General features: G+C 37.0%; 3 protein-coding genes and 1 pseudogene across 4 annotated transcripts in view; 1 reads left to right on the forward strand and 3 right to left on the reverse strand.

Moving 5' to 3' along the window:
* Positions 1–10,460: 10,460 nt before the first annotated feature.
* LOC121246246 lies at positions 10,461–10,973 on the reverse strand. Its single transcript, XM_041144350.1, has 2 exons — positions 10,796–10,973; positions 10,461–10,744 (listed from the first exon to the last, which is right to left on the reverse strand). Exons 1-2 carry the CDS (start codon positions 10,971–10,973, stop codon positions 10,461–10,463), a joined length of 462 nt encoding a protein of 153 aa, XP_041000284.1.
* A 2,935-nt stretch (positions 10,974–13,908) lies between these two features.
* LOC121246253 lies at positions 13,909–41,825 on the reverse strand (annotated as a pseudogene).
* Positions 41,826–56,863: 15,038 nt separating this feature from the next.
* On the forward strand, positions 56,864–68,670 carry LOC121267239 (plant UBX domain-containing protein 11). 2 transcript variants are annotated; one of them, XM_041171085.1, is made up of 10 exons: positions 56,864–57,020; positions 61,385–61,484; positions 62,941–62,993; positions 63,094–63,175; positions 64,314–64,379; positions 64,482–64,549; positions 65,127–65,345; positions 65,445–65,964; positions 66,977–67,249; positions 68,140–68,670. In XM_041171085.1, exons 2-10 carry the CDS (start codon positions 61,385–61,387, stop codon positions 68,385–68,387), a joined length of 1,629 nt encoding a protein of 542 aa, XP_041027019.1. In that variant the 5' UTR covers positions 56,864–57,020; the 3' UTR covers positions 68,388–68,670. The 2 variants fall into 2 exon arrangements, with proteins under 2 accessions (XP_041027019.1, XP_041027023.1); XM_041171089.1 differs by having other exon boundaries at positions 56,866–57,020; positions 61,382–61,484.
* A 2,808-nt stretch (positions 68,671–71,478) lies between these two features.
* LOC121237136 (probable glycosyltransferase At5g11130) overlaps positions 71,479–72,089 on the reverse strand; it is a 7,213-nt gene continuing 6,602 nt past the window's right edge. Inside the window, 2 exon segments of the mRNA XM_041133738.1 lie at positions 71,479–71,757; positions 71,759–72,089. The exon segment at positions 71,759–72,089 is cut by the window's right edge and continues 17 nt beyond it. Coding sequence (XP_040989672.1) covers positions 71,479–71,757; positions 71,759–72,089 — 610 coding nt within the window.

A 72,089-nucleotide genomic window follows, 5' to 3' on the forward strand; every position in this document is an offset into this window, starting at 1 on the left:
TCTTGCTCTAAACATTCCGTCCGAACTTAAGGAGCTAAACTTTAAGATATTGCAATTTTATCGTATATTCGAATTGTTTTGTATTTAGTTGAGGATAGATATGAAATGGTATACATTTAAAAAATAAATAAAACATTCCTTGTTCATTCATATAAACTGTTGATCAATACAATGTTTGTCAAATTGTAAACTATTTAAAACAAAAATTGGAGCTTCTTCTATCCTCACTTTTTCCTCTTCTTGATATAGAGCAGCTTTTGCTAACTTGTGAGCTACTGCATTAACATCTCTATGTGAATATTGGACTTTCCATCCTTGCCAACCATTAAGCATCATCTTCATTTTTTCAATAATACTACCATTAAAAGACATCTTCAACTAGGTCGTTCACAGTGTTAATAAATAACTTGTGCATCACTCTCAAATGTTACTTTGTCAAAGTTAAGGTCCCTACAAAAATCCATTACTTTTCTCAAAACATAACATTCTGCTAGAGCTGGTTCAAACACATTCTGTTTCTGATCATGACAAGTTGCCATGACCTCTCCCCTCTCATTTCTAAACCCCAGCTCCCATCTTCCTTGCTTTAACATCCAATGCAGCATCCCAGTTAGCCTTGACCATATTATGTTCTGGTGGAAGCCATCTTTTCTCACCTCTTGTGGCACTTATGTTCCCCTCCTATCCCTCTAGTAGAACCTGGGCTTGATGAAACTCATTCAAAGCATCATTTGCTCATCTAATAACACAAATGAAACTCAACCTCACACAACCCATTTCCCATCTCAATAGTTTTTTCCCCAACTAACCCTTTTTTTTCTTTTTCTTTTTTACTTGCTCCATCTTCCTCCACATGTGCATGCCAACCATTTCCTCCTACATCACTCTTTTTTAGATTGCCAGAATCCCCCTCTCTTCTTGTTTTTTCTCCTTTTTTCATATCTGCTCTAAGCCATACCCCATATTGTTCAACCCCATCACTTTTACTTACACAGCCTCCCTTCCCATGAATTAAACAATCACAAGAGAAACAGAATCTAGGCAACTTTTCGTACCTTATAGGAATCCATAGCCTCTCTCCTTTGACATTGATGGTTCTGTCTCTAGCTAGTGGTTTTTGAATATCTATCACAACCAGGAACCTCTTATGTCTTCCTCATCCACTGCCATCCTCTTTGACATCCACCTCCTTCACCACTCCAACTGTGTTACCCAACTACCTCCCTCTATCTTCATTCATGCAAGATAGAGGCAGATTATGAAATTGAATCCAGAATTGTTCCTGCATGAATCTCAGCTTCTGTGGTGGTGTATCCTCATCAAAAGGTTTTAGTGCAAACAGATGGTAGTCAAAAGACCATGGTCTTCCACTCCAAACTCGGTATTTGTCGGCTTGATTTGCAATGGTGATAGTAAATACATTAGTATCTACTTCTAGAAACTTTGCAGGCCTACTTATTTTCCAAACTCTCTTCATTGTATTCTCCACCACCTCCTTGCTAATTCTTCTATCCATGCACACTTTTCCCACTAGGCTACATTCCCCTTTGTATGAAATCTCCTCTCCAACAATTTCATTAAAGACTATAGCAGTTTCTTCATCTTCAAGTAGATGAGACTATTCCATTTCTCCTCTAAATCATCCATTCTTCGATCTGTTCTCTCTGAGTTTTTCTGTATTTACCTACCTCCTCTAGGCAGCAGACACCCTCAGAAACCTCCCTCCACCGTACTCCACTCACTCTCTGTCACTCTTCCACTCACGTATCACCACCCCACACTCACACACACCACCTAAATTCTATTAGAATCTAGTAGGCCCACTACTCCACCTCAGGCTCCCATTCCGTAGGAGAAAGGAGAGACTATTTGCACTTTGTTTTTTTTACTTTACATATGTAATGGTATACTTGGTCAAGCTTGGCTTTATTTTTTTTATTTATATATATTTTAAAAAAAGTTGGACAGCACATCCGAAATTTATTGAAAAAAATTAATCACTTAAAATAAGAAAACCATATTATTCACATAGAGACAAAAATCCATGTTGTTCACATAGAGAGAGAGAGAGAGAGAGAGAGAGAGAGAGAACGACGCGAACTTCAATGGCCTTGCACCGCAATGGAGATTGATAGAGAGTGACTTCGATGGCCTTGAAAAAGCAATGGATGGGCTTTAGCAGAAAGAGAGCAACAGGCTTTTGAGAGAGGGAGGGAGAAGAGAGAGAGAGAGAGAGACGGGATTAGGAACAAAGGGAATAAAAGATATAAAAAGTAACTTCTATCACTTATATAAATAATAGAAAAAGTATTGGCATCAACCCACTGTTTAGATCATCCAAAACACACCATAGTAAAATGACCAAAAACACTCCCAACAAAACCCACTTCCCTCCCATTTCAAATTTCATTTTTCCTTCCTCTCCCCACCACCCGTGTCGCCCAAGGCCTCCCCCCCTTGCCCAAGGCCTCCCGCCCCTCGCCCATCCTCGGGCGTCGACTGTCGAGGGGGCGACAGTCAGTCAGTAGTCCGGTGGTGGATTTGGCCGTGAGGGAGAGAGGACCCGTGAGAGAGAGGGCATGTGAGGGAGAGAGAAACGGTCTGTGTGGGCAGTCGGTGTGGGCTGGGGAAGGAGGGTATGGCCGAGGAGTGGACGTCTGGAGTGCTTGTGGGCGGTGACACGCGGCTGTAGGTGGCAGAATGTGAGCCGCGACATAGGTGCGTGGCGTTGGGCTACGGGCATGCATGCGTGCAGAGGAGCTATGGGCCTCGGGCTGGGGTAGGAGGACGGGCTCAGTGGTGGTGGTCGGTGGCTGTGGTGGGAGGCCGAATCGGCGACGGTGGCGGATCTGGTCTGCGATGGGGACACGGGTGAGAAGAGAGAAACGAGAAGGAGAGGGGAAAATGGGTGAGGAGAGAGAAACTAGTTTTAAAAAAAAAAAAAAAAAAATGTGACACATAAGGTGTGCTATGGATCAGCCGTGAACAGTGGCTGATCTATAGCATTACTCTAAGTAATATTAAGTACAAGTCTAAAATAGACAAGCATCATACAAAATCTTAGTAAAAAAGTGGGTCCTACTAACAAAGAATGGATTTTTTTTTACACCTTTTTTAAGTGGGGTCTACATTTTTACAAGGGCTTGTATGAGATTTATCTATTTGGGACTTGCATAAATCATGTCTCCACTTGTATTTGGATCTACGGTAAGGATATTAGAAAGTTCACGTGTTCCCCTCCCTTTGGGGGTCTAAAATTGATTTTTTGTAACGGGATATTTAAGGCCACGTTTGGCAACACAACATATCTCAAATATATAATCTCATATATTGCCACATATTTCCTTCTCAATCAAACACATAACATTTTTCAACTTTAAATTTAACTTTTCCATCTAATCATTACAACGTTCTTAAACTTTCAAAAAAAATACAAAAAAATATTACTTTTTCAAATATGAAAACAAAAATAATATTCAAACCATTTTTTAACTTTATAATATTTTTAGTCAATTTTTTCTCTCTCATTTCTTAAAACCAAATAAAACATGATATTAACTTAAACCATTTCATTACTATTCACAAATATATTAAGATATTCTAAGTATCCAAACGGGCCTAAATGTCTTGCTCAAAAAACTAGCATCTTCATTCCATAGCTAATTTATCTACTAAGGTTTGGAAATTTGATCTATTTGAAAAGACAATGTTACAGGTTCAAGTTTTGTGTGGGCAAACGTCACATATGGCTTTTGTGTAGCTTGCTATATATGTCTTATTCTCATGCATTTTATCTTTTATTATAAGTTGAAGGTTCAAGCAATAAGGACGTCATACATAAAAGAATTGATATAATTAATAACAATTCTTCATAAATTAAAAAAATATATAACAACTAAGAGAGAGAGAGAGATTGTAATGCCCCGATCCCGAGAGTCCGGAGAGTCAACTCACATAACGTGAATATCAACTCCAACAATACCAATATATTTCCTAAACCAAGAATATATCCTTCCAAATCTTCAAAATATCGTAAACACTTCAATTTAATAAACAATTCATATTCACATATCGAATCCTCAACATCACACTCCAAATAAAAATATCAATATTTCTTCATGTCTCAAATAACCCAACTAGAATAAAATAACAATTGACATAAGTCCAAAAAGACTGTCTAAATCCATTAAAAATCAACAATAAACAAATAATATCCAACAATTGCACTAGTATTGCGAGATACCTAAACTATTCACAGCTAATCCTGCCCACAGACTCTAATACTGATTCCTAGCTGAACCATCAATGTCATCTGAAAATATTAGGAAGAGTAAGGGGTGAGTTATCAACAACTCAGCAAGCAGAGAGTATATAATATCATGTAAACATGAGCATTTATAACGTTGATATTCTAAACAAAACGTTGTCTTCCAGAATGTAGAAACGCCTATTTTACTTTCAATATTTTACTTTCAAAATGCATAAACCAAAACTTAGTGCAAAACATCAGAGCAAAATTTCTAGAAAGACAAACTTATTCCCCAGAAAGAAAATCCATTGGCATATCCAAACTGAAACACTATATTCATATCACTTCATAGCATCACATCGGGACAAATACCATGTTTCACTCCCGTGGTATGGTTATAAACCACCATTATACCCATAGCTGGGCCATATTCCATGTTTCACCCCCATGGTAGGCTTATAAACCACCATTATACCCGTGGCTATATTCCATGTTTCACCCTCGTAGTAGGGTTATAAACCACCACTATACCTGTGGCTGAGCCTTAACAGAAACAGAACGAAACATCAATGGAATCAGATCACATTCCTATACGGAATCAGAACTTCATGCCAAGGTTTTCAGCTCACACATTATATCAAAATAAAGTATTGGATTGCTTCAGATCATTTCACATGTTCGAAATAAACAAAATCAAAATATTTTCATTTACTCATAACAAAAACTTTAGATTTTCATATTCGCTCTTTTGCATGGTTTAGAAACAAAATGTACAAAATTAGCTCATGTCTACACTGGTCATGACAGAAATTATTCTCTCTTATATAGAATTTATGCATATGCAGAATAAATATCTGAGGTCGTTTTCAGATTTCTTTTCAAAACAAACATACTTATTTTCAAGTCAACCTCATTTTATTTCTTTTATTCAAAACTAGTATATGAACCCCGCTTACCTGACTTCCGTGTACAAAATATGCCTTAGATCTATCCTCTAACCGTATCACAACCTAAAATAATAAATGTATACCACATGATTAATAATCCAAACAGGGCTAAGCTCAATTTATCAAACTTAAATCAGTCCCTTTTAATCTAAAAATTCTCCACAAGGTAAATTCGGACAGCCCACTTCAAACCGTCTATATTTTCACTCTAGCACCACCAAGTAATTTCCACTCAATAGCCACTTAACCCAACCAGACCAGCCCTAAAAAAATAACCCAAAAATTTACACTAAACAATCCCAATTACTAGCCCAAAACAATCTCACAAAGCCGTCCAAAACAATCACACTCCTCAACTTTAAGACTTCCATCATAATCAACCACAATCCAACAGATAAAATACCAAAACAACATAAATTTACATAGGTAACAAATTGCCAAAGGTTTACTGCAGTAGTGCAAATTCTAATCAATGCCACAATCATATCAGTAACTCTACTACATTTCACAATCACACCAAAATATTCAAAAGCTACCAAACGCTTCGGGATAAGCTTACCTTAAAGAGTCACAAAACTTCGAACCAATTTGAATGGGTGTAACCCATAGTGAATTAAGCCAAAAAAATTCACTAGAATCTCTAGTGGAAATAGACGGTGGTCTGCGCAAGGAAGGACGAAGGGTTTGAGTGTATGCACGGCAACTAAAACAGAGTGGGTGTGTGTGTGTGTGAAACAAAATCAAAGCAACACAAAGTAAAAAAGGAGGGTCTGCGTGTGTGCAAAAGCATGGGGGTCGAAGTGAAAAAGTAAATGTGAAACCAGTGAATGGAAGGGATGGTTACCGAAAGGAAAACTCCAAGGAGAAATCGACAACGGCACTAAGGTTCGAGACCCACAAAAATGCGTCGTGGAAGCCAGCCAACGATGCCGCGATTTTGATGACTAACGGAGAAAACTAGCGCCAGCCAAGGATAAATCCAAAAATCTGAGCAAAGAGGAAGTTTGAGTATTTCAAATGTGGTAGAGGAAATTTTCGCATGAAAAACTGAAAAGAACCGCCGAATGAGGGACGAAATACACAGGATGGAATGGTTTGCGGAAACTGCAGCACACAGGTGAACCCACGAAGAAGAAAAACAGTGCAGAAGAAAAGGGGAAAAACCACTCACCAAACGACGTCGTTCGCGCCTCCTTCCAAGTGATCCTCAGTCATGGGCCGAGCTTCGTGAGATCGGGCTAAGCTTCTACTGGAAATGGGCTTAGAGCCTGGTGTTACATCCTTCCCCCTTATAAAAATTTCATCCTCGAAATTTGTCACAAGTTATCAAGATCACTGACGAACAACTGTGGGTACTTGACTTGCATTTCTTCTTCTAATTCCCAAAAGGCTTCACTGATAGCATGATTATTCCATACCACTTTAACCAATGGAATAGTCCGCTTCCGTAACACTTGTTCTTTTCTCTCTATAATCTGCATCGGCTTTTCTGTATAAGTCAGATTTTCCTGAATTTGAAGAGGTTCGAAGTCGATAACGTGGGTGGGTCAGGTACATACTTCCTCAGCATAGATACCTGAAACATGTCGTGCACCCCTAAGAGTGCTGTGGTAGGGCTATTCTATAAGTCACTGGTCCAATCCGGTCAAGAATCTCAAAGGGCCTGACATATCTAGGGCTCAGCTTGCCCTTCTTTCCAAACCTCATCACCCTTCTCATGGGTGCGATCCTCAAGAATACTTTATTCCCGACCTCAAATTCTAAATGGCGACGACGGTTATCGGCATAGCTTTTCTGTCAACTCTGAGCTGCTCTCATCCTAGCTCGAATGGTCTCAATCTTCTCTGTTGTCTTCTATATGATTTCCGGAACCAAAATTTGTCTTTCTCCCACCTCGTCCCAATACAAGGGAGATCTACACTTCCTACCGTAAAGTGCTTCATAAGGTGCCATCTCAATGCTAGCCTGGTAACTGTTATTGTAAGCAAATTCGACCAAAGGTAAGTGTCGTATCCAGGTTCCCTTGAAATCCAACATACACGCTCTCAACATGTCTTCCAAAATTTGTATGGTCCTTTCCGACTGACCATCTATCTGCGGGTGAAAAGCAGTGCTGAAATTTAGCTTAGTACCCATGGCCTCCTGTAAACTTCGCCAAAACTTTGACGTGAAACGAGGATCCCTATCCGACACAATGGACACAGGTACCCCATGCAATCTCACTATTTCCTGTATATACAGTTCGGCTAGTTTTTCCAACTTATAAGAAACTTTGATAGGCACAAAGTGAGCGGTCTTCGTCAAACAGTCCACTATCACCCATATTGCATCATGTCCAGGCAATGTCCGTGGTAGGCCTGTAACAAAATCCATAGAGATATGCTCCCATTTCCATTCTAGAATCTGTAGTGGTTGTAATAACCCTGCTGGTCTCTGATGTTCTACTTTCACCTATTGGCAAGTTAGGCACTGTGCCACAAATTTGGCAATCTCCCTCTTCATGCCATTCCACCAAAAAGACCCATTCAAATCTCGATACATTTTCGTACTACCTGGGTGAACTGTGTAAGGAGAGCGATGCGCTTCTTCGAGGATAAGCCTTTTTATTTCATCATTGTCCAGTACACAATACCTATTTCCGAACCTTAACACCCCATCTTCAGAAACACTGAACTCAGATTTATTTCCTTTTTCTACTTCTTCTATCAATCTCACTATCTCGGCATCTTCTTTTTGAGCAAGTTTAATTCTGTCTATCAAAGCTAGTTAAACTGCTAAACTGGCTATCAATGCTTGCTGATCACCAGTAACAACTTCAATGGCAGCTCTTTCTAAGTCCATTATTAACTGGGGCTAAAAGGTAAGAGTAGCAACTGCTGGTCCCACTGGCTTCCTGCTAAGTGCATCAGCTACAATATTACCTTTGCCTAGGTGGTAGTTAATGTTGCAGTCGTAATCCTTGACTAGTTCAAGCCATCTCCTCTGTCTCATATTCAGTTCCTTCTGAGTGAAGAAGTACTTCAAACTCTTGTGATCCGTGTAGATTTCACACCTTTCACCATATAAATAATGTCTCAAGATTTTAAGTGCAAAGACAACAGAGGCTAACTCTAAATCATGTGTGGGGTAATTCTGCTCATAAGTCTTCAATTGCCGAGATGCATATGCTATTACTTTCCCATGCTGCATCAATACACACCCCAAACCCAAACGTGAAGCGTCACTGTAAACCACAAATCCTCTTCTTTCGCTAGGGACTGTCAGAACTGGAGTTATCACCAATCTCTTCTTCAATTCTTGAAAGCTTTCCTCACATTTATCGGTCCATTCATACTTATGGTTCTTCCTGGTAAGGGCGGTAAGAGGAACCACTATTTTGGAGAAATTGTCTATAAACCGACGGTAATAACCAGCCAAACCCAAGAAACTCCTAACTTCGTGCACATTGGTTGGTTGGGTCCAGTTAACTATTGCTTCAATTTTTCCGGGGTCTACCGAAATACCATCCCTTGAGACTACATGTCCCAAAAATGCAATAGACTTAAGCCAAAACTCACACTTCTTCAACTTAGCAAATAATTTCCTATCCCTGAGTGTCCCCAGTACTTGTCTTAGATGGTCTTCATGTTGCTTTGCTCTTGGAGTAGATTAATATGTCGTCGATAAACACCACTACAAATTTATCCAAGAATTCATGAAATACTCGATTCATCAAGTCCATAAATACTGCTGGGGCATTGGTTAGTCCAAAAGGCATGACCAAGAATTCATAATGGTCGTACCTGGTCCTGAAAGCTGTCTTAGGCACATCCTCTGCCTTGATCTTCAATTGATGATAACCCGATCGGAGATCAATCTTGGAGAAAACCTGAGCACCTCGTAACTGATCAAATAAATCATCGATGCGGGGCAGCGGATATTTATTCTTTATGGTCACTCGGTTCAGTTCCCTGTAGTCTATACACATCCTCATTGTCCCATCCTTCTTCTTCACAAACAAAACTGGAGCTCCCCAAGGTGACACACTAGGCCTAATGAAACCTTTGTCTAATAAGTCTTGCAACTGTTCTTTGAGTTCAGCTAACTCTGATGGCGCCATTCGATAAGGGGCTTTGGAAAGAAGAGTCGTGCCTGGGGCTAACTCAATAGCAAACTCTACCTCCAGATCGGGTGGCAAACTAGACAAATCTTCAGGAAAAACCTCCAGATATTCTCTCACAATAGGAATCTCTTATAACTCCAATTCCTCCCTTGGTTCATCCACCACGAAAGCCAAGAACCCCTGACACCCATCACGTAATAACTTGTCAACCTGAAAAGCAGAAATAACTGATGGAAGGATACGCACTCTGGAACCCATAAACCAAAGTTCCTCTTCTTCCGGAAACTTGAACACTACTTCCCTTTTAAAACAATCAATACTAGCATAACTGGAAGCTAACCAATCCATTCCCAAAATTACATCAAACCCAAACATAGGAAAGACTATCAGGTCAGCTGGTATTACCCTCCCGCTAATAGTTATTGGGCACTTAAGTATAATCTTGTTTCAAGCCACTAGTTCGCCTGCTGGGGTCGAGACCCTCAAATTGTAATCCATCTCCATAGCATCAACGGGGCAAAACTTAGCATAATCCATCGAAATAAAGGAGTGGGTAGCCACCGAGTCAAATAAAACAGTAGCCTTATTGAGAAACAGGGGGATAATTCCTTAGTTTAAGTCATATAATCCATAGAGATAACAAGATAAGTAATCCTTAATTCTTAACATAAGGAAACTAAAATAGGAAAGTCAGAAAAATTTTACCTGTGATGACATCATTCTTGTCCTCAGCTTCTCCCGATGTCAAAGTAAACACCCGTGCCGGCACAGTCCTCCGCTGATTGTTGCCTTGGTTATTAGGCCTAAAGTTTTGAGGTGGGTTGGGCCTTCTGTTGTTCTCCGCAAGCAATAGACATTCTCTGATGAAGTGCCCATCCTTACCACATTTGAAACATGATCCCACTTCCTTTCTGCACTCCCCAACGTGTATGCGGTTACAGAATTTACAGAGGTTAGATGTATGATTTCCCTGTATCTATCTCTGACTTGAACTACTTCCCTCATTTCTCCTCTTCCATTGCCCTTGATCCGAACTAGGGAATCCTTGTGGAGCAGCTCTCTTCCTCTGTTCTTGCAATTCAGCACCCCTCTTGAGATTCTGCTCAACTAGCATTGCCTTGTGCACTAATTCTGAAAAATTCTGAATCTGTAAGACCATCACTCATTCATTAATCCTGTAGTTCAAACCTTCCTCAAACTTCCTTGTCTTTTTCTCCTCATCAGGAATCAAGTATGCGGCAAAGTGTGATAATTCCGCAAACCTTGCAGCATACTGGTGCATAGTCATGGTCCCTTGCACCAAGTTGGTGAACTCTCGAGCTCTAGCTTCCCTATCAGCCTTAGGGAAAAATCGATCAAAGAAATTCTGCTTGAATTGAGCCCAAACAATCACACCGGTCCCTTCAGCTTCCCTGATGACTTTTTCAGAATTCCACCATCTCTTCGCTTCTCCAGTCAATTTAAAAGCTGCGAACCGAACCTTTTGCTAATCGGTACACTCCAAAACGCTGAATATTTCTTCAATGTCTTGTATCCAATCCTCCGCTGTGTTCGTATCGCCTCTTCCATCAAAGATGGGAGGATGCGTTCGATTAAATTGCTCAAACGTGCAACCCCCATCGTTGTTGTTTTCATTCAAATCTTCAAGGCTTCGAACTCGATGACGAGCCGCCATCCTGAAAGCTTAAATTTGGTAAAACATTCTAAAATAATTAAAAATGAAAATACTAAGTAAATAAAATATCAATAAAATATGCGTATTAACACAAATACATATATACATCAATTAACTATTTAAGCCTGACATCACTTAATACTCACATACGTCATTAGAATCTAAAAACCTCAAAGTTACAAATTCAACTCCTAAGATCTGCCAAACCTAAAATCTCAACTCCCATCAAAATTAATATTCACGTGATCATCCTTATAGTCCTCAAGTTCCTATACTGAAATTTTTACATCCTATGAACCCACAGATATCTAAACCTCCAAGGTCTACACTATGCAGAATTTAAACCTGTCTCTGATACCAACTATAACACCCCGACCCCAAGGGTCCGAAGAGTCAACTCACATAACCTGAATATCAACTCCAACAATACCAATATATTTCCTAAACCAAGAATATATCATTCCAAATCTTCAAAACATCGTAAACACTTCAATTTAATAAACCATTCATATTCACATATCGAATCCTCAATATCACAATCCAAACAAAAATATCAATCTTTCTTCATGTCTCAAATAACCAACTAGAATAAAATAACAATTGACATAAGTCCCAAAAGACTGTCTAAATCCATTTAAAATCAACAATAAACAAATAATATCCAACAGCTGCACTAATATTGCGAGATACCCAAACTATTCACAGCTAATCTTGCCCACAGACTCTAATACTGATCCCCAGCTGAACCATCAATTTCGTCTGAAAATATTAAGAAAAGTAGGGGGTGAGTTATCAACAACTCAGCATTCAGAGAGCATATATTATCATGTAAACATGAGAATTTATAATGTTGATATGCTAAACAAAACGTTTTCTTCCAAAATGTAGAAACACCTATTTTACTTTCAAAATGCATAAACCAAAACTTAGTGCAAAACATCAGAGCGAAATTTCTAGAAAGACAAACTTATTCCCCAGAAAGAAAATCCATTGGCATATCCAACCTGAAACACTATATTCATATCACCTCATAGCACCACATCGGGACAAATACCATGTTTCACCCCCGTGGTAGGGTTATAAACCACTATTATACCCGCGGTTGGACCATATTCCATGTTTCACCCCCGTGGTAGGGTTATAAACCACCATTATACCCGTGGCTGGATCTTAACAGAAACAGAACGAAACATCAATGGAATCAGATCACATTCATATAAGGAATCATAACTTCATGCCAAGGTTTTCACCTCACACATTATATCAAAATAAAGTACTGGATTGCTTCAGATCATTTCACATGTTCGAAATAAACAAAATAAAAACATTTTCATTTACTCATAACAAAAACTTTAGATTTTCATATTCGCTCTTTTGCATGGTTTAGAAACAAAATTAGCTCATGTCTACACTGGTCATGACAGAAATTATTTTTTCTTATATAGAATTTATGCATATGCAGAATAAATATCTGAGGTCGTTTTCAGATTTCTTTTCAAAACAAACATACTTATTTTCAAGTCAATCTCGTTTTATTTCTTTTATGCAAAACTAGTATATGAACCCCGCTTACCTGACTTCCGTGTACAAAATATGCCTTGGATCTGTCCTCTAACCGTATCACAACCTAAAACAATAAATGTATACCTCATGATTAATAATCCAAACAGGGCTAAGCTCAATTTATAAAACTTAAATCAGCCCCTTCTAATCTAAAAATTCTCCACAAGGTAAATCCGGACAGCCCATTTCAAACCGTCTATATTTTCACTCTAGCACCACCAAGTAATTTCCACTCAACAGCCATTTAACCCAACCAGACCAGCCCTAAAAAAATAACCCAAAAATTTACACTAAACAATCCCAATTACTAGCCCAAAACAATCTCACAAAGCCGTCCAAAACAATCATACTCCTCAACTTCAAGACTTCCATCATAATCAACCACAATCCAAAGATAAAATACCAAAACAACATAAATTTACATAGGTAACAAATTGCCAAAAGTTTACTGCAATAGTGCAAATTCTAATCAACGCCACAATCATATCAGTAACACTACTACATTTCACAATCACACCAAAATATTCAAAAACTACCAAAAGCTTCGGGACAAGCTTACCTTAAAGAGTCACAAAACTTCGAACCAATTCGAATGGTGTAACCCACAGTGAATTAAGCCAAAAAAATTCACTAGAATCTCTAGTGGAAATAGATAGTGGTCTGCGCAAGGAAGGACGAAGGGTTTGAGTGTATGCACGGCAACTAAAACAGAGTGGGTGTGTGTGTGTGTGAAACAAAATCAAAGCAACACAAAGTAAAAAAGGAGGGTCTGCGTGTGTGCAAAAGCATGGGGGTCGAAGTGAAAAAGTAAATGTGAAACCAGTGAATGGAAGGGATGGTTACCGAAAGGAAAACTCCAAGGAGAAATCGACAACGGCACTAAGGTTCGAGACCCACAAAAATGCGTCGTGGAAGCCAGCCAACGATGCCGCGATTTTGATGACTCACGGAGAAAACTAGCGCCAGCCAAGGATAAATCCAAAAATCTGAGCAAAGAGGAAGTTTGATTATTTCAAATGTGGTAGAGGAAATTTTTACATGAGAAACTGAAAAGAACAGCCAAACGAGGGACAAAATACACGGGATTTGCGGAAACTGCAGCACACAGGTGAACCCACGAAGAAGAAAAACAGTGCAGAAGAAAAGGAGAAAAACCACTCACCAAATGACGTCATTCGCGCCTCCTTCCAAGTGATCCTCAATCGTAGGCCGAGCTTCGTGAGATCGGGCTGAGCTTCTACTGGAAATGGGCTTAGAGCCCGGTGTTACAGAGATGGACTTTTGTACTTCTCTATTCCCATAACTTATCTATGTATGCATTGTATTTAATATTTTATAAATGTACACAACCTTAACTTTATTGAAGCATGTATCACAATGGCAGCCTAATATTAAGCCTCATAAGCCAAACAGATGCAGCACCATGTGCATTAAATCATATGGCTTAGCTGGTATATGTAGCACAAAATGTCTTTGCAACTGGATTACCTGCTTTTGCTTTGCCAATTACTCTTCCTCTAAAATTTCTTATAAAATCTTCTTAATTTTGGGTATCTATGCAATGGGAATATAACTGAAAATCAGATATAATAACGAAGACGCAATCTGCATGTATGGACTCAACCACTCTAGGGCTTGCAACTTCCCACCCACTAGGGCACAAGCAAAACTTGCTTTCACCGGCCATTAGCTCCGAGTAATTTTCAATTTGTGAGAGATAGTCATGCACTTGGATAGCTGTGTCTTTGTTTTTCCAGTGCTTAAACAATATCTTCCTTACATTCCCATGATCCCCACCAGCAAAGAAGGCAAAGATCGAAAGTTTGTTTGGGGGCTAGCGTAATCTTGGGATATGCAAGTTTTCATTAAGTAAATGAACTTCAGTTAAGGAGACGTCTCTCACAAATTGTAAGCTTTTGAAGTGTTGGCATTGCATATAACCCTGATAAAGTATTTGGAAAGCTCAAGTTCGTTTGCTGAAACTTCTGGTGCCTGGAATGTCACATGGATGGAGGAATATTTCTATAAAAAAAACAAATGGAGGAATGTTAGTGAAATTGATTTACTATCATTGCAAAATTGTCACCCAAGATGAGCAACCCCATTCTTAAATATTTTTTATTGTAATAGTTCATATTTCTCTTTTATAGTGTGTACTTTTCTCTCTTTTCCAACTAGTTTCCTCCTGTTACACCCCGTGATCTGTAATAATATACTCATGACTTTTCCCTCTCTTCATTTCTATGAAGAGAGAATCTGCTTGTGCTTGTGGAGATTAGATTCACGATTTCACTTTCTTTTTTTTTTTTTACGATGAACGGAAATATTATAAATCTACTAGGTTATTCGAGGTAACCCAAACCTCCTTACAGACAGCAACAAACTTCAGAATATTCTCGATAACTTTTCTTTCCTTTCCGCATTCCTCATATACACACATCCCTCTGCATTTCCTAACAAACTCTAGGAATTAACTAACGTGCCCTATAGCAACAGAATGTAAAGATGACAATAATTAAAACGCCCTGTCTAATACAGGCCTCAACAACGGTAAACTCTATATAAAAACGACATGACAATTAAAGTAATGCAAAACTACAATGAAAGAGTTAAACGGCAAGCTGCTCCTTAATGAAACGGTGCGTTCCTCCCTGGTTAAACGTTGTGCTTCTTCAAGAGCCTCCACGACATCATCTCGAGTTCCCAACTTCTAAGACCCACATCACATTAGTTCACATCTCAGTTTCCTTCATTCTTCATCAGTTCTCTCTTCATCCCCAATTCTTCCCTAGGGTTCCTTTGATCATACTTCGAGATCATTGATCCGATCGTCAGAATGTCGAGCGAAAGAGAGGGCCTGACAATAGGGATCGATCTGGGGATGACGTATTCATGCGTGGGAGTGTGGCAACATAATCAAGTAGAGATAATAGCAAATGATCAGGGTAACAGGACGACGCCGTCTTATGTCACCTTCACTGAAAAAGAGCGCTTGGTAGGTGATACGATTTCACTTATTTGTATTGCAAATGGAGGATAAACTACTTGTGCTACCACTCAACTTATCTATTGATATATAAGTTAAAACTTCTCAAGATAGTTATGATAATTTACACCCTAGCTAGTGATAGAGATAGAAATCCATCTTTGAGGGACAACCTAATATCTTAATTAATAGTTATTTTTTTACCTTATATATATATTCACCATTTAGTGAGACAAAAAAATATATATGAAATTCAAGATTAAGAAAATTAATTGACATGTGCATCAAACTACAAATACACAATAAGAGCAAGCAAAGGGAGATCAATTGAATGAACTCTATTAATAAAATGTTACTTTTCGAGATATATATATCTATATAGAGCATGCATGCGTGTTCTAAGAATTTTTTTTTAAAAATTAACATCTAAAATTTGAGTTTTAGCAATATTTTGGAGCAAAAAAAAAGTTATTATAAGGTTTTTGACATGAAATCTTACTCCCTTTTTTTTTTTTTTTTTGTTGTTGTTGTTGTTGTTGTTGTTTGGAGGAGGACTAGTTTGTGGCCACCAAAATTTTGGAAAAGGCTATGTTCCTCATTTAGTAATTAGTCCCTGGCCTCTAAAATAAAATGTAGAAAAAAATGTAATTATTACTTACATGTAAATTAATCACAACAAATCACCCTATCACAAGTAAGGTCATCAATCATGTCAGATTTGTGTCTGACAGGTTGAAAGGGAGGGGTCTAATTTTTCTTATGAAGCCTAAGATCCTCTCTTAGGATGTTAGGGGTCTAAATGATCCCAATAAGCATCTTCGTATCAAGTCCTTATTGCGTAATTGGAAGGTTGATATAGTGTGTTTACAAGAAATGAAGTTACGCTTTATCGATATATGTATTATCCGTAGTTTGTGATGGTGTTCTTTTTTGGGATGGTCTTATCTGGCGCCTATGGGAGCTTCAGGAAGTGTACTATTAATATGAGATAAAAGAGTGGTTGAGTCAATGGAGGAGTGTATTGGAAATTTTTATGTAGCTTATTTTTTAAAAAATGTTGAGGATGGGTGGGAGTGGGACTATGTGAGCGTTTATGGGCCAAATTTGGATAGGGAAATGAGACTTTTTGTGGAAGGAATTGGCAGGACTGTATTATCTTTGGGACGTGCCGCGGTGTATGAGTGAGGATTTCAACATTACTTGCTTCTCGAGTGAGAGATCATAGGAATCTAGTATTTCTTCAGCAATGGAGGATTTTTCTGATTTTGTTTATTTGGATCTTTTGAATCTTCCCCTTTCTTATTTTGTTGGATTGTGGCGACATTCATGAGGGTCATAGGTACTTTAAGTTTGAAAACATGTGGTTAGGAGCTTATGGCTTTGTGGAAAAGGTAAGGACCTGGTGGTCTTCTTACCTTTGTTGAAAAGGGGAGGAACAAGTTTACAATTAGATTGTATTATAAACTATTGACATTTCAATATAGTTCTCTTTTTTCTTGAAAGTGTATTTGGAGGTCTTATGTACCTTCCAAAGTTGCTTTTTGCACATAGATTGCTTCTCATGGGAAAATCTTGATAACCGACAATTTGAGAAAACGTGGTTTCACTGTTATGAACTGGTGCTACATGTGTAAGAAGCATGGGGAATCAATAGATCATTTATTTATGCATTGTGAGGTGGCAATGACATTGTGGGATGGTATCTTTCATAGAACCGATATGGCTTGGGTGATGCCTCTGAGAGTGGGTAAACTTCTTGCTTGTTAGAACATGCTTCATGGTTTCCCTGTGTCTTATGTGGTGTGTTTGGATGGAAAGGAATTATCAGTATTTCAATGATACGGAGCGCACCTTGGAGGAACTTTGGAATTTTTTTACACACACATTATTGTTTTGGATTTCTGTTTTAGTGCTTAACAGAGCTTTTGCTCATGATATTTTGTTGTCATTTTCTACTTCTTAGAATGTTCTTAGGTTTTTCTTTTGTATACTATTTGTGTACATGGACATCGCCTATTTCATATGTTAATATAAAGTTGTCTTTCTTACTTATAAAACAATTCTAGTATATAATACTCGGTGATTGTTTGATTTCGAGTTTGAGAGCTTGAAAAATGCTTCTAATATTTTAAAAATTCTTTTGAAAAAAATATGATATGATTGATAAATTTATAAAAAAAAAAATACTTTACACACTTAGAAATTTTTCAACAACTTAATTAGCATGTGTTTATGAATGTTCATTGAGGTGTTGTTGCATGAATAAAGCTTTTGATGATAGATTTCCTTAGATCTAGAAACTTGAAAACTGGAAGTGGAAAAACAATTTTTGTTGTGTGAAAGTTTGAATACTTCGTGGTTTAATCTTATTCCAAAGGTTTTGATATTTTTATGTGATGATCTTAAGCCTCTTATATACATGTTAGGATGTTATTTTGAATATATTTAGTATTAGTTTTAAAGATATGATTTTATATGCAAGAGGATTTCGGTTAGGCCTAAGATTTGATGTTTTTGGGTTAGATCCAACCTTTCTTGAATTTTAGCCATTTGATTTTAAGTTTGATGGTTGGATATTCTTTAGGACACATTTTTAAACCATGAGATTTTTTAGTTTGAAGATCACATGCCTTTAAGCCATGGATCAAGAGATTGATCAAAGTTAGTTAAGAGAAAAATTTTTGTTTTGGACTAAGTGTAAAACCAAAAACTCCAAGTGTTGTTTTGTGATTTTTGGTGACTTTTGTTTGATGATTTAAAGCATGGTTGATCTTAGGATGATGTTATGAATGTGTTAGAAGTAAGATTTAATTTTTTAGAATTCTTGGAGATGTTTTTATTAAGGTCAAAAGTTGTTATTTAAGGGTTTACGTTTTGTTAAAAAGTTTGGGTCTTCTTACAAAAAGTTTGGTGTTGATGATTAACTTTTTCTTAATGGATTTGTTAAGTGTGTTTTTAAACATAGAATAGGAAGATCTTTGTTACAAAATTTTGGTTTAATCATGGGTTTTGAAGATGGAAGAAATTGCAACCAAAATTAAGAGAAATGGCCTATGAATGTTTCGGCCATAGTGACTTTTTTATAGTTGTGAATAATTTTAAATTTTCTGAATTGATATTTGAGTTTAGGACAGAATTTACATGATGAATGTAAATTTTGATAATTTTTGAAGTTAGGATTTGAAATCCTTAAGTTAAGGGTAAAATGGTCATTTTCTCACATATAGAGGGTAAAATGGTAATTACCTCTAAGTGTCTTGTTACGCCCGTCCTTGTGGTGGGACTTTTTATAAAATATTTTCATAAAGGACGACGGGAATTACTATTCAATTTAAAACTTCTTACTTGCATACCCAGGGTGCAAGACTCTACGTTTATAAAATAAAATCTGCTTTAGAATAAAAGAGGTTTACAGTAAAAAACATTAATCTTACAATAAAAAGGTCTCTCATGCGATTAAAACCCACGCCTAGACTTCCGTGCTCTTCTCCATGGGCCGTGTCTGTCCTGATGCGTACTTCTCATTCCGTCCCTGTGAAGGGGAGGGACATGCATAAAAACTAAAATGAGTCGAAGACTCGTAAGCATTACTTCATACGGTTAAAATATAACAACATAGGTTTTCATTCATGCATTCATCATTCATACATACTATACATACATGCGTGCATGCATACGTGCGTTCATTTGAAAACATCACTGGACGTGATTTTCCTTTGAAAGAGGGGCTTTCTTTTCTTAAAACATTTCTTTCCCCTATCAGTGCCTTCATTTCTGCAAGAATGCGGTGCATTCTTACATACGTGCATTCATACATACGTGCGTTCGTGCCATGCATACATACATACATACATTCTTTCTTATCACTTTTATAGGCCAGTACACACTGTTACGCTCCGTGTGTTGGGGTTAGCGGTCTTCCTTTGGACCTGGACTCCACCCGTGGCCACAGGTTGGGAATCCTTTTCATAGGGGGAAGCACTGGGTGCACTACCAGTACTACTTACTCGGCATTGCAATCTCCCCATTCATTGGTACCCTTTCATTCATACATGTGGCCGTTACATGTCTTCATACATTTCATGCTTTCATTCATTCTTGCTTTTCATTCGTTGATGCCAGCTCTAAAGAGCTGGAGCTTTCATTCAGTTCTTTCCATTTCATTTAAGATTCAGTTCATGAGAAAACATCATTAACAATCCGTTCGTGGAAAACTTCATTTTAAAACATACATGAGCTTAGACGTCGGCTTTCGTGGCATCCATAAGCGTCACCTTGAACGTCGTCTCTCACGGCATCTACGAGCATCACCTCATGGCGCGCGTGAAAGCCTCGGTTCGTAGGATCTGTAAAAGCGTCCGTCTTCATGCCTTTCGTGCAGTTCGTGGATTTTCTCAGAAAATATATACAATAGATACATCATATAGTCATCCATTCACATGCGTACAATTAATACTTTCGTTGCGTAAAAAGGGGTTGCCAAGGAGGGCCGTACATACGTATACCATTGAACACTTAGCATTTTCTTTCGTAAAACGTCTTTCGTGTCTTTTCGTAGAGCATCGTGAGGAAAAGCGTTTCTTTTCGTTTCTTTACATATTAAGAAGACTCTAAAAGAGTATGAACGTAACACTTACCTGGACTCCATGCTACTTACATATCATGCAGTCCATTCATGTGCGTGTCAGATGGCAACCTACATGCATACACATAACCTTAACGTTATTCTCTATCAAATGCATAATCAACTTAAACTAGAAATAAAGCTACATTTTACTTAGAACACTCTCCTTATATCACATGCTCTTACGAGCCCTTAACTATGTTAAATCCTTCAGGGACCATTACGGTCACCACATCTTCCAACTCAAGGTCTTGCCTCGCGTGCTCATTTACTAAAGTGAACCCATGATTCACCTTAGGATTAAGACACTAAGACCTTAGTCTTACTCTTCTTACTAACCACATTCGACGCATGATTCCGACCAATGGAATCACGCATCCCAATCCTAACGATACACCCATCACTACCTTCATGCACCTTAGCCCACACTAAATCCTCATTCTCATCCATACAAGCCACACGGCTCTAAGCCAACTTTGAGGCTTAAACACTGTGTAACTGTGCTCAGGACAGATTACCCAATACATATGGTAAATCCGTCCGCACATGTGTCTAACCAGATTACATATGTACCTTACCCCTTTATCACCTAAGATCAATATATAATATGTTGATCACCTGCTCGTAGGGACAAGGGCCATACTCCGATACCAACCTTCTCTTAACCTGGCTAGCATAACTATTCATGCTATCCGTCCCTTCTAACAGTTCATCCCAACACTTAACACGACAAAGCTCCATTTACAACCACGCCTTATATCATGTCATATAGCTCGAGACTATACTCAAGCTACACCATGACCTTGTCACGTCACCTGACATCTCACTACGTCATTCTTACATCAACCCTTAACTCATCACGAGTACGGTTCCTCACGTACTCCTGTCTCATCGTGACATCTCGTCACGATCCTGCTACACCATTTCTATACTAACTCATCACTCATCGCAAGCACGACTGTCAGTAACCACGTCACTTCGTAACGTTGCCCAGTCATGCTTATGCTGCGTACTCTTACACTTGTTCTGCTACTTCACGCATACTCCTAGCCGTAAGTCCATCACTGTGACACTTGTCACTTCAAACTACAGGCTGCGCTATAACTACTTCGGGACACTCTTCCACAGTTCCCGATACTATTCACCACATTCCACGCCCATCAATCACACAACCATCCTTATCTCTGCAACACGCCACACGGAGTGTGGCTGCCTCATGGAATACACTCTACGTATACTCCTTTTTCACACGCTACGACCCATCACCATCGGCATACACGCCACATGGTGCATTGCTCCGCTACATGGAGTACCCTTCTCGTGTACTCCCTCCACATACGTTACGCCACATCACCATTATGGCATACTCGCCATATGATGCATCACTCCGCCACATAAAGTACACTCCACGATACTCTTTTTACACACGTTACGCCACATCACCATTATGGCATATCCGCCATATGGTACATCACTCTACCACGTGTACACTTCACTCAATGAAATGCAAATGATACTCCCGCAAACGTTCATGCAACAAGTCAATGTATGGCAAATGATACTCCCACAAACATTCATGAAACACACCTAAAGCTTTCCTTACGCGAAAATGATCACTCTAATTATATGCAAACTCAATAAATGGCAAGCAATACTCTTACAAACATTCAGGCAACACGTTAATCAATGACAAATGATACTTCCGCAAATGTTCATGCAACACGTCAATGAATGACAAATGATACTTCTACAAACGTTCATGCAACACATCATTGAATGGCAAATGATATTCCCACAAACGTTCATGCAACAAAACAAAAGTCTTCCTTACACCAAGGTTACTCAACAAACCACCATATCTATCACACACAAGAAACTTACGCATGAAACAAGTAGGCATACAAAATTTATTCTCTCTAAACAAGTACCAATCTAGTTTCTAGAACTTACCAAATGATGCTTTCTCACTTGTTCCATACACACTAGCAAAGTTATCATCATTAACATGCAAATCTTTATCATATTCAAGTCTCAACAATTTTTCATTTAAAATGAAGACAAGGACATACCTTCTTGCTAAAGCATCAACCACAAAATTTTTCATACCTTGTGTGTATTTGAATACATGAGAAAAAGTCTCAATACAGTCCTCCTACTTAGCATGCATTCTAGTCAACAACTTACCTTGTCCCTTCAAGTGTGTCAATGACTCATGTTCTTCAAAGAAAGATCGGTTAGAAATTGTCACACCTGACACAAAATCAATGTAATGCTCTATCTCCCTAATAGGTGGCAATCCACTAAACACGCCGCTAGGAAACACGACCTCATATCCCTGTAACAAAGAGACAACAATACTAGGCAAAGATACGTCAAGTTCGTTAGTATTAAGACTCGCCTTAGCATATAAACTCACTTTTCTCTTTGTTTTTCTCTCACTTTATTCACTCTCTCTTTTCTTTCCACTCACTTTTTCTATTTCACTCACTCGTTCCTTTTCACTCTCTTTTTTGCTATCGCTCTCTTTTTCTTCATCTTTTTTTGTACTCTCAGCCTCAATTGTTTTTCAACTCATTCTCTCTTTTTCTTGAGGTCTTAGCCTCACCCACATCTTTTTTCTCTCTCATTTTTCTCTCTCTCTCCTTTTCGACCTCACTATTTCCTTTTTTCTCAATCTCACCTTTACTCTTGCTTTTTAGCTCAATCTCACTTTCACTCTTGCTTTTTAGCTCAATCTCTTTTTCACTTTTTCTTTTTTGATCACTCTCACTTTCACTCTTTCTTTTTCGATCAATCTCATTTTCACTCTTTCTTTTTTTATCACTCTCACTCTCACTCTTTCTTTTTTTATCACTCTCATTTTCACTCTTTCTTTTTTGAGCAACCTCACTTTTGAGTTTCAATTGGTCCCCATGTGTAGGAGTTAAAGGAGCAAATTTGATTATTTTTCCATCCTTTTCAAAACTGTACATGTTCCTTAACCCATCATGGATCACCTTCCTATCAAACTGCCACGGTTTTTCCAACAAAATATGGCCAGCATGCATAGGTACTACATCACAAAGGACCATATCTTGGTATTTTCCAATTGAAAAGGAAACTAGCACTTGCTTATTTACCCTAACCTCCACACAATCACTCAACCACTGCAACATGTATGGTCTAGGGTGTTTCAAAGTAGGTAAATTCAATTTCTAAACTAAAGTAGTACTAGCCAAATTAATACAACTCATCAAATCAATGATCATACTACATACCTTATTATTGATGTGGCATCTAGTATGAAAAAAGTTCTCGCTCTGCTACTCTATATCATCCATCTTAATTTGTGTATTGAGTGCACGCGTAGTAACAAGAGAATCACCATACTCTTCTTTCTCATACCCATTTTCAACATAGACTCACTTCGCCTCCTATCTCTCATGCCCTGTAGATTTCTAATTACCACATCTTGATGATCTATCCTATCTCTCACTTCACTCAACACCAAGTTCAACCGCTCAAACTGTTATTGCATGGATTGCAACACAAAAGATGAGTTATCTACCATCCCCTTTGGTGAAGAGCAACTCCGATGAGACATTGTAAAGTGCTGCACAAAAGAATGTTAGTGGAAAACCTCACACACTCCCTTACGTGTTTACACTCGAATAATGGCACTCACTCGTGTTTCACTCTTAATTGGCTTTTTCCCGATAATAGTCTCACACTCTCTTCTTGCATTTTACCTCAATAGTTTTCCCGCTCAAGTTCTTTAAGAACTAATTGAACTAAATCAAGACAATACAATCTTATATTATTCCAATCAGTAATATAGATCCAAGAAACAAGAAACGAGGAAGGAATAAAATGACACTAGACTCAAGGAATTTATACGAGGGAAAGATTAATTATAAAACAAGATACCAACTATAAATATGTATTCAGCCCCTTTGATGATAAAACTCAATCAACAAATGTTTTTCCTTCTTTTTGTTGTAACTATGTAGCAACTTTTGAATGTGCTACCTTTTCTTTTCTTCTTCTTCTTTCTTTTTTTTTTCTTTTTTTTTCTTTTTTTTCCTTTCCTTTCCTTTTTCTTCTCTAATTCAATCACAAACAGCAATACTCAATTGTGAAAATCAAGCAATTGAATTCAAACACACAAGAATTGACAATGAAATAGAAGAGAATCAATGGAACGGCACTCCAAGCAATTGACAAACTTAGAGTTGCATTAAAACCCTAGAATTTCGAAACCCTAGGTGATGCAAATTCTAGTCAAACCCAAAACCCTAAGAATTTTGGCAGCCTACTTTTTGTTTCTAGAATTTTATTTTTTATTTTTTTTGGCAACCCTAGAACAATGCAACCCTAGAATTAAATTTAAGGATGCAAGAAATTAAAAGATAGAATCAGACTTGATTGGAAACTTTGCTATGATTTTTCTTGTCTATAAAGAGTCTTATCTTACTCTTGATAAAATTAACCAGTCTCTTCCTAGTTTGATTGTTTCTTTGTTGCAGGAGTTTGAGGATGTATTCCCGAAGGAGATGCCAAATGAGTTGCCACCCATTAGAGGCATTGAGCACCAGATTGATTTTGTGCCCGGGGTTGCTATTCCAAACCGACCAACCTATTTGAGTAATCCAAATGAGACAAAGGATCTTCAGAGGCAATTTGAGGATTTGATGAGCAAGGGGTACATGAGGGAGAGCATGAGCCCTTGTGCAATACCAGTGCTACTAGTGCCAAAGAAAGATAGGACGTGGAGGATGTGCGTTAATTGCAAGGCGGTCAACAATATCAGGATACAGTATCGTCATCCCATTCCTAGATTTGATGATATGTTTGATGAATTGCATGGCTCATTTATTTTCAGTAAAATTGATCTTAAAAGTGGGTACCATCAAATTAGAATGAAAGAGGGTGATGAATGGAAAACTGCTTTTAAGACTAAGTATGGGCTTTATGAATGGTTGGTTATGCCATTTGGACTTACAAATACGCCCAGTACTTTCATGAGATTAATAAACCAAGTCCTACGTGCATTCATAGGCAAGTTTGTGGTTGTGTACTTTGATGATATCTTAGTGCACAACAAGGACTTAAATGAACATATTGAGCATTTGAGATATGTGTTTGATGTTTTGAGATGTGAGAAGTTGTATGCACATTTGCATGAAAAAAGTTATTTTTCTTGGTTATATTGTTAGTACAAAAGGTATTGAGGTGGATGAAGAGAAAGTCAAGGCCATCAAGGAGTGGCCAACACCAAAAAGCATCACTGAGGTAAGAAGTTTTCGTGGCTTATCTAGCTTTTATCGGCGTTTTGTTAAAGACTTTAGCACTTTTGCTGCACCACTCATGAGATAATTAAAAAGAATGTTGGGTTTCATTGGGGGCTAATCAAGAGAATGCTTTTGCCACTATTAAAGAAAGGTTGTGCTCTACACCTGTGTTAGCATTACCTGATTTTAACAAAACTTTTGAGATTGAATGTGATGCCTCAGGAATAGGGATTGGAGCCGTTTTGATGCAGGATAGGCGGCCCACAGCCTTCTTTAGTGAAAAGCTAAGTGGGGCATCCCTGAAGTACCCTACTTATAACAAAGAGTTTTATGCTCTTATTCGTGCATTAGAGACTTGACAACACTACTTATGGCCAAGGGAATTTGTGATCCACAACGATCATGAATCATTGAAGCATGTCAAGGGTCAAGGTAAGTTGAATAAAAGGCATGCTAGATGGATGGAATCCATTGAGACATTTCCCTATGCCATCTGTTACAAGCAAGGTAAGGAGAACATTGTTGCTAATGCTCTATCCCGGAGGTACGTATTTCTTACTTCTATGAGTGCTAAAATGCTTAGGTTTGAATATGTGAAAGAAATGTATGCCGATGACACTGACTTTTCTGATGTGTATATGGTATGTGATAAGGTGGCATTTGGTAAGTTTTACAAGCATGATGGTTATTTGTTTAAAAAAAACAAATTTTGTGTGCCAAGTTGTTCTATGCGTGAGTTATTGGTACATGAGGCACATGGTGAGGGATTAATGGGACACTTTGGTGTCAAGAAAACTTTAGAAATTTTGCATGAACATTTATTTTGGCCTAAGATGAAGAGAGATGTTAATCGTATTTGTGGAAGGTGCATTACATGTAGAAAGGCCAAATCTAAGGTTTTGCCACATGGATTGTATACATCCTTACTCGTTCCTAGTGAGCCATAGGTAAACATATCTATGGACTTTATTTTGGAGCTGCCTAGGACAAAAAGGGGTAGAGATTCTATTTTTGTGGTTGTGGATAGATTTAGTAAGATAACACATTTCATTCCATGCCATAAAACAGATGATGCCACAAACATTGCTGACTTGTTTTTTAGGGAGATAGTGCAACTCCATGGTATACCTAGGAGTATTATTTCTGATAGGGATGTTAAATTCCTTAGCTTCTTTTGGAAGGTGTTGTGGGGAAAATTGGGTACTAAGCTCTTATTTTCTACTACTTGTCATCCACAGACTGATGGTCAAACTGAAGTAGTTAATAAGACTTTAACTCAGCTTTTACGCACTTTTGTTCATAAGAATTTAAAAACTTGGGAGGATTGTTTACCATTTATAGAGTTTGCATATAATAAGACCATGCATACTACTACTTCATATTCTCCTTTTGAAATTATTTATGGATTTAATCCACTTACTCCTTTGGATTTGATGCCTTTACCTGTTGATGGCTAGAGTAGCTTGGACGGACAAAAGAAGGCGGAGTTGGTGAAGTCACTTCGTGAGAGGGTACGGCTTCAAATTGCCCAAAAGAATGAAAGGGTCGCTTTCCAAGCCAATAAAGGGCGAAGGCGTGTCATCTTTAAACTAGGAGATTGGGTTTGGGTTCACATGCGCAAAGAAAGATTCCCAGCCCAAAGAAGGACTAAGTTGCATCCTCAAGGAGATGGACCTTTCCAAATTCTTGAGAAAATTAATGAAAATGCATATAAAGTGGATCTTCCAGGTGAGTATAATGTTTCTGCTACTTTCAATGTTTCTGATATTTCTCCTTTTGATGTAGGCGAAGATTCCAGGTCGAATCATTTTGAGGAGAGGGGGAATGATGGGAACCAAGGTGGACCTACTCTTGAAGATCCTTTGCAAGTTCCAGATGGGCCAATTACAAGATCAAAGGCCAAGAAGATCAAGGAAGCAATGCACAGATTGGTGCAATCCACTTGGGATGAAGCTAGCAAGAGCCCAACACTCAAGATGAGCTTGAAAGAATGAGAACAAGTTTTGATCCACTTGATTCAAGCTGTAGAAGACATGACTTAGAGATAGGGCCTATTGTTATTGGAGGCTTTCAATTTGGTTAAATGATTTATTTTATTAGTTTAGAATAAGTGGGCTTGAAGATGATTGGCACACACGTCTTATTTTTAATGAATTAGGGTTTTCGGGAAGGCCTTATATTTTGGCCAATGGCTTATTTGAAAAGTTACTTTTTAGGAACTAGGGTTTCAAGAGGTTACTGTAGCGTTACTATAACTGCGCATACTGTAGCCGACACACTGTTCATCCAGGGGCATTTTGGGTAAAAGGGACTTTATTTTGGCTAGGATTTTAATTAGGTTTGGTTTAAATACTCTTTGTAGCCTCATTTGAAGCCTTAGACAATATTGAATTTTATTTGTGAGTTGAGTTTTCTCCTCTTGTTCCTGATTGAACTCTTAAACTTATCAAAGGTAAATCACAACCTTTGTGGTATTCCTCCTTTGTAATCTAGGTTCTTGAGACGGGTTCTTCAACTGGTCTAGATTTTAATATAATCTAAATTCTTGAAACTAATTCTTATGGGTCTAGGTTCTTGATCCACCATTACTCGAATTTTTCTGTTAATGAAGGGCTACTAAGAGCGGAGAAATAGATTATGGATCTCGAAAGGACCTATGAGATCTATGGATGTACTGAGGACCAGAACGTTCTTATCGGATACATATTCCAAGGAGAAGCTGGAATATGGCGGGATACGCGAAGGCAGCTTCTAGTTAGGGAACTAGGAAGTTTGTCTACACTATGTTGGGAGAGATTTAAGGAAGAGTTTGACAACAGATTCTTCCCAGATTCTGTCAAATAGCTGAAGGCGCAGGAGTTTGCGACTTTAACTCAAGCCAGTTTGACCGTAGAGCAGTACGCCATTAAGTTTATGGCATTCGGAAGGTTTGCACCACACTTGATTTCTACTCAAAGGATGTAGGAATAAAAGTTTCAAGTTGGACTTCAGCCAAGATCCGTAGCCAAGTAGCTTACCTAAGAATAGAGAATTACCAAGAGTTGGTAAACGTGGCCATGATAACAGAAACAAAGCAGAAGGGTTCGACTGCCCTGATTATTTCGGAAATAAAGAGGACTTCATCATATGCTACTGAAGAAAGTTCAGAAATGAAGAATATGTTTACTGGATCAGATAAAGGAAAAGGCATTGAGACTGGGAGCTCAATACCGATCACATTTCCATCTTGTGGAGAGTGCGGTAAACACCATGGAGGCAAGTGCAGAATCGCGTTGGAAACTTATTTCAGGTGTGGCCAACTGGGTCATATGATCAAAGACTGCCCCAGTGTTGCTTTGAGGAATGAAAGAAATTGGGTTTCTCTCAACAGCGGCTACAAACCAAAGTAGAGGCAGCACGTGCCCATGAGAGTGTATGATGTCACTCAAGGAGATGCAGATACTAACGCCCCAAGAACTGAAGAAGCTGGCACCATCACTGGTATTTTTTTTCTAAGACCTAGGTATTGTTAAGCTTATGTAAGGTTGATTTGATTGTAATTGATTATATTGTTGCAATATTGTTATTTGGGGAATGTCAAGTCATTGAAGTTTGTAACTTGTACGCTATTGATTCAAGTGAGTCCCCGTCTTTAGTGATTGTGGTATTACACGAGAGTTTAGTTCAGAAGCCGAATTGTTACCCAGGTGGTAAGAGTAACAATTCTCATTAAGAATATTATTGTTCATATAAGTGTAGATATAGAATACCCTTTAGCAATTGGATGAAGGATATTGAAGGTTGATAAATTAGTATTCTGCATAATTAGAGTTGTATTGATGTTGAGAATCCAAAGGAATTTGTGTTCAGAAGAGTAAAGTGTTTAGGAGAGGCTTTGGCCGTAATAGGATTCGCTGATGATGGTAGTTTTATCTAGTTGTGGTTAAGTATTTTTGGCAAAGCATTGTGTCTGTGGAAAACGTAGATCACCATTATATTGGAGACTTTTATATGGGTAGTAAATCTTGGTCTTGAGGATTTACATGAACAGTAGGAACAAATTCTTTTCATTAGAGTCAGAATAAGAGGCAGCTTATGATAGATAGAAGAGCTAGGCCAATCATAAGAGAGTAAGTCTTAAGTTGAGGTTAATAGCTAATCGTTTATCGAGGTACCACCTAGGAGGAGAAACGACTTGTTGTGATAATGAAGGAGTAAGCTAGTCCTAGGCAGATAGAATTCCTTGAGAAAATAGAGAAAGTGAATTTAGTTGTGTATGGATTAAATTCTTCCAAATTGAACTGCATGAATACAAGTTTTAGATTTAAAGAGTATGCTGGTACGACTTGACCTATTTTGAGGAAGGATTCCAATACAAATTGATATAATTTGAGAGAGAGAGAGAGTTAAGAATGGTAGATATATATACATTGTGGATAATTCTTTGAGTAGTAAGGAGAATATTGATTTCTTTTAAGAAAGGATTCAGTATCCTAGAATGTCAGCCTAGAAGTCTTTAAGTTTAGGCAGTAACTTTTGGGAGTGTTATACCCTTTATGCTATAGTTGTAGTTATTTTGTGTAACCATGTGATGGTTGTAGATAAGAATAGTGTTGACTACGAGAGGAAGGCGTTACCTCAGGAAGAACATTACCTACCCCCTGGAGCGTGAAAAGGCATCCAATGATGGACAGTAGGTTGGTAAGCAACTTCTTCTTTTGAGCGTATTTTATGTTTTTCCTTGCGTCGATTTCAAGAACGAAATCTTTTTTTTAGGAGGAGAGGATGTAACAACCCGCTAGAAATTCACTGGTAAAATTTATATTGACTTTAGGAATCTCGTGAAAACCCTATAAGTTTTTACGAATCGACCAATCGTACAGGTTTTAGTTTGTCAACATAGTCAATGTTATCACTCACTATGGTGCTAGAAATATAAGTTTAATTATTTGAGGTAATTAGAAGTGCCAGAATGCGTTATGGTCCACGCCATTAGACTCAGTTGATTATCTAGAATTTTATGGTGCAATAGCCCATTTTCATAATTCTGGACGAAACGACTGTTCGAAATTGTGAAATTATTTTTAAGGGCACTTCGGGGTTGAATTTCGGTAAACGATTTTCACTATAGGTTAATAAGAATATTTATGATTTTTCAGTACTAAATTTATTATGCATTTCTTCTGAGTGAATAGTAACCTCGATAAGCACACCCAGTGCAGTGTTTTCAAAATCATAGTGTGGAATGTCCAAATTCGGTTAAAGAAGTTTTATTTAGACACTTGGCAATATTTTAGCCACACATAATGAATAGTATTAGACACTTGGCACAAAGAGGAACCATTAGATCGATTTGTGAAGGAAATCAAAGTGTGAGATCATGCCACCTAAGCAAAGCTTTGTTTCATCTAATAGACCAAATTGTGCCAGACCAAAGAGGGTTTCAACCCTATCAAAATCCTAAATGGTTAGAATCCAATTGAAACCCCAAAATCGTGATTGAAATAAAAACCCTAAACGGTTGTCTCAAACCCTAAAGTTGGCCTCCAAACCCTTTTTAATCTGATTTCTAGCATTGTGCTTAATAACTTGATTAAATCACTTCCACATGCTATTAATTAATCAAATCCTTGTTATAAAATCTTTATCCAACCTTTTAAATCTTGAAATTTTGATTGGGCCTAGAAAAATTAGATTTGGGCTCGATAGCATCTCAAACCCTAACCAAACCCCCTTTAAACCCCAAACTGAAGCCGCTGGGTTGGGGCCCACCAAGGCCCACGAATTTGGCCATCTTGGCAAAGCTTCTTGAAGAAGTTTCCTCCCCCACATGGCAGACAATCCACTGCCATTGGCTGCACCCAATAGTGCCTTGATGTGAAGGAAAAATCTCACAGCCGCTGCAGGCAGTCCTTGTCCCTCTATGTTCTCCACTTTATGTCACATAGTCATATCCAATCAAGGGTCATTCATGCCCATAACTTCCCCCTCCATAAGTCTAAAGTCGTGCAAAACACATTTCACTCCCTTTAACCACTTCTTCACCCTCTTCTTAGAGACTCAAAAGAGCTCTCTCGGGCAGATTTCAAGGTCTTTTTGTGTGGAGATTTTTGACCCATTATAGGTATTTTAGCAAAATGACTCCACATAAAAGTTGTTCGCCTTTGAGTTTAGTTTCTGTGAATATCTTATTAATCTCATTACATGCTCATTTGCTTAGTCAAAAATATCTTTACCCATGGAAAGATCATTCTGGGCGTGAAACTGAAAAGTATGTTATGTTTTAGAATTTTTGACCAAACTAATGGATATATCTTGGTCTGACAATTTTATGGAGTGTTATTAGCATGTGTTTATCAATGTTCATTGAGGTTTTGTTGCATGAATAAAACTTTTGATGATAGATTTCCTTACATCTAGAAACTTGAAAACTGGAAGTGGAAAAAACAATTTTTGTTTTGTGAAAGTGTGAATATTTCATGATTTAATCTTATTCCAAAGGCTTTGATATTTTTATGTGATAATCTTAAGCCTCTTATATACATGTTAGGATGTTATTTTGAAGATATTTAGTAATGGTTTTAAAGATATGATTTTCTATGCAAGAGCATTTCTGTTTGGCCTAAGATTTGATATTTTGGGGTTAGATCCATGCTTTATTGAATTTTAGCCATGTGATTTTAATTTTGATGGTTGGTTTTAAATCATGAGATATTTTAGTTTGAAGATCGCATACCTTTAAGCCATGGATCAAGAGATTGATCAAAGTTAGTTAAGAGAAAAGTTTTTGTTTTTAGACTAAGTGTAAAACCAAAAACTCCAAGTGTTGTTTTCTGATTTTTGGTGACTTTTGTTTGATAATTTAAATCATGGTTGATCTTAGGATGATGTTATGAATGTGTTAGATGGGTTTTGAAGATAGAAAAAATTGCAACCAAAATCAAGAGAAATGGCCTATGAATGTTTTGGCCATAGTGAGTTTTTTATAGTTGTAAATGATTTTAAATTTTTCTGAATTGATATTTGAGTTTAGGACAAAATTTACATGATGAGTGTAAATTTTGGTAATTTTTGGAGTTAGGATGTGAAATCCTTAAGTTAGGGGTAAAATGGTCATTTTTTCACATATAGAGAGTAAAATGGTAATTTTATTCTAAGTTGCCTATTTTCACATTTCTAATTGTTAGTAATTAAATTTCTAACTTTTAGAATACACTCTTACAGTTTCTCATGTTTCTCGTTTTATTCTCTTAAAACGCGACTATCGAGGTAAGTTAGCTCTTAACTTACTATCAGTTTACTGTGTATGTGTGATGGGTAAGGGAACTACAGTTTATGTTCGTATGTTGTTATATATGTCATGTCATGCCATGCCATGCCATGTCATCACATGTTTATCTATTACACGAATTATTCTGTCACGAAATACTTATCTGTTAAACAATATATTCTGTCACATGTTACTATTTGTTGCAAGTATGTCACATTACGTATGCCGTCATGTTATGGAATGTTTTCTATTACATTTATGACTCAAAGTATGTCATGTATGTCGTCTTACGTTCATGTCACGTCACGTTACGAAATGTCATGTATGCCAGTTAAGTTATTCATATCAATCATGACCCTAAGTGTCAGGATAGGGTAATATCCTAGTGGAACTCCTTTGTTCACGTTAGAGTGTCTAAATAGGTGTGAAATTTCCTGGGTTGACGAAGTATAGTCAACAAGTTGCGAATGGGGCCTAACTAGCTGGTCACTGGAGTGCGCCAGGCACTAACGCCGATGGAGCCACACTTTATGTTACGTGTGTCCACAGCAAGTGTGGCACAAACAATTCATGGGACCACAATAATTGTGGAGCATGAAGTATGGGGCCACAACAACTGTGGAGCATACAATACGTGAGACATAGCAATTGTGACACGTAGAATACGTGGGGCCATAGCAACTATGGAGTACGTATTAACACACTCACAACTAGTATAGACACATGTGTTGTGATGCGGTAATCGCTAGGGACACACGGCTCAAGGGGACCCGTGTGGCGCCCGTATGGTCACTTTATTAATTAAGTCTATTGAATAAGATTCCAAGTTCATGTATTTCACATTTAAGTCATGTTTCATGTTATGTTATATTCATGTTCACGTTTATGTTATGTATGCTCACGTTCATGCTATGTTTCAAGTTCATATCATGTTTCAAGTTCACATTTATGTCAGGCTATGTTCACGTTTATGTTATGTCATGTTCACGTTCACGTTTTGTTTCAAGTTCACGTTTATATTATGTTATATTCTGGTTCATGTTATGTTCAAGTTCATGTTTAAATTATGTATATTTACGTTCATGCTATGTTTCAAGTCCATGTTATGTTTCAAGTTCACGTTCATGCTATGTTGCTAGTCCTTGTTATATTTTAAGTTCATGTACGTGTCATGTCACCTCAAGCTAAGTTTGAGTTTCAGTTCAAGTTATGTCATTTATGCCATGATATATGTCAAGTTATGCTATGCTTACTTATGACTTTGATTATGCATTAATGATTTTACTGTTATGCATGCATCATTAACCTGTGTAGAAGTTTCCTGTTAACTTGCTAAGATTTATAATCAAATCTCACCATGGTAGTCCCAACTACCATTCCCCCCGAATGATAGGCGATGTGTCAGAATCAGAGCAAGGAGCAGACACTGGCAAACTGGAGGAGGTTGACTAGACGCCGTAGACGCAACACGGAGCTTGTAGCCTCCATAGTTAGGTCTTTGGATAGTATTCCGGCATCGTTAGTCGAGTTACGCGAGTTACTCAACGAACTAGCCCAATTGTGTACTTTAGCATTGTAATTATAGAGCCAGGTCTCCGTTGTTTTGAGATTACAGTCTTCTCAGACCCGTGCTGTAATCGTGGATGTTTATTTTGTTAAGTATGCATGAATTATGTTTTAACTATTTGGGATATTATAAGTTTGGTACATAGTATTGCTCAAAAAAAAATTATCCGCTGCGAATATTGCATAATGCGAAATGTATATTAGGAACATTGCATCTTATATGTCATGAACGAGGCCAAGTAACCTTGTGTTGCATGTCCCGATACTTCGGATATCTGTTTGATCCCAAGCGGAATCTAGGGGCGTCACAAAGCACAAAATGTCTTTGCACCTCAATTACCTGCTTTTGCTTTGCTAAATACTCTTCCTCTAAAATTGTTTGCAAAACTTTCCTAATTTCAAGTATCTTTGCAATGGGAATATGAACTGAAAATTGGCTCCAATCAAGAACATCACTAAATGGTAGCACATAATTATTGGAATGATAACCGGGACGCATCCTACATGTATGGACACAACCACTCTGGGGCTTGCAACTTCCCACTCACTAGGGCACAAGCAAAACTTGCTTTCACCCATTAGCTCCGAGTAATTTGCCGTTTGTGGGAGATAGTCATGCACTCGGATAGTTGTGTCTTTGTTTTTCCAGTGCCTAAACAATATCTTTTTTACATCCCCATGATCTCCATTAGCAAAGAAGGCAAAGATCAAACGTTTGTTTGAGGCCTGGCCTATTCTTGGGATATCCAAGTTTTCATTAAGTAAATGAACTTCGATTAAGGAGATGTCTCTAGCAAATTGGAAGCCTTCTGAAGTGTTGGCATTACATAGAACCCTGATGAAGTGTTTGAAAAGCTTAGGGTCATTTGCTGAAACTTCTAGTGCCTGAAATGTCACATAAATAGAGGAATGTTAGTGAAATTGATTTACTATCATCGCAAGATTGTCACCAACTTTTATCTATAGATAGATTTATATTATATATATATATATATATATATATATATATATAACTTGTAGCTACCTTAAACTAAATGACAAAGATCATGAATATATGAATAATGATATTTGAAGACCTTTACATCGTACATCATCCACGTGATATAAGTTGATTTTGAAAATAAATTTTGAATTTTGAATCTTACGAATCAAATTATGTTATCATGTGGATATATAGTGTGTGATGTAAAAACTTCCGTATAGCATTACTCTAAATACATAGCTATTATACGTACGTACGTACCCAATCATGACAAGAAACCATAAAATGGTCAGCCCCGCTGCTTCTCTTCCAATATGGGTATTTCTCTGATATGATGTGAATCATGTAGTCCTTGACAACGTTCTGTATACGTTCGCGCGAATAATTAGTCCAAGGCGGCCTGTAGATGTATTGGATGATATTGACAACGCTGACCGGAAGAAAAAAAGCAGTGTTCTCCTCAGGCTCCCTTGCTATAAATAAACTTTTTCCACTTTCCAATTCATCGATAAAATGACCTTCAATTGAGTATATGTCCTTCATTGGCCCATAGTGAAAAATGGGCGGCTCTCCTTCCTTGTATGCCCAAACCCTAAATCTCTTCACCATCTCTTCGTGGCTCCTGATCATCATCAAATACATGATCAAACAACTACAATATATTGCTTAAAGGTTTGTCATTTTCAAAAATGATTTATACAATCTCAAAATATGCAAGTCGATACATGATCTATAACTCACGTTACAAAATTTATATTTTGTTTTCTATTTAACAAAAGGCTTACTGAAAAAATGCGTTGGGGTTGCGATAGATGACTCCGGAGGAGACGAAATCGTCGCCGTCGTTGAGTGTCATTGTTGAGAGATTTAGCTTCGAAGCTGCTATGCGAATCGAATATCGTGCTCGTGCAAGTCCTTGTTCGAGCTTTTGCCCTCTGCTTAGTTTCGCCTTCTTTCTCTACATTATAGAGTATAATTAATTAAGCATGACCACGATATTATAAAATGTAGAAATTGAATGAGCAAATTATTCAAATAAAAAGCCAACAGACAGATGAAGGGGATTTGAAGTGTTATGACGATGGGTTTTGGCCTTTCTCGCATATATAATGCATGTGTGTGTATATAGAAAGAAATATGAGATTCGAAGCAAACTCAAAGTGATATTTGAAAAACATGATTAAAATATATGAGCTCGCTTTCGATTTGTCGTCAGGAAACCAGCGCTCTATATACATAAATTTATATATATAGAGAGAGAGAGAGAGAGAGAGAGAGAGAGAGAGAGAGAGAGAGGTGGGCAGGCTAAAACGTACAGCTACTCGGACAAGTTCCAGGAGAAACCAGTACTGAAGCCACCAGTACGTAGAGGTCGGTGTTGATCATCATCGAGAGTGACTTTTGTCTTCTGCAACTCCAAGTCTAATCCTGAGAAACTCATCTGCCCACAGAAATGGCCAGAGAGCATGAAAACGACAACGACGGAAAACAAACAAAGAGAAGAGAGGATAGAAACAGAGCATCGATCATTGCAAGTTATCATTTTCTGATGACTCGAGGACATGGGTAGTGTTTGCTGGCTGTGATTTTTGGCTTTCAGGAGGAAGAAGATGGAGGGAGGGAGGGAGGGAGGGAGGGAGGGTCTTGTGGAAGAAAGTGAAGAAGAAGCAGAAGAAGGGCTATTGATGTATTTTACCGCAGTACAAATTAATAGCAACAAACATAACAAAAGGATAACAATGGATATTTTATAAAACCGAGTTCAAAAAAAGGGGTATTTATCATTTATTTATATATATATATATGTCTATATAATATAGACACACACACACGAGGATTGCTATAGCTAAAAAACAATTACACAAAAAGAAACTTTATAAATTGATGTGATTTTATATAATTCGTTAGATCCCCTTTATAATAAAAATTAGAGTATTTTCCTATATATCTTTGTGATGAAAAATTATATTCATTATCTTCACATCACACACTATACATAATTTTTTTTCTTACTAAATATGTGATGTGATGTATGTATGATAAGTAGAATAACTTAATTTATTTAAGAAAAATATAAAAATAAAAATAAGTGTGGTGTATGGTACATGATATATAAAGATGCTGAGTAGCAATACTCCTTTGTGATATGTATGCATAATCGATCGGGAGTTTTGAATATTTTTCTTTAAAAAATGATAAATACACAATATTTTTTATAATATATTTTACAATCATATTTTAAAATATGAGTTATTATTTTAAAATACCATATAAAAGTACATTACCTTACAAAAATATCCTTATTTTACACTGCTTTGGATTTTTTTCAGTCTTTTTTCTTTGAAGATTCTTATTCTTGATTTTTCTCCGGTCGGTCGCTGCTATTTATTTAAGGGTTTGTGTTTTGCCTGCCCTTTCTTACTTTTTCCTCACGTTTTCTTGATAAGTGCTCTTCTCATATACAATCTCTTGGCATTTATAGCTCATTTATTAAATTTGGTCATTTCTGATTAGTGTTATGGTCCCTTCCAAAAGTTTGATTCAGTTGCATTTGTTTGGCTTTGTTAGTAATGAATTATGAAATTCTCCCAATAATTCTCCCAATATTCATTCCATTTTTTTTTTTATTCTTAATGGTCAAAATATATCACATCCCTTAAAAAAAAACTCACGCTGTAATGATCATTCTTAATAGTCCTAACCAGATTCATTTAAAGATTAGATTCCTATATCTACACAAAAGATGTGATAAATAAACCTTAAATCCTGAATCAACATTGTTAAATTCTTAATTAGTAGAAATTAGTTGAGAACATACTTTGTAGGATCTTAGAATCTCTTGGATGATTGCAATTAAATTAATTATTAAACATATGAGCATTTCATATATAAGTGTTAGAAAAACTAGATCAGAATGAACAACGGAAGCGATATTACCTTATAGGAAATATCTCAGATCTAGTACGGTTGTTCCACGGATTCTCCAACTTCGTTGTTCGTCCACGATCTTCACATCGATAGTAGAATGTGCTACGTGGTAATACCAGAGCAATACTCACACTTTCTACAGTCTAGATTTTATGACTAGAGAGAACCATTAGAGAGAGAGAGCTTGTTTATCCAAGTGTATCATCAAAAGAGGGGGAGAGATTATGTAAATAGCCTCTCTAGTGTAATCCCTGGCTGGCCAGCCAACCATCAAATCTCACTCTTTACCCTCAAAAGAAGGTGAATGGGTGCCCACTATGGGTGTCATTTTCTTACAATAAGTGGTTTCTATTTTCATAAGAAAGCATGATGTTATTGGTATTATGGAAAGGTGCATCTATAAAATTCTAATCTTCATTTCTTCTTATTGAAGGATTTCCATTCTTGAAATTTAGTAGTCATATATGTACATTTGTTTTCTTCTTATCTCCGTTCAAAATTATTTGCATCATTCTCAATTTTAATTATAATTAGTTCGATATTTTGTTTTGTCAATGTGAAATTTTATTAATCTGTTTGTAATATTTCTTTTATATATATATATATATAGAATTAAGTTTCCCTTTTACATTCTGGTCATCAATTCTATCGCTCCTGGTTCTTTGCAACATATTTCAATTCCTGAAGCGATACTTCCGTTCAATAACTAGATGAAAAGTGGTAAGATTAATTAAAAGATGACTTAACATATATTTAAAAATTATCAATTAAATTCCTTATATTCTGAAACATTAAATTCTTTTAAAAAAATCCGCCAGGATCTTGGAAAACAGTCAAAAAGAAGGGATTGGTACGATTCCTTGTCAAAAGAACAGAAAGAGCACCATCGCAGTTGGAAAAGAGAGAGACATGCTCTAAACAAAGCATCTAAGGATGACGCCATTCGGAATGAAGGACAATTTTTATTCTCTCGTATGCCTACGTGTAGCCAATCAAGTGTTTCAAAGGATTTTTTTTTTCTTTTTTAGAAAGAGACGAAGATCACTTGTCCATAAGTGACCCCTTCCCAATTTTATTGAAAAAACCCCTCACTTATGACAGATGAATACTGTGATTACAAAAACATCACGAACAAAAAAAAAAACACAACCCCACAAAAACTAGCGTCTAATGTAGGGGAAACCCCAACTATCCAAACGAAAAAGACTTCTAAACCTTCCCGTACCAACATATTCTCCAAAAAAATCCAGAGACCCACCATTAACACCAAGTTTAGCCAAAAAATCAGCTACCATATTAGCCTCTCTAAACACCAATTTAAATTGAACATTAAGCTCCCTAACAAGACATTGAGCTTCCTCCCAAAAATCTCAAAGGTACCAATAATTACAAGCACCTAAGACAAACCGTTCCACTATAACACTAGAATCCGACTCTACCACAAAATTCTTCAACCCAAGTTGCTTACACATCTGAAGACCATCAATATATTGGGTGGGCTTGCCCATGGCAATGAGTAAACCCACCCAAAACATGACCAATGTCATCGCTAACAATTTCCCCTCCGCCGAACATCCCAAGATTGCCACAAGAATCCCCGTCAACATTTAGTTTCACCATCCCAACCATGCCCACGATATATATCTAGGCATTCTACTCTCCAAAGCCTCTAAAGGACAATTTAAATTGTTAATACTGCAACATCATGGGGGCCTAATTTTTTGAACTTCCACACCATGCCCAAAGCTTCTAAAATAAAGCCTTTTACCATTCTAATAACATTCTTCCAATCAAAATTTAGCCCCTCCATACGAGCAGCACAACGACATCTCCAAAGTGCTTTAGAAATAAAGATAGGAATAACACCATGTAACCAACGCACTTGTGAAGATTGCGAAGCACGGCACCACCATATATTCATCAACCCAGCCCAAACCCGTGTAGAAGGCAATTGAATTCCAAAAATTGCTGTAAAATAATTCCAAACCTTCCTTGGCCCCTCCACCTCACAAAGAATATGATCCATGGACTCAACTTGGGAAGAGGGACAACAATGACATTTCGAAATCATTGGGATACCAAGTTTCATAATTACCTCATCCACCAGGATAGCACTACGCCGTGCACACCAACATAAGAAAGACATCTTCTTAGGAACTGAAGCTTGGCATAGCCATTTCTTCCAAAGACAAATAGTACCATGAGATCTAACAATATTCCAATCTGATTTAGTATTAAAACCGCCATCTATATAAGGTTTCCAGACCAAGAAATCAGGTCCCTCGAGAATATGAACCTGTGATATCAAAATTATGTTCACAGTTTCCTCATCCACCATCTGACGTAGCATTGAAACATTACACTCCGCCCCTTCGAATATATCTCGGACCTAAACTCCTCTATCCCCCACCACCAATTGTTGATCAGCAATAGCACCATCACCTAGCCAGTTATCAAACCAAAAACTTGAAGAGCCATCACGGACCAACCATCTTGAGTTACTTAAAACCAAAGGGAGAGCCTGAATGACCCCTCGCCAAAACCGAGACCCCCTTGGTCCTTCAATCACCGAACCAATATGAGAGCTTCCCACATATTTAGATCGAAAAAAATCCGACTAGGGAACCACCCTTTAACGATTTCCAAGCAAACTTCATGAACAATGAGCTTTGTACCTTGAACAAATCACGAATACCAAGTCCCCCCTCCTCTATTGGGAAACAAATATTCCGCCATGAGACCCATTTACGCTTCTTAGTTTCATCACTAGAACACCAAAGAAAATTTGAGAAAATTGTTTTCAGCTTCCCAAAGATTCCTTTAGGCAAATTCATCACTGACAATAAATGAATGGGCATACTACTAAGTACATGCCTGATAAGAATAATTTTACCACCAAAAGATAACAATTTACTCTTCCACCCGGCCAACTTTTTTTGCACCCTAAACAACAATGGCTAAAACAATCTCATATTCATACGCCCAACATGTAACAGAATACCCAAATATGTACAAGGCCATGCACCCTCTATAAAACCCGACATTCGCTTCAAATCCTCTTTTTGACCCAATGGAATATTGGTGGACAAGAAAATAGAGGACTTTTGTGGAATTACTAACTGACTAGAAATCTCTTCATATTTTTTAATCACCCCCCAGATTCCGAATAGAAACTTTACCTCCATTAGCAAAAATCAGCAAGTCATCGGCATACAATAAATGAGAAAGACGCACACACCCACAAGCATTAAAATACTTAACTTGGCCTTGAGGAAATGCTTTATGGAGCATTCTTGAAAGTAGTTCCTCTGACAAAATAAATAGATACGGCGACAATGGGTCGCCTTGATGAAGTCCACGGGAAGGCTTGAAAAATCCTTTGCACTGACCATTCAACATAACTGAAAAAATAGGAGAGGAAATCACATTAAAAATCAAAGAACGCCACTTATCTAAGAAACCCAACCTCCGCATCAGCTCCTACAAAAATCTCCAATTTACACGGTCATATGCTTTTGCCATATCAATCTTCAGCATAACATTACCACCCATAGTTTTACGATTCATACCATACACAAGTTCTTGAGCCAAGGCCATATTTTCAAAGATGCTATGCCCACGAATAAATGCAGCTTGTTCCGGCAAAATAATACCCCCAAGAACTGGAGCCAATCGAGAAACCATGATTTTATAGACCACCGAACATAAACTGATTGGTCGAAATTGCACAAAACTAGTTGGAACATCCACCTTAGGAATCAATACAAGATTAGTAGTGTAACCCCCGCTCCTTTCTTCTTACGTAAGCTTCTCTCTTTCTTACGTAAGACTCATCATTTCTGACATAAGCAAATTCCGATGACGGAATTATGCAACAGTCTGCCATTCTTTCTGTCGACTGCAAGCATCGTCATGTGTGCCGAACCATGACGACGTGCCTCTTGAGATATTAGATGACTTCACTGGAAATATTTATATGAGGTATTTCCAGTATCGTTGAGTTAAACTTGTTTTTAAATGAGACAATTATAATATTTTGAAGAGCTCCAAAATATTATAATTGTCGGAGATCATTTTAATATTAATTATTAAAATGATTCCCGTTATTTGAAATATTAAGAGATTTAAATTATGTTGAAAGCTTTAATTAATTTAATGGTTTTATTCTCTTAAATATATTAAATAAGACTTCATCATTTTATTAATGATGAAGAAATATTATTTTATAAACTAAAGTTAGTTTAAAATAATATTTACTTTAATTCCTCTTAGTGCTTTTAATTAAGTTAACGTTTACGTATTTTCAAATCATTATTTTAATCCCCCATCGTTAGATCTTTTTGAGGACCCCCAAGACGAAGGGACTGGATTATAAACCCAGACCCCCCTCTCTCTTTCTCCCTCAGTTTTCCCTCCCCTCTCTCTCCCCTCCCTCTCTCCTTGGGCGTACGCTGTACGCAGCCTCTTCCGCCCGTAGTTTCCATCGCACAGCTCGGCGCCGCCGTGCGCCACCAGCTCTCACCGACGGCACCGTCGCACTCCTCTCCCTCCGGCGAGCCTCCCCTTAGCAACCTCTCCCTCTCACGCTCTCTCTTCCTCTCTGCTGGAAGTGCAAAGCCCGAATAGGCTTGATGCACATAGCGCCGCCCAACGGTGCCACCACTCCCACGGCAGCTTCCTCTGCCACCGGCCACCACCCTCCAACAAAACTAGCACCTCCCATGCAGCGACCTTCCCTGTAGCACGCACGCACAAGAGACCCACACACGGCTTCACCGTGCGCGACCTCTAGCGCCACCGTGCGTGACTCCCACGGCCACCAGGTACCACCGTGAGCCTCCCCTTGCCTCCCCCTTCCTCCTCCATGTGAACCATGGCCAGTAGCTTCTCTCTCACCCACAGCCTCCTCTCCCTCAAGCGCACGGCCTTGCACAACTCGACCGCCATGCACCGCCACCCACAGTGGGTAACCACCCTCTCCAGTATCCTCAGGCCACCACCAAGTCAACCCAACCACCCACGGCCCCAATCTGTCACCCAAGCACGCACACTCTCTCTCACTCTCCCACGGCCTTTCCTCCACTGTGCGGCCAGATCCACCACCGTGGCGCCACCTCGACGCCACCACGAGATCCACCGCATTTCCCTTAGCCAAGCCCTAGGTCCAAACCACCACTTTATGTGGTGGGTAACCACTGCACGTGATGGACAGTCACTGTGTGTGATTGACCGGCACTGTACACGGCTAGAGCCACCATGTTATGCCCCTCACCACCATCACGAGACCTTCACGAGCCCTTCCAAGACCATACTTAGCTATCCAAACGCCCAAACAGTCAACGTACGTGGGTTAGCCACCACGTACGACCTCTCCAACGTCATTGGCTATGACGATCAACGGGCAACGCACGGGTTATCCCGTCGATGGTATAACTCTCTATCCCTTTTTATTATGATAGATATTGATTAGTTGATTAGATTGTGGACTGTGCTGTTAGTATTAGGGGAATGACTGGGTTGTATTGAGATGCGCTCTGTAGTGCACTGTGAAGTGTTGGGCATATCTATGTAGTGTGGTGACGTGAAGTGCTGTGTATGTGAAGTGTTGGGCATATCTGTGTAGTGTGGTGATGTGATATGCCGTGTATGTGAAGTGTTGGGCTTATTGAGTAGTGCGCTGTGAAGTGTTGGGCATTCTGTGTTGTGAAGTGTGTGGTGATGTATGATTGTGGAGTTTGTGTTGTAATGATGGTGTGGTTGTACTGTGTAGTGTAGTTGTGGCGCATGTGTTGTATGGATGTCGTATGTGGAGTGGGAATAGTACACGCTGAGTGTACTCTGTGTGTGGTGTAGTGTGACATAAGGAGAGTATATGTAAAATATACCCTCCTGGCATATTGTGGAACGGGATGAGTACACGTGGAGTGTATTCTATGTAATGGAGTGACGCACTATACGGCGGATATGTCATAATGGTGATGTGGTGTGGTGTGTATGAAGGGAGTACATGTGGAATGTACTCCATATGGTATAGTAATGCACCATGTGGCGGATATGCCATAATGGTGATGTGGCGTGATGGGTATGAAGGGAGTACTTGTGGAATTTACTCCATATGGTGGAGTAATGCATCGTACGGCGGGTATGCCATAATGGTGATGTGGCGTGGTGTGTATGAAGGGAGTACATGTAGAATGTCTCTATATGGTGGAGTAATGCACCATGTGGCGGATATGCCATAATGGTGATGTGGCGTGATGGGTATGAAGGGAGTACATGTGGAATGTACTCCATATGGTGGAGTAATGCACCATGTGGCGGATATGCCATAATGGTGATGTGGCGTGATGGGTATGAAGGGAGTACTTGTGGAATGTACTCAATATGGTGGATTGATGTACCATATGGCGAGTATGCCATAATGGTGATGTGGCGTGATGGGTATGAAGGGAGTACTTGTGGAATGTACTCAATATGGTGGATTGATGCACCATATGGCAAGTATGCCATAGTGGTGATGTGGTATGTGGAAAGGGAGTACACGCAGAGTATACTCTTTATGGTAGAGTGATGCATCGTATGGCGGGTATGCCATATTGATGATAGGTTGTAGCGTGTGGAAAGGGAGTATACATGGAGTGTACTCCATGAGGCAGCGACACTCCGTGTGACGTGTCGCAGAGATAAGGATGGTTGTGCAGTTGATGGGCTTAGAACGTAATGAGTAGTGTCGGGAACTGTGGAACAGGGTCTCGAAATAGTTATGGTGTAGCCTGTAGTCTAAGGTGACAAGTGTCACTATAATTGACTTACGGCTAGGAGTATGGGTGTAGTAGCAGAATAAGCATAAGAGTGCGCAGCGGAAGCATGACTGGGCAACTTCACGAAGTGACGTGGTTACGGACAGTCGTGCTTGTGATGGGTGAAGTTATTGTAGAAATGGCATAACGGGAACGTGACGAGATGTCACGATGTGACGGGAGTACGTGAGGAACCGTACTCGTGATGAGTTAGAAGTTGGCGTAGAAGTGACGTAACAGGATGTCGGGTGACGTGACAAGGTCACGGTGTAACTTAGGAGTAGTCTCGAGCTATATGACGTGACATAAGACGTAGTTGTGAACGGAGTCTTGTCGCTTTAAGTGTTGGGATGAACTGTCGAAGGGACAGCCAGCATGAAGAGTCATGCTGGCCAGGTTAAGAGAATGTTGGTATCAGAATATGGCCCTCATCCCTACAAGCAGGTGATCGACATGTTATATGTTGATCTTAGGCAATAAGGGGTAAAGTACATGTGTAATCTGGTGAGACACGTGTATCAGACGGATTCACCATATGTAATGGGTAATCTGTCCACAGTAGAGTTGCGCGGCGATTAAGCCTCAGAGTTGGCTTAGAGTCGTGTGGCTTGTATGGATGGGAATGAGGATTGGTATGAGCCAGGATGTATGGAGGTAGTGACAGGTGTTTTGTCTAGGATTGGGATGCGTGACTTAGTTGGTCTGAGTCATGCATCAAGATGAGTTCAATAAGGAGAATAAGACAGAGGTCTTAGTGTCTTAATCCTAGGGTGAATCATGGGTTCACTTTAGTAAATGAGCACTCGAGGCAAGACATTGAGTTGGAAGATGTGGTGACCGTAAGTGGTCCCCAAAGGTTTTAACGTAGTAAAGGGCACATAAGTGCAAGGGATAGAAGGAGAGTGTTTCAAGTATAGTGTAGTTCTATTTCTAGTTCAGTTGCTTATGCATTAGATAGAGAATGACGTTAAGATGATGTATGCATGTAGGTTGCCAGCTGACACGCGCATGACTGGACTGCATGGTATGAAAGTAGCATGGAGTCCAGGTAAGTATTACGTTCATGCCCTTCTGGAGTTTTCTAGAAATCACGAAAAGAAAACGAAAAGCTCTCTTTAAGAAAATGTTCACGAAAGAAGATGCCATGCTTTCAAACGTATATGTACGTACAGCCCCTCCATGAAAGCCCTTTTTTACGCACCCAAAGTTATTAATTGTACGCATGCGAATGGATGACTATAAGATGTATCTATTGTATGTATTTTCAAAGAAAATGAACTGATGTAAATGCACGAAAGACAAGCTCAAGCCGACGCCTTCGTGGATCCTACTGACCGACGTCGTCGCCAGCGCAGCGAGGTGATGCTCGCGGACGCCGCGAAGGCCGACGTTCAAGGTGATGCTTGCGGATGCCGCGAAAGGTGAAGTTTGAGCCCATGCTTTATGTTTTATGGACGGTGTGAACCGATACTTTTATGTAGGCCGCGAGGTGATGCTCGTGGACGTCATGAAAGAGGACGTTCGAGCCCATGCTCACGAAATGACGTTTCCTCATGAAAAGAAATGTTTTCTCATGTCAAATGAAAGAAAGAACTGAATGAAAGCTCCAGCTCCTCAGAGCTGGCATGAACGAATGAATGAAAGTATGAAATGTATGAAGATACGTAACGGCCACATGAATGAATGAAAGGGTACCAATGAATGGGCAGATTGCAATGCCGGGTAAGTAGTACTGGTAGTGCACCCACTGCTGCCCCCTATGAAATGGGATTCCCAACCTGTGGCCACGGGCGGAATCTAGGTCAAAGGGCTGCTAACCCTAACACACGGGGCGTAACAGTGTGTACCGGCCTATAAAAGTGAAAAGAAAGAATGTGTGTATGTACGTATGTACGCATGCACGAACGCACTTTAAGAAATGAAGGCACTGACGGGTGAAACATTTTACGAAAAAAGGAAAAATCCCATCCAGTGACGTTTTCAAATGAACACACGTATGCACGCATGCATGTATGTATAGTATGTACGAATGATGAATGCATGAATGAAAACCTACGTTATTATATTTTAACTGCATGAAGTAATGCTTCGAGTCTTCAACTCATTTTAGTTTTTATGCATGTCCCTCCCCCAACAGGGAAGGAAATGAAGTACGCGTCGGGACAGACATGGCCCATGGGGAAAAGCACGGAAGTCTAGGCACGAGGCTTAAATGTAAGAGAGGCCTTTTTATTAATAAAAATGATGTTTTCCACTGTAAATCTCTTTTATTGTAAAAGCACATTTTTATTTTATAAACATAGAGTCTTGCACCCTGGGAAGAAGTAAAAAGTTTTAAATCGGACGGTAATTCCTATCGTCCTTTCTCAAAATATTTTATAAAAAGACCCACCACAAGGACGAGAGTTACAAGTAGTCCCAAAAAAAGTAGTCAACGGAATCCCCTAAAAAAATTCCCTAGCCATGTCTAGAATATCCTGCTTTACCACCTCCCAATCTAGCATGAAAAAACTCACCGAGAAACCATCTGGACCCAGACTCCCATCCTAAGGAATAGAACAAAATGCCGCTCTTACTTCTTCCCAAGATGGCAAGGCACATAATGCCTCATTTTCTTGATTCGAAACCACAGGCAATAATAACCTTAGAGCCTCCTCATCCAAGTTAACATCCAACATCGACAAGAGCTCCTAAAAGAACCGAACAGCTTCATCATGCACGGCTTTAGCCGAATCCAAGACCTAACCCTTCCTTCAGCCATTTAATACGAGATTTTTGACAACCCAAAATCTCTTCTCTATGAAGCCATTGAAGATGATTTTGTTTACAAACCAATAGCTCACTTTCCCGTTCCTGGGAATAATCAACAGCAAGCATATACTCAAGTTCCACCTTCTGAGTTTCCACATTAGTCAATTCCAATTCAATCCGCCCAAAATATCAATGTTCCATTTCTATAGCATGTTTTTTAAAATCTCAAGTTTTCTACTAACTCTCACCATAGGAGAGCCATCCACATTTTGATTCCAAACCTCTCGAACCAACGGTAGAAACCCCTCATGGGTTCCCCACATACTCTGAAATCTAAAATATTTAACGCCGCCCCTTCTCTCCCTCTTCAAATGTAGTAGCATAGGACAATGATCGGAAGATGTCTGCGGTAGATACTCCATTTGAGCCTCCTCAAAAAAATTCATGAACCTCGATGAAACCAAAACACGGTCCAACTTCGCCCAAATTCGTCTACCTCCAAGCCTCCCATTACACCAAGAAAATTTATTCTCATCAGAAGGAAGATCAATTAACCCGCAATCATGAATATAATTGTTAAAATCAAATTTTGCATGAGGAGCTCTCAAAAGACCTCCCACTTCTTATTAATAATAGCCAACAATTCAACTCTTCGAGTAGCTAAATAACTTCTCATATCATCTTGCACCACTGGATTCTTGGAACCAACAGACTTCCACATTTTCTTAGTAACATCACCTCCTTCCTCCTTCCGTGTTCCTCTCACAAGTCCTTGTTTCACCGGCTTTTTACCATACATGCAATTTCTCGCCTAATGTCCTTGCTTACAACACAGCTCACAAAATTGAGGAACCGACTCATAAATAACCTCTTGAAAATTGGTATTAGGGAACCCTGGAGATCCCAACCAAAAAGAATGTCTCAACGGCTTTGAGATGTACAGTTCGACACAAATCCTTGCTGCCTCTGGCCCAGAAACATAAGCCGTCACATTATCTCATTTCAAGAATCTGCCAAAATCCCCACCAATGCTTCTCAGCATCGAAACATGAAAGAAATTCGGAGGGAGTCTCGGAAGCATCAACCAAACGGGAACAAAAGGGGAACCCTCCTCCTCAACAAAATCCAGTGTCCAATGGAAAGTTCGATACGGAACACCTGCGATTTCAGCGTTACCCCTGCCATGTCCCAACAAAATCCTCTTCATTAGTGATTCGAACAAGAATATTATGAGGGTTTCAAAGTTGTCCCACAACCGACATCAACTTCAATCCCCATCTGTTTTTTATGTACCCAAAAAGATGATCCAGACATGGCCTTTGACGCAAGAATTTTAAGAACACTGCAAACCGAAAAGGCTCAGCCGACTGTTTGATTTTCACTTTAGAGAACAAGAAAAACATATCCCCTTCAATGGTATATCTACCTCAGGTAACACCTGAGGTTTCTCCACCACTAAATCCACGAAAGTCTTCCCTCTCGACGCCCCTTAAGGACCGTCTGAAATGCCCACCATCATCATCGGCGGGTTCTAATCAGAACCCAACGCAGAGCCACCATGCCCCACCAGGGCGTAGAAGGCCCAGCGGCTGGGGCCATAGCGATGCCCAAAATCACGACCTAATTCCCCCCCCCCCCCAAAATCTGAGAGAAAATTTTAGGTGCCACATCAGCTTACTTAACGGTCCTAAGTGTTTCAAATGATAGTCTTGACGTTATACACAACAACGACATCACCCAGTTGTTGCAAAATTAAAGACAATACATTTCTAATAGTGATGTTGAGGCCAATGATGTGACCTCCATACAACATACTGAATCTTGTTTGTATGTCAATGTTCTCACTTTAAATTATTGTGCCGATACATATGTTGTAATGGGATAAGATTATTTTCACTCAAGCAGTTCTGCAAACTCTTTAGCACTTAGGATCTCAACTACAAATGTACAAAATACAAATAGATTTGATCAAGTTATAACTCAATAGGTCTATTGTACATTCTTTCTTTGTTTTGTCTTTCCATCGTTTCTTGTATTTGTTTAATTTCACATAACAAAATGTTTACTTGATGGGTTGTCTGTCTTGTTCGATAGTATGCCTGTCTTATTTGTGAACAACCGAATCTTGAAACAAGAATATCTACACCTTGTCGGGGTAAGGAACAAGTTTATAAATGACGAATGGTGCCTCCTCCATTTTCATTTTTTCAGTATATATTTGCCAATGATACATTTGATGTAATCATTTGCACTACTAGAGAATTTGCTTCTATTTTTTGGTGTATGTTTGTTTTCTTGGCATAGGAAAGCGACATCAACGATCCACTGGCTTTAGACAAATATTACAAGCTATACCACTTGAAGCAAGCTTCTTACCATCAGTGTCATCTTGTAAATTTTGTAGCTCAAAAAGATTTCATCATTAAACAAATGGCTTCTGTTGTGCTGATGGCACCATTTCTTAGGTTGCTAATCATGTTCATGATCAACTTTACCATTTGTTTACTTCCAATTCAATTGAATCTACCAGATTTTGCACCTACGTGTGCCCATATTTGATAAAGATCTATGTAGAAGAAATAGAGGAATATATACATTTTGGACTCGAGGACAGATTTATCATTATATTAATGAGTTGCTTCCTCTGAACGAACGTCCTTCTTATCTATAGTTATATTTTTATGGCACTAAACACGAATTAGAAAATCAAGTTAAGGACTCAAGAAGGCTAGATCCATTGATTATTGTTGAGTTCATGACTATCCTTGAGGTTAATTCGTATTTGGATTTTTTTTCGAACCCTTGGTAATGTACCCGATTTGGAAAAATATGTGATTCATATTAGATCAAATGTTGGTTTAGACCAATGTGTTTTTAATGCTCCATCAACGTTATAAGCTGCAGTTATTTGAATTGAAAATGATGACTTTGCCCCTTTAAGGGAGCGAGACATTGTGGTCTTCAACCATTCAAGTGGTAGTCATATAGTCCAATATTATTTTGGTTGTTATGATCCTCTACAATATCTGTTATTATTTACTTTTGATAATACTGATTGGCATCAAGGCATACAAAGAATTAAGAAATGAACAACATTACCACAAACTAGAACATGACCATCAATTGACATGCAACAATCAATATTAGCATATAAGTTACTTAGGAGAGAACAACAAGGTTGGAATAAATATTCCTATTTTGATCCTTGATTATTCAATCCTTAGATTTGTAACTTCCTAGTTTATTGTTTTTAACTATTTACAGTCTTGAAAAAACAAAGAAAAGAAGCAAATGTTTCATGTCGTGAATACTATTGTTACAAATTATAAATCAGGAGAAATTACAAGTCTATTATGCTATTATTTGGCCATTTGTTGCACCAATTTGTTGTTAATATGTATGTTAAGATTGAAACTTCAAGATTACATAATTTTCGTCATAAACAACAAGAGATTAAATTTGAGGTATATAAAAGAATTGTCGATAGTATTTCAATTGGTAAAATTGATGCTTCCAAAGTTGGCAAGCATAATATTTTACCTTTTTCTTTTATTGGAGGCCCAAGAGATATGCGAAAAAGATATATGGAAATAATGGCATTAGTCCAACATTTTGAAAAACCCAACATCTTCTTAACTATGACATGTAATCCAAGTTAAAAATAAATCTTAGATGAATTGAGACCACAGGGAAAAGTACAAAATCGACCCGATTTAATTGAACATATTTTTATAGCAAAACTAGAATAATTGAAAGATGAATTGCTGAAACGACAGGTCTTTGGTAAAGTATCAACTTATGTTTACGTAATTGAGCATAAAATAAGATGACTATCACATGCTCATTTCTTAATTATATTGCAAAGAGATCAAAAAGTTTATGCTCCTGAAACTTTTGATGAGATTGTGTCTGCAAAAATGCCTGATAAAAATCAAAACTCGTGTTTATACAAAACAATTCTGAAGCATACGATGCATGACGCTTGTGAAATATTGAATCCAACCAATGTATGTATGAAAAAGAATGGTTGTAAAAACCATTATCCAAAAAACTTTACGTCTGATACAATTGTTAGAGTTGATTGTTTTCCGCAATACAGGCATTGTGATAATGGAATTATTACCAAAGTCAGAGGTAAAGATTTGGATAATCGTTGGGTTATTCTATATAATTTATATCTTATTGCAAAATTTGATTCACACATCAACGTAGAGATTTGGTCTTCGATTAAGGCTATTAAATACCTTTATAAATATATCTACAAAGGCCATGATTGTGTTGCTTTACAAATTACTCAAGAGATAGATGAAATTCAACAACTCCAATCGGCTCGATGGATTGCTCTACCTAAAGCGGTGTGGAGAATATATGGTTTTACTTTGAATGAAATGTATCCATCAATATATAATTGACACCTACATCTTGAAAATCAACAATATTTGGTGGCTTTTCGACCGCATGAAAATCTGACCAATATTGTAACTTTTGATTTGTCTGCAAAATCAATGGTAAGAGAATTCTTTTAATAAATCAAACAAATGAAACAACACGAAACTTATTGTATAAAAAATTTCCTAAAGCTTTTGTCTGGAGTCAACAACATAAGATTTGGACTCCAAGACAAAATAAAGATTGTCATTGGCCGAATTGTTGCAGCAAACTCATTTGAAGGAAAAATATATTATCAGCGAATGTTATTAAATCATACAAGAGGTCTTTTATCATTTGATTATCTCAAAACAATTAATGGAGTAGTCGTATCAACACTTGAATCTATGGAAAAAGATATCAACACATTTCATTTGGTAGATAATGACGTTGGTTTTGATGATGACCAAATTGAATCTAGGGTGATCAATGATGAATTAGCAATCATAATTCCAGAAGAAGAACTCTTAGCCTCATCAACTCTTAATCATCAACAACAGAATGCATACGATGCGATCTTGCAAAAGGTATTCAGAAATCAACCTGGTGCATTTTTTATTGATGGTCCTGGTGGCACAGGAAAACCATACCTATATAAAGCACTCATTACAACAATTAGATCAAAACAATTAATTACGCTTGCAACTGCATCATCTAGCATTGATGCATCTATTTTTCTTGGAGGTCAAACAGCACATTCACGAATCAAAATTTCGTTCGATAAAAATGCTACTTGCAGTGTTAGCAAACAAGGTGGCCTCGCGCGATATATACGTCTTACAAGATTAATTATATGGGACGAAACACCTATGTGTAGGAAATAATCTATAGAAGCATTGGATAAAATATTGCGAGATATCAATGATTTAGAATTAATATTCGGTGGCAAAGTTATTGTATTTAGAGGATATTCCGTCAAGTTCTATCTGTGGTTCATAAAGGTATAAGTCAAGAACAAATTGATGCTAGTTTTATACTTATGGACCACACTAAGTAAGATTTGATTAACTGAGAATATGCGAGCTAAATAGGATCTAGCTTTTTCAAATTATTTGCTTGAACTAGGCAATGAAATGACGCCAATCACAGTTGAAGTAAAGATAAAAATTCTTGACGAGATGTTTGATTCCTTTCAAAAATAATATTGATTCTCTCAATAATTTGATTATTACTATTTTTGGAGATATTCATAACTATTCAAAAAATTTGTTACAAATGATGAATCGATCTATATTAACACCAAAGAACCATTTTGTTGCTGAAATAAATGTTATACTTATTCAAAGATTTCTTGAAGAACGTACACAATATTATAGTTTTGATGAAAAAATAGATCAATCTGAACAAAGTATTATGGAAGATTTCTTAAACACTTTGACACCGAATGGTCTTCTACCTCATGAATTGTTACTAAAAAAAAATTATCCCATAATGTCACTCAAAAACATCAATCATTCATAAAGACGATGTAATGGGACACGGCTAATTTGTCGCAATTTCGATCGCAACGTGATTAGTGCAAAAATTGCAATTGGTCATCACAGTGAAAAAACATTTTTATACCAAGGATTCCCTTCTTACCAAGTATTGACGAGAGTAGTGGATTCTTATTCAAGCGAACAAAATTTTCTATCAGACTAAGTTTCGCAATGACAATAAATAAAGCACAAGAACAAACATTAGATTTTGTCGATATATACTTACCTCAACCTGTATTTGTCATAGACATTTATATGTGGCATTCTCAAGAGCAAAAACGGCTGCTTTAATAAAAATTCTAATCAGGCCGGTTTCAAATGATGAATCTGAAGAATGTTATACAAAGAATATTGTCTATAAAGAATAGTTAACATTAGCATATTCATCATAGACTTAAACAAATATAATATAATTTTATTGTATGACTTCTAATTGAAAAATTCCATTAATCATGATAAAAAAAAAAACAAAAAAATATTGTTCCATTGTCTCTTTATGTATTTTTTTCATTTATTGCACAAATTTAATAGAAAATAAACTGTCTTTTCTAATATGTTTATTTTTCCTTCTACATGAATAGCTTTCAAAATGCGTAATGTTTACGCTTCAATCAATGCTATTATTTGAAGTAGAAGAAATTAAAAAATCAAGATGATCGTGGCTAGCAAATCGCTCAAACTAACAGAACAACACTCACTAGTCAAATATCAAAATTTAACATTAATTGACTCAAAGGTATTACACTTATCCTATATTGTATTTGTAAATATAAACTTTGTCTTGTTTCTATTCTTTTATACAATATAATAAAAATGATTATATATGCACCTTTAAAAATCCATTTTATCATTATATATGAGCCTTTAAAACTGCATTTTCTCTGTCTCATTCTCAAAATATTACAATTTTTATTAGCAAAACCTAACTTCAGAATCAATTAGATTATTATTTAATGCAAAATTTTCTTATGTTTTGCAAGGGAATCAATTACAAGTTACAATGTTTGACAAAAACATAGACTTGCATGACGACACATTGCATATTTTTCGATCGTACTAAATCACTAACGCATATGTCAAATCCTTGGATCCAAAACATAGGATTAAAACATATTAATATCAACGGATCTTAAATTCAATAACCATCATTGAGGAAATTTCAGATGACAATGAAGCATTGAAGCTGCAGAGTATAACGTTATTCCTTGTAGCAAACTTGAAGTTTACAAGGACACAATTGCAGAGATAGATAATTATGTCTTCAGTATTTTTAGCTCCCTTTTCATAATTTTATTTGTTATTCAAATATAAATACTCAAGTACAATTGATTAGACCTCTTGACGGTTGCAATCCACATCTAGCCACCTCGAGACATAAACTTAACATATGGACCGATAACAATTTAGTGACCAGAGGTAAAAAAAAATAAATTAAATTATTTCTAAATTATTATGAACATTCAGATTTAACTATTTCTTGTATTATTTACACATTAAACCTCTATACGCTCTCGCATAAATCTTCTCATATGTATAACAATGTGGGGTCGATTCGTGCATTCTAAGTGTGTAAAGATTTCTAAAATTATTGTAGCTAAACCAGTCATTCTTGGAACCCGTTTGAAAGTTGGCTCTTATAATAATATTTTTATCAAAAAAAACATATTATCGTTTTGACATGTCTTTCTAACATAGGGCTGTCTCTTTCATATCGTCCAACAAGCGTATTTACGATCAATCCTTTCATTCACGGTGCAATACCATTGCAAAAGTGGTAATTAATATTCTTTTGATTACTCTTCCATACATTGCTATTATATAATCTAATTTATCCATTCAATGGTCTATTCAAATATATTAAGATGTATTAAATATCTCCATCATGACTTGCGGCAATTTTCCAAATAAACCTTGATATTTTAATCTCCGTGATTTTCCTCCATGCGACTAATTTTTTCCTAAATTTGAAGAGCAACACTTGACGATAGTTTACTTGAAGAGATCATTGAGAAAAGCTTACATGGTGTATCCGTACCCCCGTCAACTGTTGGTATTCAACCCATAACCAAAATTAATGATGTTGTTGAGCTCTTAAAATCTTTGCAACCTCAAACGGTAATATTCCACACTTTGCAATATATTCTCACTCTCTATCTAAATATCTAAAATATAATGTATACACGTTGCTATAACTAAGTCAGTATTATTTAAAAAACTTTGAAATATTTATAACCATTTTACGCAAGTATCTGTGCTAAATATGATATAGAAACCAAGATTCTGGATAAAAGGAACAGAATTTGAACGTAATGAAACATTCATTTGTTATCATTACAAGCAAATGAGCAGTCTACATCCACGGTACGTGTCTTATGTTTGGATTTTAAATTACGGTAGAAATGAGTATCATTACTCCAGTAAAAAAATTGAAAAGACCTACCGGCATTTCTGAAAAGCAAAAAAGTAATGGTCAATTGGTTTTTGTCGTATTTAAAAAATAGTAAAATCATCTCAAGCATATTTGACGAGTCCTTTAGATTAGAGATCAATTTTCTGTGCGAGATGAGTCTCATCTCTAAATCCAAATCGAGACAAGGCTTTATTTGGTTAATAAATTCATTTTAATTTATCTAAATTCATCATTATAATTTTTTTAAATTTTAATATAAAATATAATAAATAATTTGATTTTTTTTTAAATTCTAAAATAATTATTATTATCTTAACAATATTTTATCATCTCAACTCAACTCAACTCAATTCAACATCTAAACATAACTTTAGGTTTCGTTTGGAATATCAACTCATCTCAACTCAACTTAATTCAACATCTAAACACAACCTTAGGCTTCGTTTGGAATGTTAACTCATTTCAACTCATAATTACGATTTTTTCAAATTTTAATATAAAATGTAATAAACAATTCAACTTTTTCAAATTTTAAAATAATAATAATATTAAAAAATAATATTCTAACAATATTTTATCATCTTAATTCAACTCAACTCAACTCAGTTCAATATTCAAACGCAATCTTAGGGTGTGTGTGGATGTTGAAGTGAGTTGAGTTGAGTTGAGTTGTGATGATAATATATTATTAGAATATTATTTTTTAATATTATTATTATTTTAAAATTTAAAAAAGTTAAATTATTTATTATATTTTGTATTAGAATTTGAAAAAATTGTAATGATGAGTTGAGATGAGTTGAAGTGAGTTTGGTAACCAAACGAAGCCTTAATCTCAATTCATCTAACCTCCAAAACAAACGTAAATATTTTGATCATGACTTGGTATATAGTCAACGTTGGAATAGCCAGTGCTTCGTTTGTTGTATGTAAAAGGGGCAAACACTTCCACCGATTGCCACTCTCACCTCGTCTCTGGCTCTCACTCTCGGAGCCTTAATTCTTACTCAAGGTACGAACTGCTTTATTCCCTTTCTTCCTTCTGAGATTGGCTCCTTAGAAGGTTAAGGAAATTAAAATGGAAACCAAAACTTCGAATTGAGTTCTTTAATTCTTCAAAAGTGAAAAGCCTACGTCAATTCAGCCTAATATATACATATACATCTCCATATTCTTCGTCTTCTTTCCTTTTTTAATATATTTTCTCAGCCCAGACAGAGGGCTTATATCTGTACTTTAGGGTTCTTTTTGGGAATTACGTTTGTTTGAAATAGGTACGTGGCGTAGTGTACTTTTTTCTTTATATTATCTTTGTCTTTGTCATTAGTTTCAAGTTGATCATCTTAGTTAAAAATTTAAATTGCGCGAGATCCACAAAGATTGGAATTCAATTCTGTTGTGAAGAATTTCATTTTCCTTCCGAAGAGATGTTTTTCAATTAAGTCACTGAAAAACTTGCTGAAACGATTGGATGTCTGGAGGAAATTGAAGGAAAAGCAAAGATTGGACTGCCTTAACTCGCCCTGCAGTCTGGCAAAGTGAAATTCAACTCATGGGCAAGAAAAAAAAATGAAAGGGTGAATTCTATGCCGATTATATACTTTTATTGTATGATTTGAGGGGTTACATCACTTCCTTGTGCTTTATTTTAGGCAGCTATTTTTGTCGACTTGAAGTTTGTGATGGTTAATTGTTTTTAATCTGAATACCTTTTGCCCTGCATTGGAGATGCCTTGATAGGTCAGCCTCCGCTGGGCCATATGATAATTTGATAATTTGATAATTTTCGTCTAATTTGATAATTTTGTCTAATTTGATAATTTTCGTTTCCTTACCTCATTACCTAGATTTTAGAAGTTTATTACACTTTACCTTGCAACCGTTGGTTGCAATAAGTCTAGAAAAGAAACTAATATTTTTTTATCAGTAAATAAGAATTTTATTAAAATAGGCATAGCCAGGTACACGGGAGATATGTAAGAGCAACACCTATGCATGAGTGTTTAAAGGTACAAGGAAATCATGTAGGTTCATGCCTTTAAAGTCTATTATAATCGACAAATGGAATAAAGTATTAAGAAAAAATGTTCTAAGCTTGTCCATTGTCCGTTCACGATCCTCAAAACCCCGACCATTCCTCTCCATCCATATGCACCACCATAAGATCAAATCATCTTCCACATAGCTGTTATTTGACAACTACCTCAGATGCCTCGCTAGCTGGCCAGAAATCAACTACTACCCTTCTTGACGTTACCCAATGGAGCCCAACTCTAGCGAAGATATCATTCACAAGCTCATGGCTACATCACTTGTGGAAGATATCATTTCTCTAACCGGTGACACACCTTGCATGGTAGTGTAAATAATGATAGAAAGTAAGTGGGCAGGTTGAATAGAGTACTTTTTATCAACATAACTCTACCACCTTTGGATAAATATATCCTCTTCCAACTAGCCAGATTAGCTTCATTTTTTCCAACACCCCATACCAGATAGACCTCAACTAAAAGGAAGCACCCAAGGGAAGAATAAGATACTTCTCATTGGCAAGGTGGAGACTTTTCACCCCAGAATACTGGCCAAGCTCAAAACACTTGGAATATTTCCAATTGGAACAAATTCTTACTTGGTGAGGTGAGATTCACTTTCAAGTCCGATGTCGCTTCAAAGCAAAGTAAGAGAGCCTGCAAAGCTTGAATGTGATTATAGCTTGCACCATAGAAGACAAGAGTATCATCCGCAAATAAGAGGTGAGTCATCTCAAGAGTGCCGCTTCTTGCTTCCCCTACTACAAATCTAGATAGAAATCCACCTTCCACGAGACCTACGGTCATTTTACTAAAAGCTTCCATTATGAAAATAAAAAGTAATGGAGATAGGGGATCACCTTGCCTCAAATCCCTCAAGCTTCTGAAGAAGCGCATTGGAGTACCGTTCACCAATATGGAGAAATGTACGGTGGATATACAAAATTTAATCCAAGAGCACCAACTCGCTGCCACACCTCTCGAGCATGTGTAACAAAAAGTTTCAGTTAACTGGATTGTATGCCTTCTCCATATCGAGTTTGCATAGTAACCTTGGTTCACCCGACTTGACTCGAGTATCCAGACATTCATTGGCAATGAGAATCGAGTCAAGAATTTGTTGACCTTGTACGAAGGCATTTTGGGGCTTGAAAATTATCCTCTCCAATACCGTACGTAATCTATTAGCCAGTACCTTCGAAAGGATTTTGTACATTTCGCTCATCAAGTTGATAGGACAGAAATCCTAAATCTCCACCACCCCCGGCTTCTTTGGAACGAGATCAATGGAATGGGAAGGAAATTATGAGAATTTCTCATCCCATCTAACTTCCCAAACAACCCTTAAATGATTGGATTACTATTTAAAGAAGTGTTTGTGGCAGCTAAGAGCTGAAGGAGCTGTAGAGTTGTGCCTTTTGTGCTGTAAAGATTTTCTACTAGTCAAAAAAAAAATTAAGGAGCTGTAATATTTCTGATGTGTGTTTTGGTGTTAAATCACACATTGGCAACCAACTTTAAGAGAGGAAAATCTTCTGCTTTATAGAAGCTCATTTCCATTTCATAGTTTTTGGTGTTCAGCAATATTCTGCAAAGAAAGAGGTAACGAAGCGAGGAGCATGATTCTCTTTATAAAAGGAGGTCCTCTATCAGATTTTAAGTATGCTCTGTTGAACTTATAAAAAAAAAAGTACACTCTGGCATGTCTGCATTTGAAATGAAATAAGGCCATCAGTCAAGGGCGGCTCAATACAAAGTGCGGGCTAAGGCAACCATTCAAAATGAGGCTTCTTTGATTTTAATATAGTAATAGAATAAATCTCTATATTAAGCATAACATACTGAAAGATTATCCAAGAAATTATGATTCTAACTTTATAGAGATAAAGTTACTATTTAGAATTTATTTCCAAATCTGTTAATATTATTTTCATAGATAATGTGACTAATTTATATTATATTTATTGTGACATAGTTGATTATAACAGAATTTATTAATTAAGTAATGGAAAAACTTGTTTCTTTAAAAGCACCTATTATAGATATTATCAATAAAATTCTATAAGCAATGCATGCGAAAGAAATATATATTTTTTTAAAATTGGAACTTTAGTTTCTGTTTGCATAACTTCTTTTAATACTTATAGTTCTAAAAGTAAATTTAGATGATAAATGCAAAATATACACTACATTTGAAATAGTATTCCAGATCAAGATGATCCTTTTCCAAATCATGATCTTAAAGTTCTATTAAGTTTCTATAGCGTCATGCCCCCTGCTTCTACTTGTTAGTAAACTCTGTCAAACAAACTCAGATTTTCTGTCATGTAAGCCTTTTTTGACATGCTATTTAGTTTTTTTAAAACTTGCAAGACAAAAAATAAATAAATAAAAAGTAGATGTATTCATTAAAACCCTAGCTTTTCCTTTTAACGTAAACTCGATTTCTAATTGTCGGTTTTTCATTCTCATATCTCCTTTTCTAATTTGTTTTTCTTTTACATTTCTTTTAATTTTACATTTTACATTGTTGAAGTCAAATATAACATAAACGCATATGAGGCCTTCTTGTGTCAGGGGGCCTTAGGCAGGCGCCTAAGTCATCTAGCCTTCAAGCCAACCCTGCACTGTCAGTGTCCACAGGACACAACCCTATATTAGCTGCGTCAGCAACCAAAAAGAAAATAGTGAATATTTTCTCTTGGTTAGTCTATTCACTTTAGCTTAAAGCTAGTTTTCAGTCTTATATAGCATATTCCTTAGAGATGACATTTCTTTGCTTACTTAAAAATTAAAAAAAAAATGACATTTCTATGCTTCAGTACTAATCTTACTAAGTTGGAAAATGTAGAGGTTTTTGATTGGGCATGCTGGAAAATGAGCATGCTTGATTGTTTCTTGCTTTTTATTCCAAATGACCGAATTTTTTAATACTTGATGGTCTTTTTAAGATGAATGGGCTAACTGTCAATGTTTCTATTCACAAGTTAGTTACACATCTCTTTTGTTGTAGTAGTCCTCCCTCTGGTCTGTAGTCATGAACCTTGAGTTGTTTAAATTACAGTTTTGCATCTCTCTCTCTCTCCCCAAGAAAAAAACATTGCATTGAAGTAGGTTTGGCTTATTTTCTCATTCTCTGTCTATTTTCCATTTGTCTTTAAATAGATCCAATTTTAAAACTGCCTTAAGATTTTACTCCGTATGAGCATATTTTGGTCTTGATTTTTATTTCATCTTTATAATGTGCTTTCTGAACTGGTTACTACAACTATCTGTTTGTTATGTGGAACCAGTAAGTGCTTATGGACATTTTTCGTATCTATATTTTTGTCCCTGATCTGAGCAGATGGAACAATCTTTGTCCTCTCTTACATTTAAGGGTTCTATTACTGAAGCAATTATTGAAGCCAAAAGGCAGAAGAAACTCTTTGTAGTCTATATTTCAGGTAAGTGCTTTTTTCATATCATTTTGATTATTTTGCTTTTGTGGAATATCTAATGAGCAAACATAAGGTGGGCATACGTGGTACTCAATTTATTGAAGTACCATGTTCTGCTAATACATTGAACAGTCTTTGCTGCAAAAGCTTTTGTTTATTTATTTGGTACCATGGAGAAAACACGTCAATTTTAATTTCATTATAATTAGGAATTTTTTGGTCGATGCCCTAGATCTTTGGTCTTGAGATGCCCTCCATGTGCTTTGTTTTTCTGAGGAATAACCTTATGTGCTATGCGTTAGTGAATAACTGCCAAATGGAAATTTTATTTATATGCAAACAGAAATATAATAATTTCAAAAATAATAGAATATTTTTTTTTTTAAAATTTAGTTATACAGCCCAGATGCTATACCCGACTTAGGTTTGGCTCCCTATGCTATTTTTTATTTTTTATTTTTGAGGAATAACTCGTTGTGCTTGAGTTAACGGAAAACACATGACCAATCACAAACTACTACGTTTTTGTTTTTTTTATTTGCACCGGGTGTCCAAGAACAGCAGCCCGACTAATGCCAGGGGTGCACAAGCTTGGCAAGGAGTTTCCCGCAAGTACACCTCGGTAATTCAAGGGGAAAATCCCCCAGTCCGATGGTCTCTAGAGATTGTTTGTACCCAGTGGGATTCGAATCTTAAACTTGGAAGTAGCATACCTCCAAAACCCTTTACCACTTGAGCCAACCCCTAGGGGTTAATTACAAACTACTACATGTCAACCTTAATTGCTTTTTAAAAAACAATCAGAATTAAAAAATTATTTTTTTAATAAACATCAGTATTTATTATAAAAAAAAAAATCTAAAAAAAAAGGGATAGCCACCAGTGGTGGCTGCATGTAGAACTGCCTATCGTTTGGCCAGAAAGAATCTGTGTTGTTAGCCCCTTTTTATCATTCTACGGAACTGCATGTAGCTTGTTTGATTCAATGTTGACTTCCTTTTTCCTTCATAGTTGTGAAGTAATTTTATGTTGAAATAATATTTTATAAAATTGTTAACTATTAGAATAATATTTTATACATATAAATGGGTAAATAATTGTTGATAGTACATAGTTTTTCCTTCTTAAGGTTGGTAGGAAGGAGCAAATGTTCATTCTGGCCAAATAATCACCCCTATTTGGATAAGTTGGATTAGTTAGTTTGAGTGTGGGTTTTGCTTGACTGATCTGCAATTAAAAATTTGTACGAATTCTTTTATTGTTCAAAATATTTTGGTTCAAGAGGCTTGGTTAGCAGTGAACTCATTTCTTCTTTATTGTGTAGTTTGCTGATTTTGTATCCCATTTATGGTTAGGCATATTCAAATGCACTTCATTATGATGTCATATATAGACATTCTAATTACTCAATTTATATTTTTCTCATAGAAGTTGAGCTGTTTTGATTTGTTAATGTTTTCAGGTGAAGATGCAGAGTCTGGTGGTTTGGAAGACTCTACATGGATTAATTCAAATGTGTGTTTTGTTCCTTTTTAGTGATCTTTAGTGGCTTTATTTTTTCTTTTATTCCTTTCAGATTCACTCAATCGCTGGTTCTTATGTTCAATGCATTCAGGTGACAGAGTCTCTTTCAAAATACTGCATCTTGTTGCATATCCCTGGAGGAAGCACTGATGCCGCACACTTCTCTGCATTATGTATCCTATTACTTGATCATTAGTCTTATTTTCCTCGAACGCTGCTCTTTTCAGCTATCTCCATTCATCAAATAAGAGTGTTAACCTTTGTAATTCAACATTCATCTACCAGAATAATAGTATTTAGAACCCATGTTTTTAGGAGAGTTATTGTGGCAGTTTGGTCTAGCATTTCATTTTCTAGATAAGCAGTCTCACTCAGTACAATGTGCATCTTGACTCATTTCAGAAAATTAGCTGTTAAATAATATTTACTTAGAGATGTTTAGCATTCAATCTTTAAAATTTGCATGACGTCTATGGGCACATCTGGAATAGGTGGGGACTGCAGCCAAATCACTTGAAGAGTATGGCCAAAACATTCCAAGTGTATCGATGATATCTTTTGTGAAATGCCAATCACAATACAGTTTTATTATCTTTCTTGGCAAGTGAGTGTTTCCATAATTTCAAAATCAGAATTTTCATCAATTTTTTCTGATAATTATCTCAACAATTATTTCCACTTTCGATCATTAGAAAAATGTGTTAATTTTGCAACTTTGGTCTCGTTTGTTTTCTCATCTCATTTCATCTAATCATTACAACTTTCCCAAACTCCTACACAAAATACAATATACAATTCAACTTTTTCAAATCCTAAAACAAAAATAATATTAAAAAGTTATATTATAATAATACTTTATTTAACTTTCAACTTACATCTCATCTTATCTCATCTGTGTAAACAAATGTGGCCTTAAGCACCTCAATAGTACTAATCTTTTAATCCCTAACACATTAACTTTCCTGCCCGTATTAACAGAATGGGAAAGAGTGATCAGAATCGTGGCTCAATTAATTTCTTGGCATATAGTTGTTACCTTTCCTTCTAAGTTACTTGTATTCATGTTAAACTTTAGCCATGAGGCAGCTAGTTGTCAATATGTTGGTCCTGTGTCTCTTTTCTTTTTTGTCTTCTCCAGTGGTTGTTTTGTTCCTCAAAAAGTTCTTCTATTTTGTGTGCTTAGCAATCTGTGCCATCTTGATGCTAGTACCATCATCATTGTATTAGACCTTATAAAATAGCTTTTATCAGCTCTTTGTAATTTTTTTTTTGTTGTAATCAAGTACGCATCCTTGAATCAATCTGTCACAGACCCACAGAAATCTGTTCCTTGTATAACAGTGATTGGATACAATGGTGTACAAGTTTGGCAAAATGGTATGATTTTGAATCGGAAACTCTGTTTCTGGCTTGCATCTAGGACAACGAATAATCGTGTTCTTAACATTCAGTTATTCTTTTTCTTGAATAAATTTACAGAGGGATTTGTTGGTCCTGAAGATCTGGCATCCAGTTTAGAGAAGGCATGGTTGAGTCTTCACATCCAGGTATATGGTTTTACTCATCATTAATCATCCCTTATGTGCATTATGGGACTGCTGCTCCCAATCCTTGTGTTATCACGTTGATGATTGGTCATGTTTGAGGATGTGATATCTTTTTTAACCTGGTTTTGACCAAGTTGTGGAAATGGCCATGAAAAAGTTCAAACTGCTTAGCTCTCTACAATTTGGTCACATTTTGCTGGATTTTATTAGATGGAAATTTCCCTCTGATCACGTCCCTTGTCCTGTAAAGTTCTCTCTCCTTGAATCACTGCTCTTTATAGGATGATTGTTATACCCCTTTCAAGACCAACTAAAATTGCGAATATACCTTTAATTCACATTTATTGCAAATTACAATAGAATATTCCCTTTCCATTTTACAAATTTCAGATCAGACCGAATATATCAAACCAATTCTATTCTTTTCTTTCATAGTGCCTATAAAAAAACTGTGACAATAATCACCTATTGTAGGCCAAATGCTATTACTGGGCACTAAAAAGTTGGCATCCCTCTGAACAAACTTAGTTTCTTTTTATTAAAGAAACGTAACAAGGTCATATATGGTGGATTCCAGGAAACAACTGCCACTGTCCTAAGTGCAGCACTTGCTTCAAGGAATTCTGGAGCATCTACTTCTATTTCTAGTGCTGCATCCTCGTCTGGCGAACAAAGTTCTTTAAGTACAGTTGTTCCATCGTCTTCAGTAGACAAGCATGTCCAATCCAAAGAGACTAATTTGGTGGTAACCTCTGAGTTAATAGAGGAAAAGAAAGATCTTGAATGTGAAGCTGAGGTAACTATTGACAGCAGTCATTGCCACATTGACCTTTTCTTTTTAACAACTGCACTTACACGATATGCTTGACCTGTTTGCTTTCATTTATGTGGACAGGAGAAAAATACTGAAATGGATGACAACACATCTTCAAGATCACATGATCTCAGCAAGTCAAAGAGTGCTGTGGGTGAACAGTCCAACTCATCGTCTGAAGTAGCCAAGGGATCACTTGGTCCTTTAGTGGCTGACATCGAAAATTCTAGAGCTGAACATAACTCTTTCAGTGGTGAAGATGGGTGTCCTGCCCTGGAAAAAATCAGCGATCAGCATTCAGTTGTTCCTGTACGTGTTGAAGAATTGGTTGGTACTGAAGTAAATGAGGCTGAAGAAGATGAGAAGGCTAAAGCTGTAAACCATATGCAGGCTTATGCATCTGATGATTTTGTTAGAGACAATACATCAAGTGATGTCCATCTAAATATCCGATTGCCCACTGGCTTGAGCCTACAAGACAAGTTTTCTGTCACAAGCACTTTGAGAATGGTGAAAGACTATGTGGACGAAAAACAACCTAGTGGGTTTGGGACTTATGATCTAGCCATTCCTTATCCCCGCAAAGTATTCAGCGATCAAGGTATGAACGTCTCATCACCTTTTGGCTTAGCAAAAAGGCTAAAATACATAATAGCCCTCCCAAGCTTAGAGTTGCGGCCTATTTGGTCCCTGTAATTTTTCATTTGGTCGATTTAATTCTTGAACTTGCACAGCATGGTCAATGTGGCCTCTCTTTCATTTCTGTTTACTTTGTTGCAGTCAAATTTCATGCAAAGCTGTATAGAAAAGTAATCTAGATGAAACCTTTTTATCCTCGCCTGCAGACTGGGCAATATTAACGTGAATGGAAAGGCACATTGACCATGTTGTGCATGTTCAGGGTCTAATTTTACCAAATTAAAAGCGTTTGATAAAAATTGATAGAAACCTTGAATTTGATGTGTGGCTTATATGGGTAGTGCTGATGGAAAAGCATAATATGGTTGAATTTGATTTGCATGTGTATATCATGAATGCCATTAGCTTACTATTAACGAATAGGTATTGGGGCTTTCTACTAGCACAGAATAGCAGATACAGTTAAACATTGTTATTTTTTTGTAGTAACTTATCCAAAAAAAAAGATATCTTTTGGTAGTCCAGCACTATGTAGCATAAAGCAGCATGAGCGTTTGTAGCGAACTAGGTCACGGCTTAGCCACATATGAAAGTGATGCTATTCTGAACCAAGTAGACACTATCTGCATAAGATCTTATTTACAGGCTAAAAATGCATGCTTTTCTCAGAGTCCAAGCTTGCTGTTGCATGGGATGAGCTTGGAAGTCAGACATGGCATTCTCCAGTATCAATGGACTTTTGCTAACTATCCAATCATTGTTGATTCTATTTCACTGGTTTTTTAGTAGTAAATCTATTTTAGTTATTCTCTAAAAGTACTGTGTTGTTAATTATTTCAGTTTCATGATCAAGATATTGTTCCAAAAATCTTCATTCTAGGACCAATGTAGGGAAATTTTCAGCCATGTGAGGTTTCTCAAGTGCTTTCATACATGACAACATTTCAATGTGAAATTGCTTCTCTTCATTGCAGATTTGAGCAAGTCATTGTCAGGGCTGGGCCTTTTTAATAGACAGGCTCTGATTGTAGTCCCACATCAGAGAGCTGTGGGTAACTACAGTGGAGTATCTCCGTCCTCTGATCAAACAAATTTTACTAATGTTGATTCTTCAGATGGAACTAATGTTGGATATTTTGCTTATGTGAGGAGGATTTTATCATACGTGAATCCTTTCTCCTATCTTGGTGGTGGTGCCAGCTCATCAAGTTCTGGACAAGAATCTCAAAATGGGATATGGCAATATAGTGAGTTTCCTTACCTTACCATGCCAATTTTATGCTATTAGGTCTAAGCTCTGGGGTCAAGGAAGTTATTTATGAATTTATGAATGAAATGCATTGAGGAGTGTTGGAGGTGTTAGAATGAGCTATATTGGCCATGGTCAACTAGTTAGCTAGTTATCTAACATGCCTGCATACATTCCATTCTCCAATGGCAAGGCCCACCATTTAACAAAAATTATAAATGGAATGTAGATTAGGTGTTGTATGTGTGCCTACTGTTAATATGAAATAATTAGTTAATCTTCAAAAATTTCATATTTCCATCAACTTGTATCAATTTAGTGCCTATGCTGTTTGTTGGTATACATTCATGATGCAACTAGATTGAATGAACGAGAAGCATTCAGTTGCTTCCTGCATCTAATATTTTTTATCATCTTCTTGGTTCTGATCCAGATGAGCAGATCACGTACAACTTTCATTCTCCAATGAGTTCTACAATTAAATAGACCTTTTGAATTGTAATTTATGGTGCGGGTTCGTATTGTGTTCTGTGCATTAGTAAACCTTTAAAATTTCTGGTATTGAAGTATTTCCGTGAGTCTTTTAAAGTCTGCCAAAATATAAAGGCTGACGGGCATTGTTTGTAATGGTTCTCACTTATTTGAGGAGGTTTTTTCCCCATTAGAAAACGATTTTTCCTCGTGACAGAGATGTAAATTTGTGTATACCCTTTTTTCTTGGTTTTTGTGTTGTGAGTATAAATTTTTAGTCAGGACCATACAGGAACATCGTTGTGCAATATGCCATTGTGGGCATGTGCACCCACGAAATTCTTTATTTTGCTGTTATAGACCCCAATCTACTCTCCTGAATAACTTCCCTTGCCTCTTCTGGCTTTGGCATTGTAGATCCAAACCCTGCACTTCAGAATAACTTTGGTGGAAGAGAGAGGCCCAACTCCAACTACTTTTCAAACCAAAGCAGTCCTGCAACTGGAAGAGATGATGGCAAGAAGAGGAAACCAACAACATCATCCGGTTTTGGGAGCAATATTCATACGCTTAAACGTGACGAAGATGATGATCGGTTCAATGACAGAAATTCCTACTGGAATGGTAATTCTACGCAATATGGCGGTGACAATGATGGCAAGTAAGACCTTGGGCTGGGCATAACCCTCCTGCAATGCTTACTTCGCATTTTCAGTTGCCCGCTTTTATTGATCGCTCTCTTAGACTATTTACTAAAAACTCGAGTTTATCTGCAATATAGAAGAGTGTAGATATTCATAATATGTAGTTCTTTTCTGCCAATAAAGGAAGGTGAAAGGAAAGAGTAAACCCAGTGAGGTAATGGTTGAAATGCTTTTTCTAGTGCTGTATTTTTCTATCCACTTTTGTATATTTCTCCTTATAGTATTCGAAATGGATTTAATTTTATTTATCTTGCTCTAAACTTTCCGTTCGAACTTAAGGAGCTAAACTTTAAGATATTGCAATTTTATCGTATATTCGAATTGTTTTGTATTTAGTTGAGGATAGATATGTAACGGTATACTTGGTCAAGCTTGGCTTGATTATATTGAAATCAAGCTGGAGCTCGACTTGAAACTCAACTCGAGCTTTTTTGGCTGCTCAGGATTGACTCAAATAGGGTATTTTCATGTTTAAACTCGACTCGAGATTCGATCCAAACTAACTTGAATCGAGTGCTGTATCGAGGATTTAACTTAACTGGTCTATTAATTTTAAAATTTTCTGCTTTTGAGATGTAAAAAAAAAAAAGGAAAATAAAGTAATTAGAAAATAACAATTATTATTTTTCTTCAAAATACAGAGTCAGGTTACAAAATTAAAAGTACAAGTACAAATGCCTCTCAGAATCACTATTTCTCATGTGCATGAGAAAATCTATGTATTAGCTACTATTTACTTTTACACTCCACATGTGACAATTTTTTTTTTTCGTAGGGTGTAGGGCGTAAAAGTGAATAGTGGCTGATGCATAGATTTTCTCTACACGCATACTTGTAAAAATCTTTTTTGAAGAAAATATGGTATATTTGATAAATTTATAAAAAAGTACGCTTTTAAGCACTTGAAAATTTTTCGAGTACATAATTAGTCATTGTGTTTTACTTTCTTATCTTTTTGCTCTTTTGGTTTCCGAATTGATCATTAGTCTTTAATTTAACTTTGTTTGAAATTTCACGGAAATCTGATGTTGCCTGTCATGTATAGACACGTAGTAAAAAAAAGTAAAAACTTAAAATTATATAAACATTTAAAAAAAAACACACACACACATTAAAGAAAAGAGAAATTCTACATTGAAACTTTGTATCACATGCCTCCAACTAATAAACATATGGATTGTTACTTTTGTTCTTCTATCTTAATACTTAAATTTATGTGTTTAAATAGAAGAACAAAATGAAAAATCACATGTTAGTTTATAGTTAAGTGGAGATGTGTGGTGTAAATCTTCTCTGTAACATTTCTCTATTTCTCTTGTTGTTATCGTAGACTCAGATAGAAGTGATGAAAACTCTCCGTGTTCCTATTTTACATATCTCTAGCCCCTCTCTCTCTCTCTCTCTCTCTCTCTCTCAAGTCCCAAGAGGAAATCTCCACAATGCAATGCAATCTCCACAAAAATACAATGCAATCGCTGGTGACAGTACTCCAAGCTCCAAGAGGAAATTCCCACGAAAATTTCCATAGACCAACCAAGATCCTAAATCGCACAAAAGCCACGCCTGTAGGGGACATTAATTTATCTTTATTCTATAGCATTCAACAAGAAACCTCTATTGAACTCCTCAATGTCCAAGAAAAAGAAACTACATATTGAAAGCAACAAATAGATCAAAAAGTTCACAACTGACTGAAAATCTTCTTATTATTCACAATTATGTAGTCCCAAAAATATCAATGGGTCACCGTTTGCAGCCAATATCCAGATACTAAGTAATGAGTCATACACACAAAACTTTTGCGGAAAAAGTCATGATCATTCAGGTTTGTTAACCAATTGCTTTTTTACCAACAATATGGCGCAGCGTAAGGTGTCATGGATTACCTACAAAAGAAAGGAGAACTAATTTTCTTGCTTGTTAGAACGGGCTTCATGATTTCCATGTGTCTTATGTGGTGTATTTGGATGGAAATGAATGATTAGTATTTCAATGATACGGAGCGCACCTTGGACGAACTTGAGAATTTTTTTATGCACACATTATTGTTTTGGTTTTCTGCTTTAGTGCTTAACAGAGCTTTTGCTCATGATTTTTTGTTGTTGTTTTTTACTTCTTAGAATGTTTTTATGTGTTTCTTTTGTACACTCCTTGTGTACATGGGCATCGTCTATTTCATACGTTAATATAAAGTTGTCTTTCTTACTTACAAAAAAATTCTAGTATATAATACTTGGTGATTGTTTGGTTTTGAGTTTGAGAGCTTGAAAATACTTTTAATATTTTAAAAATTCTTTTGAAGAAAATATGATATGTTGGATAAATTTTAAAAAAAAAAAAAAAAAAAAAAAAAAAAAAAAACCGTTACACACTTAGAAATTTGTCTATTACTTAATTATTTGTTGTGTTGCTGCCTTTCTTCTTTCCAAAAAAGAATGAGTTGAATGTACGTTGTTTTTTTATTTTGTATAACCCTATATCTACATACGATTTTTATTAAGGGCAATCATATAATTTTGTTTCAAGTATTATTGAGATGAGCCAAATTAGGTCTCAACTTGTTATATTTGGAGTTAGTTTATATGCTAGAGCTCTCTCAAATTTTATTATAATTTTATTTTATTTTTTTTATTTTTTATTTTTTTGGTAATGGGACGTATTTTCTCCCTGTTTTAAATGTCTTGCCAAAAAACATAGCATCATCATTCCCTAATTTCTCAACCATTAGAAATTTGATCCATAATTTGAAACACCAAAGTTTCAGGTTCAAGATTCGTGTGGGGAAACATCTCATATGCATGGCTTCTGTGTAGCTTGCTATATATGCATGTCTTCTTCTTATATGTTTTATCTTCTGTTACAAGTTGAAGTTCAAGCAACAATGACGACATACATAAAAGAACCAAAATAATTAATAACAATTCTTCATATATTAAAAAAAAAAAATCGACTAAAAAGATCAGAGACCCTTTTTTTTCTCCGTTCCCATAATTGATCTATCTATGCTTTGTAATCTTTTATGAATGTACACAACCTTAACTTAATCAAGGCATCACAAGGGGAGCCTTATGTTAAGCCTCCTACGCCATACAGAATGCAGCACCATGTGCATTAAATCATATGGCTTAGCTGGTCTATTAAGCACAAAATGTCTTTGCACCTCAATTACATGCTTTTGCTTTGCTAAATACTCTTCCTCTGAAATTGCTTGCAAGACTTTCTTAATTTCGGGTATCTTTGCAATGGGAATATGAACCGAAAATCGACTCCAATCAAGAACGTCACTGAATGGTAGCACATAATTATCGGATATGATAACCGGGACGCATCCCTGCATGTATGGACTCCACCACTCTAGGGCACAAGCAAAACTTGCTTTCACCCATTAGCTCCGAGTAATTTGCTGTTTGTGGAAGATAGTCATGCACTTGAATAGCTGTGTCTTTGTTTTTCCAGTGCCTAAACAATATCTTCCTTACATGCCCATGATCTCCACCAGCAAAGAAGGCAAAGATTGAACGTTTGTTTGGGGGCTGGCCTAATCTTGGGATATCCAAATTTTCATTAAGTAAATGAACTTCAGGAAAGGAGACGTCTCTCACAAATTGGAAGCCTTCCGAAGTGTTGGCATTACATAGAACGTTTGGGGGCTCAGGGTCATTT

The sequence above is a fragment of the Juglans microcarpa x Juglans regia genome, chromosome 1D, assembly GCF_004785595.1.
Source record: "Juglans microcarpa x Juglans regia isolate MS1-56 chromosome 1D, Jm3101_v1.0, whole genome shotgun sequence".
NCBI lineage: Eukaryota > Viridiplantae > Streptophyta > Magnoliopsida > Fagales > Juglandaceae > Juglans > Juglans microcarpa x Juglans regia.

What these genes read in the sequence shown, in the direction of transcription:
- LOC121246246 (XM_041144350.1), bottom strand. Translation starts at nt 10,973, where the DNA reads ATGGCGGCTCGTCATCGAGTTCGAAGCCTTGAAGATTTGAATGAAAAC. An exon ending in AATATTCAGCGTTTTGGAGT is followed by an intron (nt 10,745 to 10,795) that starts GTACCGATTAGC and finishes TGACTGGAGAAG; the next exon opens with CGAAGAGATGGTGGAATTCT.
- LOC121267239 (XM_041171085.1), top strand. Translation starts at nt 61,385, where the DNA reads ATGGAACAATCTTTGTCCTCTCTTACATTTAAGGGTTCTATTACTGAA. An exon ending in GGTTGAGTCTTCACATCCAG is followed by an intron (nt 64,550 to 65,126) that starts GTATATGGTTTT and finishes GGTGGATTCCAG; the next exon opens with GAAACAACTGCCACTGTCCT. An exon ending in CAAAGTATTCAGCGATCAAG is followed by an intron (nt 65,965 to 66,976) that starts GTATGAACGTCT and finishes TCTTCATTGCAG; the next exon opens with ATTTGAGCAAGTCATTGTCA.